Source organism: Oncorhynchus masou, chromosome 15, assembly GCF_036934945.1.
Source record: "Oncorhynchus masou masou isolate Uvic2021 chromosome 15, UVic_Omas_1.1, whole genome shotgun sequence".
NCBI classification, from domain to species: Eukaryota; Metazoa; Chordata; class Actinopteri; order Salmoniformes; family Salmonidae; genus Oncorhynchus; species Oncorhynchus masou.
The window spans coordinates 25,411,241-25,476,429 of record NC_088226.1 but is presented as its reverse complement, the minus strand read 5'-3'; the positions used below and the strand labels follow the sequence as shown (position 1 = coordinate 25,476,429).

The following is a 65,189-nucleotide window of genomic DNA, read 5'->3' as shown; positions in this document are numbered from 1 at the left end:
AGGTTCAAAAACAGATGGAGGCATGACCAAGTTGAGGTAACTGGCCGATACCCTCGAAGGAGAGGAGGAAAAAGATTGACTCCCACCAACAAAGGCCACCACATCAACTTCGTCAGGCTTGGAGAACTGGGAGCAGGCAGAGCCAAGAAAGATGGCATCCTAGAACAAGTCAGGACGTGGGAAATGCGTGCTGACCTGGACAGACTGCTAAGCTTCCCCCTGACATTGTCACTACTCTCCGTCCACACCATGATATTGGCAGAGAAGGTGAAAAAGCTGCGAGTACAGGTGCGAAGGTATACCAGCGCAAGATGGCAAAGTATGCAATCCTGGCAAATGAGGTGCAAGGAAAGGGATGGAGTGTCTGCGTTTACCCAGTTGAAGTCGGCTGCAAATTGTAAATTAGCAATCAACAAATCAAATGTATTTATAAAGCCCTTTTTACATCAGTAGTTGTCAAAGTGCTTATACAGAAAACCAGCCTAAAACCTAAGAGCAAGCAATGCAGTAGTAGAAGCACAGTGCCTAGGAAAACCTCCCTAGAAAGGATGAAACCTAGAGAGAAACCTGGTTCTGAAGGGTGGCCAGTCCTCTTCTGGCTGTGCTGGTTGGAGATAAGAGTACATGAACGTTAAGCCAATATTTTTCTTCAAGATGTTCATAAATGACCACCAGTGTCAGTGGTTATAGAGAGTGCAACGGGTCTACTGGAGACTGGGAGGAGGGGGGGTGGCACTGTGGCCCAGTCTGAAGTTACCTCCGGACAGGGCAAACCAGGCAGGATATATTACCCCACCCACTTTGCCAAAGCACAGCCACCACACCAAAGGCATATCAACAGACCACTAACTTACTACTGAGACATGGCCAAGTATGCCCCACGAAGATCTCCCCCTACCGCACGAGCCACAAAACCGGACAAGAAGTTCCCGCCAGTGACTCGACCCATTCAAGTCAAGTATTGTGAAAAAAGCCTGGCACGATCTGATGCACCCCTTCTAGAGACGGCATGGGAGAGCACGAGTGAGCCTGTGACTCAGCCTTCGTAATAGGATCAGAGGCAGAGAATCCCAATGGAGAGAGGGGAGCGGGCCTTGCAGAGGGAGCAAGGGTGGTTCGTCAATGCAGTGCCTTGCTGTTCACCTTCATACCCCTGGGCCAGACTACACTCAACCATAGGACCTACTGAAGAGATGAGTCTTCAGTAAAGACTTAAAAGGTTGAGACAGTCTACATCTCTGACATGGATCAGCAGACCATTCCATAAAAATTGAGCTCCAAAGTAGAAAGCCCTGCCTCCAGCTGTTTGCTTAGAAATTCTAAGAACAATAAAGAGGACTGCGTCATGAGCGTAGGTGTAGGTATGTACGGCAGAAACAAATCGGAGATATACTGTAGGTAGGAGCCATGTAATGCTTTGTTGGTTAGCAGTAAACCCTTGAAATCAGCCCTACCCTTAACAGGAAGCCAGTTTAGAGAGGCCAGCACTGGAGTAATATGTTCAAATTTGTAGGTTTCAGTCAAGATTCTAGCAGCCCTATTTAGCACTAGTTGAAGTGTTATTTAGTGTCTTATCTGGGTAACCTGAAGAGTAGAGCATTGCAGTAGTCTAATTTTTGAAGTGACAAAAGCTTTTCTATATCATTTTTTGACAAACAGTTTCTGATTTTTTGCAATGTTACAAAGATGGGGGAAAAAATGCTCTTTAAATATTTTTGATGTGTTCGTCAAAAGAGAGTTCAGGGTCCAGAGTAATGCCGAGGTCCTACAGTTTTGTTTGAGACCAGTGTATTACCATCGAGATGAATTGTCAGATCTGACAACGGATCTTTGTTTTTTTTTGGGACCAAGAGCTAGCATCTCTTGTTTTGTCTTAGTTTAAAAGAAAAACCTTTGCCGTCTTCCACTTCCTCGTCTGAAACAGGCTTCCAGGATAGGCAATTTTGGGGCTTCACCATGTTCCATAGAAATGTACAGCTGTGTGTCATCTAGATAGCAGTAAAAGTTGACATTGTGTTTCCAAATGACATAACCAAGAGGGTAGCATATAGTGTATATTGAAAACAATAGTGGTCCTAAAACGAAACTGTGAGGAACACAAACTTACCAATGATTTGTCAGAGGGTAAACCATCCACAGAGATGAACTGATATCTTTCCGACAGATCTAAACCATGCAAGAAAACTAGACCAGTTTAGGGTTTGCCATCTCCAAAAGAATGTGGCAATCGATGGCGTCAAGTGGCACTAAGGTCTAGAAGCAGGAGGACAGATGCAGAGCCTTGGTCTGACGTCATTAAAAGGTAATTTACCACCTTCACGAGTGCGGTCTCAGTGCTATGATGGCGTACATAACCAGACTGGAGCATTCCGTATACATTATTTGTCTTCAGGAAGGTAGTAAGTTGCTGAGCAACAGCTCTTTCAATTTTTACACATCCGGAGGATTGGGAAACGTTTAATATTGGCCAAGCACAGGAAGTAGCTCTTTCAGTAGTTTAGTTGGAATAGTGTCCAGTAGACAGCTGAAAGGTTTAGAGGCCAGGACTATTTTTGTGAATGTATCGAGAGGATTAAAAAAAACTTGAGTGTCTTCATTGGTCTGAGTTCTGTGCAAACTTAGGACAACTAAAGTATGTGTGAAATTTCTAAAACGTATGTTTTAAATGCTAGGGTGTCATACTAATTTCGTCTTTTCATCTAGTAGAATTGCTGCACACTATTGAGGAAGAGAATTGTCTTGAAACCCATGTGTGTTTGACAACAGCTGATAATCAGCTGTGGGGACACGCTGTACCAAAAAGATGAGCCTAGTATGCTAATTTTTGTTGCTTGCTGCATTAGTTTAGTAAAAACTTAATGTTCTAAATGGTGTACATAGTACGACTAGTTTGCAGTTTGAGTAGTAGGCAAAGATTTTGGACACAGCCATTGACTTGACACACTGACTTAGGTCTTATTTATACTGAGCAAAAATATAAATGCAACATGTAAAGTGTTGGTCACATGTTTCATGAGCTGAAATAAAAGATCACAGAAATGTTTGCTATGCACAAAAAGCTTCTCTCAAATGTTGTGAGCATTGTCCCCTGTTAATGAGCATTTCTAATTTGCCAAGATAATCCATCCACCTGACAAGTGTGGCATATCAATAAGCTGATTAAACAGCATGATCATTACACAGGTGCACCTTGTGCTGGGTACAATAAAAGGCCACTCTAAAATGTGCAGTTTTGTCACACAACGCCACAGATGTCAAGTTTTGAGGGAACTGGCCGACATCCTCGAAGGATTGGAGCAAAAAAAGAACTTCCACTAACAAAGGCCAACACATCAACTTCGTCAGACCTGGAGAAGCGGGAGCACCCAAAACGTGCAATTGTCATGCTGACTGCAGGAATGCCCACCAGAGCTGTTGCCAGAGAATTTAATGTAAATGTTTATCATAAGTCGCCTCCAACCTCGTTTAAGAGAATTTGGCAGTACGTCCAACCGTCCTCACAACCACAGACCATGAGTAACCACGCCAGCCAGGACCTCCACATCCAGGTTCTTCACCTGTGGGATAGTCTGTGACCAGACACTCAGACAGCTGATGAAACTAGGTTTGCACAACCCAAGATTTTCTGCATAAACTGTCAGAAACCACCTCAGGGAAGCTAATCTGTGTGCTTGTCATCCTCACCAGGGTCTTGACCTGACTGCAGTTTGGCATCGTAACCGACTTCGGTGGTTAAATGTTCACCTTTGATGGCCATTGGCACGCTGGATAAGTATGCTCTTCATGGATAAATCCTGGTTTCAACTGTACCGGGCAGATAGTATGGCATCGTGTGGGCGAGTGGTTTGCTGAAGCCAGCGTTGTGGACTGAGTGCCGCTTGGTGGCGGTGGGGTTATGGTATGGGCAGGCATAAGCTACGGACAATGAACACAATTGCATTTTATCAATGGCAATTTGAATGCACAGAGATACCGTGACTGGATCCTGAGGCCCATTGTCGTGCCATTCATCCACTGCCATCACCTCATGTTTCAGCATGATAATGCACATCCCCATGTCGCAAGGATCTGTACACAATTCTTGGAAGCTGAAAATGTCCCAGTTCTTCCATGGCCTGTATACTCAGACATGTCACCCGTTGAGCATGTTTGGGATGCTCTGAATCGACGTGTACGGCAGCATGTTCCAGTTCCCGCCAATATCCGTTCCTGTAGGTTCATGCTCTACAACATCCGCAGAGTACGACCCTGCCTCACACAGGAAGCGGCGCAGGTCCTAATCCAGGCACTTGTCATCTCCCGTCTGGATTACTGCAACTCGCTGTTGGCTGGGCTCCCTGCCTGTGCCATTAAACCCCTACAACTCATCCAGAACGCCGCAGCCCGTCTGGTGTTCAACCTTCCCAAGTTCTCTCACGTCACCCCGCTCCTCCGCTCTCTCCACTGGCTTCCAGTTGAAGCTCGCATCCGCTACAAGACCATGGTGCTTGCCTACGGAGCTGTGAGGGGAACGGCACCGCAGTACCTCCAGGCTCTGATCAGGCCCTACGCCCAAACAAGGGCACTGCGTTCATCCACCTCTGGCCTGCTCGCCTCCCTACCACTGAGGAAGTACAGTTCCCGCTCAGCCCAGTCAAAACTGTTCGCTGCTCTGGCCCCCCAATGGTGGAACAAACTCCCTCACGACGCCAGGACAGCGGAGTCAATCACCACCTTCCGGAGACACCTGAAACCCCACCTCTTTAAGGAATACCTAGGATAGGATAAAGTAATCCTTCTCACCCCCCCCCTTAAATGATTTAGATGCACTATTGTAAAGTGGCTGTTCCACTGGATGTCATAAGGTGAATTCACCAATTTGTAAGTCGCTCTGGATAAGAGCGTCTGCCAAATGACTTAAATGTAATGTAAATGTAAATATCCAGCAGTGGGGCAACATTCCACAGGCCACAATCAACAAGCTGGTCAATTCTATGCGAAGGAGATGTGTTGCGCTGCATGAGGCAAATGGTGATCACACCAGATACTAACAGTTTAAGATATGTGACCAACAGATGCATATCTGTATTCCCAGTCATGCGAAATCCATAGATTAGGGCCTAATGAATTTATTTAAATTGACTGATTTCTTTATATTAACAGTAACTCAGTATTATCTTTATAATTGTTACATTTATATATTTGTTCAGTGTAGAATGACAGGTTGAGCTGGTTGGACCAAACAGCACTATTGACAAACAAAATAATGAAAATGTATACAAAATTATTAACATTAAACAATGTTGGCAGGAAAATAAAGAAATACCTACAACATTATACAAATGGAGTTTCCTGAAATATACGAAAAGTAGTCTATACTAGCATCGGTGCGTCATTCCAGCGGTGATCATCTAGGGATGCAAATAAACAAATTTGTTTATATAAGAGTAGGTTGTGGAACTACCGAAATTAACGTACCTTTATAGTTAATCTCCATACAGATCTAGGTTGCTCTGAAGCAACCATTAGTGCTTATGAATCAAATGTATTTATATAGCCCTTCATACATCAGATGATATCTCAAAGTGCTGTACAGAAACCCAGCCTAAAACCCCAAACAGCAAGCAATGCAGGTGTAGAAGCACAGTGGCTAGGAAAAACTCCCTAGAAAGGCCAAAACACAGGAAGAAACCTAGAGAGGAACCAGGCTGTGGGGTGGCCAGTCCTCTTCTGGCTGTGCCGGGTGGAGATAACAGAACATGGCCAAGATGTTCATAAATGACTAGCATGGTCAAATAATAATAAGGCAGAACAGTTGAAACTGGAGCAGCAGCACAGCCAGGTGGACAGCAGGGAGTCATCATGTCAGGTAGTCCTGGGGCATGGTCCTAGGGCTCAGGTCCTCCAAAAGAGAAAGAGCACACTTAAATTCACACAGGACACCGAATAGGACAGGAGAAGTACTCCAGATATAACAAACTGACCCTAGCCCCCCGACACAAACTACTGCAGCATAAATACTGGAAGCTGAGACAGGAGGGGTCAGGAGACACTGTGGCCCCATCTGAGGACACCCCCGGACAGGGCCAAACAGGAAGGATATAACCCCACCCTTTTGAATGCTATATAATATAAAGCCTACAGTTGCTGTAGTCGTAAGTAGACATGTCAGTCCAGCACCAAGTAACTTCCTGTGCAGGACAGATCAAGACTCAAATGTTCACCTAAACAAGTTTATTTAACTCATTCACATGGCAGAGTACCATTGGACTGAATGCCGTGATAAATTAAAAAAAAATACATTTACATTTTAGTAATTTAGACCCTCCTATCCAGAGCGACTTAGTTAGTGCATTCAGCTTAAGATAGCTAGGCGGGACAGCCACATATCAGTCATGGTAAGTACATCTTTCCATAAAGTAGCTATCAGCAAAGTCAGAGCTAGTAAGGGTGGAAGAAAGTGAAGTGTGAGTGTTCATGAAGGGCATTCTTTTTGTCGGCGTGAAAAGGGGGGCTCCTGTAGGATTATTTTAGATAATCTTTGAAGAGGTAGGGTTTCAAATGTTTGAGAAAGATGGGCTTGGACTGGGCTGAGTGGGAGCTGTCCACCCATAGGGGTGGGAGGACCAAGAGACCAGAGGTGGCAGAATGGAGTGCTCAGGGTTGGGGTGTTGGGTTTGAGTATAGCCTGAACTAAACAAAGAAACTAGTAAGTCTATTGTGAGCCTTTGAGCATATTTACATGCAACAATTAAATATTAGACTTAACATGGTGAAATTGCAGATGAAATAACATTTTATATATCTTTGCTTGCTACTTACAGCACTAGAGGGGGGGATCAACTCCCTAGCTCTGCTACTGCTAGCATTAGGGCTCAGAACTGACATGGGCACACTTTTTTTAAATACATTTGATTTGATCTGTTGGCGAACTCCGCCGTGGTTCTTTGTACAATGCCTGTCCTGACAGTGGCTGCTCAGGAACCTCCCCAGCTCCTGGTTCATCCTCTCCACATGCTCGTTAGACTGAGGCATATACCTGGAAGTGAGGCTGACAGTGACCCCAAGCTTCTCCATGAAGGATCTCCATACCCTTGATGTAAATTTGGGGACACGGTCGGAGACTGTCCTCCGGAAGGCCATAATGCCAAAGACCTGCTGGAACAGTGCCTCAGCGACCTGGAGAGCAGTAGAGAGACCAGAGAGAGGGATAAAACAGGATTTGGAGAATCTATCCACAACCACCAAATTCCTCCCTCTCAAGGATTTATAGGTGTATTGAGGACAGGAACCTTTCCCGAATCGTAGAGATGGAACAGGGCATCGGCTTTGGTGTTCTTTCAACCTGGGCGATAGGTCAGCGTGAAGTCAAATCTAGCAAAGACAAAGGGCAAAACTTGCGTGCCGCGGGTTCAGCTACCTCGCTGTCCTGTCCATATATTCTCCAGGTTCCGATGATCGGTGAGGATGAAGGGTCCTTTGGCACCCTCCAGCCAGTGTCTCCACTCCTAATGTCAACTTCAACGCCAGGAGCTCTCGATCGCCGACGTAATAATTGCTCTGCAGGAGACATTACTTTAAGAAACTAATACGCACAAGGATACAATTTGTGGATTACCTTGTCGTTGAGACAGGACAGCTCCTCGCCCACCTCGGAAGCATCCACCTCCACCACAAAGGATAGTGTAGGATCTGGGTGTTTTGAGCATTGGGGCGAAGGTGAAACATCCCTTCAGTAGGCAGAAGGCCTTGTCAGCTGCTGGACTCCAGCCCAACCGACAGGGACCACCCTTGATGAGAGAGGAGAGGCAAATCCCAAAAATGTTGTACGCCCTTAATGTTAGTTGGGACTGGCCATGATCTGACCGTATCTACCTTAATGTCCATCATCACTCCTTGCAGGCTGATCTGGTAGCCTAGAAAGGACAGCTTCCTGATGAAATTGTCACTTCTCTGCCTTGACAATGTGGTTGTTAATTTCTTTATCAAATGAGGAGCAAACTTATCACACAAGTCAGAGTTATACTTACTGAATCTTTATTAGTGAGAGCTTTGCAATAGCGATGGCTGGTCGAAGAATCACCCTCAGATGATTCGTCGAGCGACAACAAAAGGCTACTGAGATCTTTTATAGCAAAGATCACCCACTAGTCAACATAACAAACCAGATGTTTGGAACGGGTCACAAGGTGAGACTTTAAATGAGAAAGGATTATCCCGTAGCATTCGCTATAAATGATCGTTCAGTTTGGTCTTAAGACAAGGTTCCGATCTCGTTCCTGGTACTTCATAGCACAACAATACCAACTCATCCACTGGCATAAATCTATTGTCAACTCCAGATACTCCCATCTCAAGTAAAAAAAACTTTTTGACCACACCTGGACATGCTCACTGAGGGAAGTGAGCATCTAGGTCATACACTATCCCAGGATAAGTGCAACATCAGTGATGGCATACAATGGTTCCAGACACTATCACACATCTGTTGTCTCAAACCTCATCTCCCCCAACGCCAAAGGAGGGAGTGACTGGCACACAGACATTATGAAGACAAGTAATTGGTTACTTGTTTGGTTACCCCATTAATCACTTCATCCCTTCACATTTAAAGAATAGGTAAAGACATTCACATATGAAGACAATGTTCCCTCCTGTCCTCTTCCCTTTCTGATATTCTGCATAGCACCAGGGACATGTGAAAGACAAGCCTGACCTCCCCTCTCTGAGACCCAGCTGAGGGAAGAAGTGCAACTGCCAACACCAGAGTCCGAAGGGATACATTCTAATAAAAATTATATTATATAGTGCAGATAAGACATCTTACATTTACGTCATTTAGCAGACGCTCTTATCCAGAGCGACTTACAAATTGGTGAATTCACCTTCTGACATCAGTGGAACAGCCACTTTACAATAGTGCATCTAAATCATTTAAGGGGGGTGAGAAGGATTGCTTTATCCTATCCTAGGTATTCCTTGAATACCTTAATTATCTATGTTACCCAAATAACTTAGAGTACAGTGTAAAAAAGTATGTTAACTTTGGAATTACCCTGATTTCTGCATAAATTTGTCAGCAAATTTGAACTAATCTTCATCTAAGTCACAACAATAGACGGTGTACTTGAACTAAACAAATTATTGAATTTGTCTTGTCTATATTAAATACATAATTTAAACATTCACAGTGTAGGTTGGAAAAAGTATGTGAACTTCTCAAAGCTAATTGGAGTCAGCAAACCTGGAGTCCAATCAATGATACGAAATTGGGGCTGTTGGTTAGAGCTTCCTTGCCCTGTAAAAAAAAGAAAGAAAAAAAAGAAACTCCATGCAAGTTTGCTATTCAGAAGAAGCATTGCATGATGTGAACCTTGCCGCGAACGAAAGAGATCAGAGGACCTAAGATTAAGAATTGTTGACTTGCATAAAGCTGGAAAGGGTTACAAAAGTATCAGTCCACGGTAAGACAAATTGTCTATAAATGGAGAAAGTTCAGCACTGTTGCTACTCTCACTAGGACTGGCCGTCCTGCAAAGATGACTGCAAGAGCACAGAGCAGAATGCTCAATGAGGCGAAGAAGCCTCGTGTCAGCTAAAGACTTACAGAAATCTCTGGAACATGCCAACATCTCTGACGAGTCTACGATACGTAAAACACTAAACAAGAATGGTGTTCATGGGAGGACACAATGGAAGAAGCCACTGCTGTCCAATAAAACCCATTGCTGAAAGTCTGAAGTGCACCTGGATGTTCCACAGGGCTACTGGCAAAATATTCTGTGGACAGATGGAATTACAGTGGAGTTATTTGGAAGGAACAGTGTGGAGGGAAAAAAAGGCAGAACACCAACTTCAAAACCTCATCCCAACTGTAAAGTATGGTGGAGGAAGCATCACGGTTTGGGGCTGTTTTGCCGCCTCAGGGCCTGGGCAGCTTGCTATCAGTCAGAAAAATGAATTCCCATGTTTATCAAGATATTTTGCAGCAGAATGTAAGGCTGTCTGCCAAATGAAGCTCAGCGGAAGTTGGGTGATGCAACAGGACAACAACCCAAAACTAAAGCAACAACAGAATGGCTTCAACAGAAGAAAATACACCTTTGGAGTGACCCAGTCAGAGTCCTGACCTCAACCCGATTGAGATGCTGTAACATGACCTCGAGAGCAGTTCACACCAGACATCAAGAATATTTCTGAACTGAAACAGTTTTGTAAAGAGGAATGGTCCAAAATTTCTCCTGACCGTTGTGCAGGTCTGATCTGCAACTACAGAAAATGTTTGGTTGAGGTTATTGCTGCCAAAGGAGGGTCAACCCGTTATTAAATCCAAGGGTTCACATACTTTTCCCACCCTACACTGTGAATGTTTACACAGTGTGTTCAATAAATACATGAACACATAATTGTTTGTTATTAGTTAAGCAGACTGTCTATTGTTGTGACCTAGATGAATATCATAAAATGATCAATTTATGCAGAAATCCAGGTATTTCCAAAGGGTTCACATACCTTTTCTTGCCACTATATAGTTGGTTGGCCAGAATGCGTGCCAGGACTACTCGGACATGAGCAATGCTTCAAGGAAGCAGAGTAGACCAGGATGTCGTCAATATACACAACCACATGGCATCAGAGCATGTCCCGGAACACCTCGTTGGCGAATGCCTGGAATACTGACGGAGCATTTGCTAAACCGAAAGGTATCGTAGTACTCGTAGTGACCAGACATTATGCTGAAAGCGGTCTTCCAGTCATCTCCCTCCCAGATGCGGATGAGATTGTAAGTACACTGCAGGTCCAATTTGGTAAAGAATCCGGCCCCGCAGAGCTGTTCGATAGCTGCCGGCACCAACGTGAGAGGGTATCGGTACTTGGTGGTCATCTCATTCAGTCCTCTGTAATCAATACACAAGGTGTAATTCTCCATCCTTCGCCACGAAGAAGAAGCCTGCAGACGCAGGCGAGGTGGACGTGCGGATGAAACCTTGTTGGAGCGCCTCATGGATGTACTCCCCCATGGCATTGGTTTTGGCCACCAACAGAGGGTAGATGCATCTGCACGGGGTGTAGAGCCTGCAAGCAGGTTGATGGCTTAGTCCCAAGGGCAACGAGGAGGGAGACTTGGTTTTGGAAAATAGCTCCCGCAGGTCCAGGTATACCTCCGGTATGTTGGGCTGAGGGGCAACCACAGGACTCTCAACTGACGTGGAACCACAGGGGACGGGAAAGCAGGTCCTCCGGCATTCGGGAGCTCAGTCTGATTTTCATCCTCGACCATGAGATGGTGGGAGTTGGAGCCATGGGAAGCCGAGGATGATCACGTGAGCTGGTGCACTAATGATGAAGGGAATGTTCTCCTGATGGATGGACTGCACGGTGTGGGTGAGTGGTGTGGTGATGTGTGTGTGATGGTCCAGAATCCTAGTGGACGATTATCAAGGGCTTGAACCAGAAACGGAGATGAGAGCAGGTATGAGGTGATGTTAAGAGAGGAGGCAAGGGTCTGGTCAATAAAGTTCCCCGCGACACCAAAATTCACTAGCGCTGTAGAAACAGTACCCGAAGGACAGTCTGCTAGTGTGATCGACACTAAAAAGGGTTCGGCAGAAAGTGATGAAGATGGGATACTCACACCTGCCCCAGGAGGTGTAAGGTCACATGACCGTTCCTCTGCTCTTGTGGATCCCGAGTTAGCACGTATCAGACACTGCTGAAGCTGGTGCCCCCCTTGACCACAATAGAGACCCAGCTGTTTCCATCTGCTTCACTCCGCCGCGGGGAGGCGTGTGACCCCCTACCTCCATGGGTTCAGGCTCTGACACAGAGTGTTCACTGAGGGAGGGAGAGAAGCGATGAGGGTACCGACGCTTCCGAAGTAGGTTATCCAGACGGATGGCCATCGCAATGTGTGCGACCATAGAGAGGTTGTCGCCTCGACATGCCAGTTCCGTCTGGACCTCCTCGCCCAGTCTTCTGAATAGCGTACGGAGTGCCGGCTCATTCCATCCGCAGGATGCTGCTACTGTCTGGAAGGTGAGCGCGTACTCAGCAGTGGTCTGGTCATCCTGCTGTAGTTGGAGTAGGTGCTCACCCCCCTCTCTGCCCTCCAGTGGATGATCAAAGATACCTCTGAATAGAGCCATGGACCCCTCATACGAAACCAGCTCCTACTCTCCCAGACTCCCGTTGCCAACTCCAACACACACCCAGTCAGCAGAGTAATAACCATAGCAACTCTGTACCTCTCGGTGGTGGGGACTCCCATCTGGTGTGCAAAATAGAGGGAGCACTGGAGTAATAAGCCATGGCATTTAGATGGGGTTCTGTCATATTTATCCGGGAGGGACAAAACAGGGATTGCTGAACCTGGGCGGACTGCTGAATGGACTGGTGTGCTGGGTCGACTGGTGGCAGAGTATCCTCCGCTAGTTGAAGGCAACACCTCTTGGGTATGTTTGAGATGTTGAACACTAAAGAACCTCTTCCATAGCCGTCCCCAGTTGCTCCAGCTGGTCGTGGTGTTGACGAAGTAGGTATCCCTGTTCGTTGACCGTCTGGGAGATGTCCTGATTTCCTGCTGTTTAATAATACAATGAACAGGGACCGATACCAACCAAGAGTAGCATCTGGACATGAAACATAATCAATACTGCCTGGGGAATGAACCTAATGGAGTGACAAATATACAAGAGTTAATCAGTGAAGTGATGAAGTCCAGGTGAGTCTCATAATGATGCGCAGGTGTGCTTAACGATTGTGCCAGGTGTGCTTAACGATTGTGCCAGGTGTGCATAATGATGGTTGTCAGAGCCAGTGATTAGTAAACCGGTGACGTCGAGCGCTAGAGAGGGGGAGCGGGAGTAGACATGACATAGCCGATACAGCCTGAAAAAATACACCATATTACTGGCCTGCTAATGTGCCTGGACCTTGTACGCTTAATTGCAGAGAAAAAACCCGTAACTGATGTAAGTGGTTGCCCAATCAGGCAGGCTAGATGCAGTTATTTCAAAATGAATATACATTCAAAAACGCCAGGCTTTTGAGCAGTTATTCAAACGACATCGGTTATTCACTGCAGTTTACAGCCTATACTAGAGTTTTGTACTCAATTGAAAACAATAACATTCATTACATTGTGTTGTTGTAGCCTAGGGCTTGGTAGGGAGCGCACTCAGCATACACTGTGCACTCCTGAGGCTGCCCTAACTATGATTTCGTTATCTGATAAACTTGTTTTCTTTCGTTGTGTAAATTGACTGGATATATTCGCTGCAGTATTAAGCCTAACATTGACCTTATTAATTATGGGCTAATATGTATATGCTTCTAACTTAGGCTGTAGGCTACATCTCGAGCCTGACTGTATTTGTTCCGTTGTGCAATTACGCACCTGGAGCCTCATTTATAATCATGCTTAGGCACAAGTCTGTGCATAAAGTAATTGTGAGATTTATCGCTATGAACGTTGGCTTGAGTGTGCATAAATTGACGCACAGCCATGACCATGCGTATGTACACTGCCAAGTGGTGGAATACGGGAACTGCTTGTGAAGTGTAGAATGGGGGAAATACACAGAATAAAAAACATCAAAAACACCTGCTCTTTGCATGACAGACTGACTAGGTTAATCTAGGTGAACACTATGATCCTTTATTGATGTCAGTTAAATCCACTTCAATCAGTGTAGATAAAGGGTAGGAGACATGTTTTTTTAAGCCTTGAGATAATTGAGTCATGGATTGTGTATGTGTGCCATTCAGAGGGTGAATGGGCAAGACAAAAGATTTAAGTGCCTTGGAACATGGTATGGTAGTAGGTGCCGGGCGCACCGGTTTGTGTCAGGAACTGCAACACTGCTGGAATTGTCATGCTCAACAGTTTCATCTATCGCCACCCAAAGGACATTCAGCCAATTTGACACAACTGTGGGAAGCATTAGAGTGAACATAGGCCAGCATTCCCATGGAACACTTTCCACACCTTGTAGAATCCATGCCCCGAGGAATATTGGGAATACTCCGTATATGTTGAAATTATATGAAATTGTTTGAGTAATAATTTTTGCATTTCATTATCTCCATTGTGAATTCATGCAATTGACCACCGGTGCATTTCTTACGATAACAATCCATATAAAGTATAGGTAATTTGTTACATTTGAGGTAGGCCTAAGTGTGAAGGTGAAACCATTGTTGAAATACTATTTTTGTGAGGATTTAAGACGTAGTTTAAAAAGGCAAATGCATGCCATTACAGTGCACGTCTTAGTGCTATCCACTCTCAGGTTTTTGTCAATGGACACTTTTCAGCAGGAGCTTGCTGATCTGCATCTCACAGCACTTGATAAGACAATATTTTGGATGCAGTCATCAGCAAAATGAACAGTAACACAATTTCCATACACCATCACGCAACAGGATGAACTTGAGGGGTTTTTCCTTTGCATGATGCCATCAATTGGTTCCCAAATACGAACGGAGCAATAGACAGCACCAACCACATTGCCATAAAATAACCATCCCAAAACGATTTCAACTATTTGAACAGAAAAGGCTTCACTCCTTATGTGCAGGCGATACTGTATTTTGTGATCCGTAATATACGCTGCTGAATGTGGTTTCAAGGTGACCTGGTGGAATGCACAACTTCACTCTGCAGAACAGCAACGTTGGCCTATACAGGCCAGAGCTGTTGAGGATGAATGGCTTATTGGTCAGTGTTGCCTACTCACCTGTAGTATATTTTCCATTGCTAAAGCAATTTGAATTGTCCTAATGGTCCTCTCTTTGTAGCTATGTTTATTTTTAATTTCTACTGGGCAAGCCAAAACAGAGCGAGCCAAAAAACATGTTTTGGTTGTACTCAATCACTGACACTGGCACCTATTTCAGTTCCGGAAAAGTATTTTTTTTCGTAGCTTTTTTTGGTTGATCCGTTGTATTTTATGGTACAGTGTTATATATTCCCCACAGGTTAAAGGGATAATATATACCATATATGGTTATTTAGAGGTGTTTCAAAATGCAAACAGCTAAGGTTGTGCACAAGCTCTGAGGCTGAGCATAATTGGTTGGATATTTATCAGTGGTTGTCTCCCAACGGGCACACAACGTCCTTTTGACGTCTTATTAAGCAATAAGGCCAGAGGAGGTGCGCAGAGTGCCTGGACACAGCCCTTAGCTGTGGTATATTGGCCATATATCACAAACCCCTGAGGAGCCTTATTGCTATTATAAACTGGTTACCAACAGGCCGGAGCCAACAGGCTGGAGACTGCATGTATTGAAGCTGGGAATTTTAACAAAGCTAAACCTGAGAACAAGACTTCCTAAATTCTATCAGCATATCGAATGCGCGACATGAGCTGGTAGCATTCTGGATCATTGCTACTCTAACTTCCGCGATGCATACAAAGCCCTCCCCCGCCCTGCCTTTGGCAAATATGACCATGACTTAATTTTGTTGCTCCCAGGCTAGAGACAGAAACTAAAACAGGAAACACTCGTGCTCAGGTCTATCCAATGCTGATCTGACCAATCGGATTCCACGCTTCAATCACGTGGACTGGGATATGTTCCGGATAGCCTCAGACAATAACATTGATGTATACGCTGACTCGGTTAGCGAGTTCATTAGCAAGTGCATCAGAGATGTCATACCTGTGACTATTAAAACCTTTCCTAACCAGAAACCGTGGATTGATGGCAGCATTCGCACAAAACTGAAAGTGCGAACCACCACTTTTAATCATGGCAAGGCGACTGGAAACATTACAGATTACAAACCGTGCAGCTATTCCCTCCACAGGGTAATCAAACAAGCAAAACGTAAAAAGTAAAAGCCGGTTTTCGCTTTGTCATTATGGCGTATTGTGTGTAGATTGCTGAGGATTATTTTTTATGTAATCCATTTTAAAATAAGGCTGTGAAGTAACAAAATGTGACCCGATTCAGGAAAAATCTAGGCATATGTTGCAAGTCATGACTTCACAGGAGAGCCATTTGAACGTTAACTCTTTTTTTTAAATCGAAATGCGTTTTCTTTTTGGCAGAAATGCCTTCTCGAACATGTGAACTTTCATGTGCCTTAATATCAAATTTGTATGTCATCTGTAAATACGAATAAAATTGTTAAATTATGTGCCTAGTTGGTTTAGCCAGAGAAAAGGACAGCAACCTTAGCCATGATTGGCTAAGACAATGAGTGGGCTGGACATGCCTAAAAGAGTTTGGATTGGTCTGCCATATAGCATGCGTCTGTCTATTGGAGCTGGTCAGTATGTCGAATGCAGCTTTTTTTATGTATCGTGTAGTCAAACTGCATAAACCTAATGTCAAGTTAAAGTGTACTGTTAGCTAGCTAACATTATGTGTATGTTCTCCACTTTCTGGAGAACCGAGTTTTTAAATCAGTGGAATTCGAGTATGATAGCTAAGGAGATGGAGAAAACACCTGTCTGGATTACATCTTCAAACTAAGGGCAACCATGAATGGCATCAGACAGGAGACGTGTTCAATGATGTATATGGGTAAGAGTCTAGTTAGCTACATTTTCAGATATTACAAGTTTCTGATTTTGACAAAGTGGTTTCATTTCAAGTGTACTGTTAGCTGGCTGGGTTGAAAGCTAACATAATGTGTTTTATCTTAATCTTCGTATCTCAGACACATTTATTTGACTAGTTATAGCCATTGAATCTGGTTGGCTAGCTACCTGCAGGATAGTAACACCATGAGTTGGGATTATGGTCCGTTGTTTAGCTAGCTAGCTACATGTCTTAACAAGAGAGTCCACTATGCAAGTGTAACTGATATGAAATTGCTGCCAGTTAGCGGGGTGTACACTAATAGCATTTCAATCGGTGACGTCACTCGCTCTGAGACCTTGAAGTAGTTGTTCCCCTTGCAAAGGGTTGTGGCTTTTGTGGCGCAATGGGTAACGATGCTTCGTGGGTGTCAGTTGTTGATGTGTGCAGAGGGTCCCTGGCTCAAGCCCAGGTAGGGGTGAGGAGAGGGACAGAAGCTACACAAGTATCCATTTCAATAGAATGTCACTGCAATTGTTGAGAAGTACTAGCTGGTAAATTTGCTCTGGCTATCTACTCCGATTTCAGACCACGGGTAAGATAATGTAGCTAGCTACATATTCAGATATTACGCATTTCTAATTTCAAGTTAGTGTACTGTGAGCGAGCTAGCTGGCAATGCGTTGGAATTCATTGTTTACCTAGCTAGCTATTTAGCTACATTTCTTAACAAGACTCATCTTAGTGTGCAGAGCGCAGAATAACTGTTGAATTTTTAAAAGCTCAACAACTGTTGAATATGTCCCGGTGTCAGCAAATGTCAGCTACAAAGCGTAATTAAGTTGTTGCCAGCAGCACAGTTAATCACCAACGCTCTGGATAACATGAACACAGCCTGAACCAGCTCTGCTAGGGTGAGTAAAATGGTCAGAGTGGGGTGTTCCCTCATTTGTCTGGAAGTAGCTAGCCAATGTTAGCCAGTTAGCTTGGGTGCTTGACTGTCGTTGTGAGGTCAGAGCTTTCGGATCAACCCTTCCTATTGGCCAGAGCATCCAGTGTGCGGACAATCAGACAGCACAGATGCAGTCAGCAACGCTCTGGATAACATAACAGCCTAACCAGCTCTGCTAGGGCGAGTAATGTTCAGTGAGCTGTTCTCTCTCAGATGTCTGGACGTAGCTGGCAAGTTAGTACAGAACGCTCGGATCAACCATTAAAGAGATGGGTGGGGCTAAGGCGTAAGAGGGTGTGAACAATGTTGAATGGGTGTGGACTGAGAGCAAAATTGCAAGTTTGTTATCGAATAGAGGGTTCTTATAACTCTATTGTGTCTGTGTGAACTGAAAGTGGGCCTCTGTGAGAACACTGACAGGAGATTTACAATGTCTTTGGGGATACCGCATTCCAGAGCATGAGTTAATGTTCTGTTCTATATGGTACCAGGGAGAGATGACTCCAGGGCCAGACTCTGGTCTTTACACAATGAGATACTGTCTGCTGTGAATTATAAGTATCTTTCATACAAATCTTAACCTTGTGACCCATTCCATGCATCTGTTGGTTGTCATGAACATCCAGAAGGATGGACCTTGCTATAAAGTGCTGTGGCGCAAATCCGCTCGCCGAGTTCTCAGTGATCACCTCCAGGGGTGATTACCGACCAGCTCCATTGCTGCAGTAATTAAATAATAAAGTTTGATTGTTTTGAAGAAATCTAAAAGTCTCTCCTTTTTGATTGCAATAATTCCACCAGAAGACAAAGGGCTCTCCAAAAGTTGTACCAAAACGTTGAAAGATGGTTTTCTCAGAAGTTTACAAGTTGATCAACTTTCAAAGCATAATTACTTTCCCATTGTTCTCTCAAACGCAGTGTATGATATACCATTTTGTAGCTCTGAGTCTATTTTGTATCCAATGTAAGAAACAGAAATTCAAATTTTGCTACATAAGACCAAATCCAGGTTGGGAGTCACAAATGTGGCTTTCTGTAAATAAAAAAATACAAGAAAGTGGTTCCATCTGGTTTGCTGAATATAAGACATTTGAAATGATTTATGCTTTTACTTTTGATATATTTTAAACCAAATACTTTGACTTTTTCTCAAGTAGAATTTTACTGGGTGATTTTTACTTGAGTCATTTTCTATTAAGGTATCTTTACTTTTACTCAAGTATGACAGTTGGGTACTTTTTCCACCACTGACACTGTGGCATCCAAACCCGGACCAGTCTAGGCCTTCAGGACAATTTGGTGAACACGTTGCGGAGCGCCATTGTTTTTCACCAATGCGTCATATTGAATGTGGTGGGGCATTTCTGTACCTGGTTTGAGAGCCATTTGTGCAAACGGTTTTACGGTTTTCAGTCAGTGCTCGATGCGGGCCGAGTGGCATCCACATTGATAGTGTATTTACTCATTGCTCTACAAATTTATGAAGGGAGTTTGACGTCTGTGTCCAGCAATGGCCTGCTCGGTGCCAAACTGAAACGGTAACGCCCTGCTAAGCCACCCTCGAGCCCCTAGAGTCGATGACTTTAAAGTACCTATCCATGAAGGGGGCATTCCTGTTGACTATTACCTACACTAAGAGGGTGAGTGAACGCCATGCTTTTTCAGTGAGCACCTTATGTTTTTAAGAATTGGTCCAGACAAGAGAAGTGTCACCCTCGTCTTAACCCCTCATTCTTGCCGAAGGTCCTTTTTGACAGACATGTGAACCGGCCCTTACATTTGTCTGTATATGCTCCTCCCATGGCTGCAGGTGAGCTGTGTGTTTTTTCCCCAAGTGTGCTCTGCCCGGGTCAGGTCCTTGGACACTTACATTACACAGGCAATACGACAGTCTGATCGGCTATTTGTTTGCTATGGTGCGAGACTTCTGGGCCAGAGCCTATTGATAAAAAAGACTCACATTGGATTGTGGCCACTATTACTACAGCATATCGGCTGGCCAGCCGGCCTCTGCCGTCTGATGTAGTGACACATTCTACTAAAGGAGTAGCCTCAGCCAGTTGGGCATCGTCTATCACCATTTTCTAGGTACTATCGAGTTATTGTTGCCCGAACTAATGAGGTCAGATTTGCTGTACTGGGTGTCGCCTCCACCTCCCTGAGTGAGAACGGAGGGACATAGCAACTATGACTGCCCTGAGCTTAGCCCTACTGCATTATGCTTTCATTGGGAAAGGATTTAGACCCCACTTTTCCCAAATTGTGTTACGTTACAACCTTATACTAAAATTGATTAAATGAACTACGTTCCTCAGCAATCTACACACAATATCCTATAATGACGAAGCGAAAACAGGTTTTTAGAACAGATATCTTCTTTAGAGGTATTCAGACCCTTTGCTATGAGACTCAAAATTGAAGTCAGGTGCATCCTGTTTCCATTGATCATCCTTGATGTTTCTACAACTTCATTGGAGTCCACTTCTGGTAAATTAAATTGATTGACCATGAGTTGAAAAGGCACACACCTGTCTATATAAGGTCCCACAGTTGAAAGTGCATGTCAGAGCAAAAACCAAGCCATAAGGTCAAAGGAATTATCCGTAGAGCTCCAAGACAGCATTGTGTCGAGGCACAGATCTGGGGAAGTGTACCAAAACATGTCTGCAGCATTGAAGTTCCTCAAGAACACAGTGGCCTCCATCATTCTTAAATGGAAGAAGTTTGGAACCACCAAGAGTCTTCCTAGAGCTGAAAAAAACAGGAATCAGAGGAGAAGGGTCTTGGTCAGGGAGGTGACCAGGTGATGAACCAGACTTGTGGAGGTCTACCATTTTTTGTCTGAGGTCTTGGCTGATTTATTTTGATTTTCCCATGATGTCAAGCAAAGAGGCACTGAGTTTGAAGGAAAGCCTTGAAATACATCCACAGGAACACCTCCAATTGACTGAAATTATGCCAATTAGCCTATTAGAAGCTTCTAAAGCCATGACATTTTCTGGATTTTTCCAATTCTAAATTCCTTTCGTAAGTATTATTTTAGAATAATTCTACTCAACATTGCTAAATAAGGCCCCTAATGTGAGCGACTGGGTCACCATATTACCAATTCTAAAAGACTCACCCTATAGAGGGGATTTTTTTTAAATCATACCGAGAAGAAAAAGGTTTCTTTCCTCAAAGTTTTCTACGACAGGAACATTGTGCTCGAGGGTTGTATCTTCAAAGTTGCAAAGCCTGTCCTGGAAACTGCTGTGGAACAGGTTGCTTCTCTGGGTAAGTGTGTTATGTTTTGTAATGAAATGTGTTCATATTTTATTTACACATCTAGCAATTACCCATGCAGGTAAAGGAAACAAAATATTACATGAAAGTAATAGTTAAATACCTGCACACTGTTGTAATAATGTCACGCCTACTCCCACTCCCATCCTACTAACCACTGGTCCTGGCAAACCACACTAAGCACACCTGGCAACCATCATTGTGCACACCTGTCCCCATTGTTACGCACACCTGGACTTCATCAACACCCTGATTACTCTCTTCATTTAGCCTTCAGTAGCCTCAGTCTTCAGTCAGTATTGGTTTTGTTTACGTTCAGTACGCTACTTCTGTTTTGATCATCTTCATGTTTCTTATTATTAAACTCACCTTCTGCACCTGCTTCCTGACTCCCTGTGTATACGTTACAGAATACTGCCTCACAAGATATGGCAGCAGCAGAAGGATATCTCCCAGATGGTCAACGAACAGGAACAGCTACTCCGTCACCACGACCAGCTGCCTCAACTTGGTACGGTAATGGATAAGGTCCACCGCGTTCTCCACCACCTCTCCAACTAGTGGAGGATCCTCTACCACGAGTCGTCCCATCGAGCAGTCCGCCAAGGTCATGCCCAGAAAAATATGACGGGACTCCATCAAAATTCCGTGGCTTCCTACTCCAGTGCCCTCTCTATTTCGCCCATCAGACAGGAGTCCCCACCACTGAGAGAGGTCCAAGGTTGCCACGGTCATTTCCCGACTGACCGGACGGGATTTGAAGTGGGCTACGGCTATCTGGGAGAGGAGGAGCTGGGTTCCTATGAGAGGTTCATGGCTCTGTTCAGGGCGAACTTTGATCATCCAGGGCAAAGAGGGAGGTGAGTGACTACTTGGGACTGTGGCAGCCTCCAGAGATGGAATGAACCTGCGCTCCGCACTTTATTCTGAAGAGGACTGCCCGTCCAGGCAGAGTTCCTTGGACGCCTTCATAACGATGGCCATTCATCTGGGTAACCTTCTTTGAGAGCACCGGCACCCCCTCTCTCGCCTTCCTCCTTTGGCCTTCCTGAAACAGAGCCTGAACCCATGGAGGTAGGGGCCACACACCTCTCTGCGGCAGAGTGGCGGAGACAGCTGGGGCTCTGTTCCTGTTGTGGTCAGGAGGGGCACATGCTTCAGCAGATTCTGGTGCATTCCAACCCGGAGTCCACGAGGGCAGATGGGTGGCCCCGTGATCATCCGTCTCCCGGGGTATGCATGAGTATTCCATCATCACTTTCTGCCAAACCCTTTTTGATTTCCATTTCACTGGCTGGCTGTCCCTCGTGTTGTCTCTACAGCTCTAGTGGACTCTGGCGCCACAGGAATTTAATCGACCAGGCCCTCAACTCCTTCCACCGCCTCTCCTCAAGGGTGGTCCCCGTAAGTTTGTGTGGGGTGTCCTGCAGGCGACGCGGCCTTCCGTAAAATGAAAGGGCGTTTCACCTCCTCCCCGTTGCTGAAACACCCAGATTCTACACTGCCCTTTGTGGTAGAGGTGGACGTTTCAGAAGTGGGTGTGGGGCTGTCCTGTCCCAACGTCAAGGTAACCCACAGAAATTGTATCCATGTGCATACTACTGTCATGTAAAGTCATACACAGGGACACTCAGTCAATCTTGTATGAATCATTGTTCATCATCAAGCTGGAGAGGTTCCAACCAACTTAATGCACCATACGTACACATGTCGATCAGGAGCTCTAACGGGGCAGTCCTGTTAGTTCCCTTATATACTAACAAGTTATATTTGCATGATTTAGCTTATTCATAATTAAAGTTTGCTTCACTCATGTGACAACCAATACTGGGTCATGCATGTGACAGACCAGTACCTCACGAGGTTTCTTCTCTCTAAACGGTGTCGTAGATTTACAACATTATGTTAATCACATTACTTTTATATTAGAATGTATCCCTATATTAGTACATTTACACTGTCTGTTATATCTAATAGGCAACAGAATAGTGTTCATAGAACTCTGTGTCTGTGTGAATTGAGGAGCCGCTGAGATTAACACTGACAGTAGATTTACGATGGCTTGGTGATAAGACAACATTTCATGATTGGTGGATGTGTGCCTGTCTGCCGGTGCCAGGGAGACCTAATCTCATTTTCCTCTCCCATATGGCAGATGAATACTGAACTTAATCGTTTGAGGGAATTTTTTTATATATATTTTTTTACTTTTATTTTACTAGGCAAGTCAGTTAAGAAAAAATTCTTATTTTCAATGACGGCCTAGGAACAGTGGGTTAACTGCCTGTTCAGGGGCAGAACGACAGATTTTGTACCTTGTCAGCTCGGGGATTTGAACTTGCAACCTTTCGGTTACTAGTCCAATGCTCTAACCACTAGGCTACACTGCCGCCCCATGAATGACCTAGTGTCTGTTATTAGTATTTCTGTTTAAATGACCAAGAGACAAACCTGTTGCGATGTAATGTTGATGTCTGTTGCATGAGAGCACAATGTACCTTTGTATAAATTCTCTCATCTGTAATTTGTCATAAACATCCAGGAGGATGGACTTTGCTATAAAATGCAGCTAATCAAGAGAATTTATGTGTGCACCCAAAACTCTGACAATAGGAACTTAATTTGTGTACAGCATCCTAAAACCAAAATAAAAAGACACTACACAATAAATTAGTATTAACCAATAACAAGTGTTATTTAACAGATGGGTTGTGTGTTGCTGCTGGCGTGTATATAGTGAAAATTGTAGGGTAAAAACAAACAAACAAAATGACCAGGCCTTACTTAATTTGGGAGCTCCCTTAACAGCTGGATCTGGGTACCTTTAGCTGCTCTCCCAAGGCACTTGGCTTAAAAAGCCTTTCAAAGGGAGAGATACATAATCATTGATAAACGTGAAAAAAAACTTGGTAGCAGAGATTCCATCAGTCGTATATAGAATTATACTTCAGAAACATCAGATGATAGCGTCCCGTCAAGCTGAATAGGCACCTTCTAAAGTAAACAATCCCAGATACCCTCTTGTAATCATTGTCATTTTGACCTGTTGCATTGACATACAATTCTGAACAAACTGTCCGAGGGACATAAACTTCAAAATATAAAACCTGTTGTTGAGCAAATCTACTAGGACCTACAAAGTCGGTGCTGACTTATCAGCTCAATAATCGGTATTAAAAACATTTACTTGGATCTACTTAAATACTGGACACAGTTCCATATTGTTCCATATAATGGAAACAGACTATTTTTGATGACATTACCTTCTTAATTAAATCCCTGGTGTTATCCAAAGTATGGAATTGAGTAATACATTAAGTCTTATTGTATTATTCATACCTCTGTCACGAATTTCCCCACTGATTGAGTTCAGTGTGTACTGGAGTTTATCCATTGTTCCACAGGAAACTTATCTAACCCAAACAACAGATGACAAACACGAGAGCAGTGGACCAGGCTTTGAAGAGCCTCTAATTTAATATTAATCTTCTTCAAATTACTAAGATATTGCATTATTTGAATGCTATGTGAAAGCCAATTTTGAATGCTATGTAAAAACTCATTTTGGAACTTTGCTCAAGTACTGTTGCCCTCTTATATTTTTCACTGAAATTGTCCCCATCATCCTATCTGAATGTTTATCTTGTTCATTTTAAGGATGATGATAAAACGTATGTTTTTTTTCATTGTTTTAGATCTATTGTGTTATATTCTCCCACATTCAATTCACATGTACACTAACTTCAGAGTGTTTTCTTTCAAATGGTACCAAGAATATGCATATCCTTGGTTCTGTGCCTGAGCTACAGGCTGTTATATTTGGGTATGTATTCAGGCGGACATTGCACAAAGTAGGGGGGAGCTGTAAGAGGTTTTAAACAGTTGAGTAGATGAATAAATAGAACCATTGATTTTCTTTATTCAACAGGGTATGGGGGTTATTTAATGTATTAACAGGGTGGAAGAAATCTCATAAGTGTTTTATTGTTTAGGGGTAAGTCAAGTCCCATACAATGCTTTAACCTTATCTTTTTCAAATGATCCATAAAGGGGACAACTCTGACCATTCCTCAGAATACTTTTTACACCATTTACATACATCTACGTGTGGGTGTGCAAGTTGTATATTATTTTTTTAATTGTTACTTCATCAGATCATCATAATAACCCATTATAGTCAATATTATCTTTATCTTACTTTATCTCTAGTAACCCATTATACATTTGTGTTCAGCCCTTTCCCATCTCAGCTGTTATCCTCAATGGCTTCTCCTGTCAGTGCTCACTACCTGTAGATCGATGGGCGGCGGTGGACAGAAACCCTAGATAACGTTATATCTCTAAAAACTAAGCTCATAGAACTGGCTGGGGTATCAATTCTTTCACCCACTCAGTAATCCTCTTTCACACTGGAGCTAGTCTCCTGACAGCTCTCATTCACTCAGTAATTTATAGCTAAATTTCAATCTTATAACATTTTCAATAAACCATATTTCAATGTTTTTCAAATTTCAATCTTAATAGTACTAATTGCAATCCATTTATTGTCCAAATTGCAATCAGATTATTATCCATATTTCAATCTTGTTATCCAAATTTCAATCACCTTAATATGTCATCTGACAATCACAACTTTCACATCCACATTCACTTAGTACTATTCCCAAACACACTTGGTAATCTAACATATTACCTATATGCATCTTCAATGATTCTCTTGTTACTTGCTATGCACCATATGTATCTCCTATACATATTTAATAACACCACATATTCAAAAACACTTATTTGTAGTGGCTGCAGACCACGTAGACATTTCTTATGAATGCCTACAGACAGTGGTCAGCGGGGCTTTCCATGGTACCGTTACGCCCTCGCTCTAGTCTTCTCATAAAATGAGTGAATAGCCTTCTCTCTATAAGATTATGGGTACATGTTTAGGCGTTACTCACCTTGATTTAACTTATCATTTATTTTAGATTTTTATACAGATTCAAACTAAATTGACTTACTGAAATCAGTTGCCGTCCCTCAATTGTTCGGATGATGTCTCCTTCTGGGCAGCTCACAGTAAGGGTCTGGTCTGGGTGGGTCTTGTCGTCTTTTGGTCAGACAGGAATTTCCCTCACACTTCATAAATGCGCCACCAGTTTCTCGCAGACCCCCACTGACCCCCCCATCAGGCCGAATCAATCATACTGTTCGTTGACACCAAATTGTTGTGGAAATTCTTCCAAAGGGACACTCAGTCAATCTTGTATGAATCATTGTTCATTGTCAGTGCACTGGAGAGGTTCCAACCAACTCAATGCACCATATGTACACATGTCGATCAGGAGCTCTAACGGGGCAATCCTGTTAGTCCCCTTATATACAGTGCCTTGCGAAAGTATTCGGCCCCTTGAACTTTGCGACCTTTTGCCACATTTCAGGCTTCAAGCATAAAGATATAAAACTGTATTTTGTTTGTGAAGAAACAACAACAAGTGGGACACTATCATGAAGTGGAACGACATTTATTGGATATTTCAAACTTTTTTAACATACCGGGAGCTCTTGGCTGTGAAGTTGGCATTAGAGGAGTGGAGACTGGCTGGAGGGCGCCAACGACATTTCTCATCCTCACTAACCATCGGAACCTGGAGTACATACAGACAGCGAGGCGGCTGAACCCGCTCCAAGCAAGGTGGGCCCTATTCGTCACTAGATTTGAGTTCACCTTGTAATATCACCCAGGTTCAAAGAACATCAAAGCCATGTCACATCTCGGGAAAGGTTCCTGTCCTGAGTGCACCCATCATTCCACCCTCCTGAGTTGTTGCCACCATGCTTTGGGACAAAGATGTGGACATAAGCCAGGCTCTGGAGAGAACCCACACCTGCTACCTGTCCTCCAGAGCACACCTACGTTCCCATGGGGATAAGGGATCGGCTGTTGACCTGGGCGCACACATCTCTCATTGCTGGACACCCAGGTATCACCCGCACTAGTCAATCTGGTACTGGTGGCCCGACTTGGCACAGGACATCACTCGCTATGTCAACTCCTGCTCCGAATGGGCCCAAACTAAATCTCCCTGGCACGCTCCAGCAGGGAAACTCCTTCCCCTCCCCATGCCTCAGCGTCCTTGGTCTGTCCATTCATTTCGTCACTGATCTCCCCTCTTCTGATACTTTCACTACTATTATGGTTGTTGTGGACAGATTCTCTAAATCCTGCCATTTTATCCTTCTCTCTGGTCATCCTATCGCTCTCCGGGTCACTGAGGCACTGTTCCAGGTCTTCCGGAGGAAGGTCATAGTGTCCCTCAATTCACGTCACGGGTATGAAAAGTCTTCATAGAGAAGCTCGGGGTCACGGTCAGCCTCACTTCCGTGTACCAGGATCAGTCCAACGGGCAGGTGGATAGGATGAACCAGGAGCCTGGGAGGTTCCTTAGGTCCTGGCAGTGACTCGTACAGAGGGAGTAGGTCCAGTTCCTTCCTTGGGCGGAGTACGACCAGAATTCACTGCGTCACTCCTCCACCGGGCTGACCCCCTTCCAGCCTGCCCTGGCTCTGTGGACCCCGAGCCAGACCAACACTCCTGCGGTGGACGAGTGGTTCTGGCATGCAGAGGAGGTTTGGAACTATGCCCATGTACCTGCTCCACATTATGTAAACCTGGACTTCATCATCACCCTGATTACTCTCCCTGTTTTCCCTCTCCTATTGGTAGTTACAGTCAGGACTCGTGAGAGGTGAAGGTCGAGAGCCATGCTTCATCCGAAACACGACCCTGCCAAGCCGCACTGCTTCTTGACACACTGCTCGCTTAACCCGGAAGCCAGCCGCACCAATGTGTCGGAGGAAACACCGTACAACTAGCGACCGTGTCAGCGTGCATGCGCCCAGGTCTGTAGTGGCGCCACTAGCACTGTGATGCAGTGCCTTAGACCGCTGTGCCACTCGGGAGGCCCCAGTCTTCAGGCAGTATTAGTTTTGTTTACGTTCAGTACGCTACTCCTGTTTTGATTATCTTCATGTTTCTCATTATTAAACACCTCCTGCACCTGCTTCCTGACTCCCTGCGTATACGTTACAAATATCCTCTTTGATATCTCTTGTAGTGGAGATGAATGACGATGACAACTTTGATGAGCAAGCCTTCCCTCTTGGTGAGTTTCATTTATAACCCTTAAAGCAGGGGTTCCCAAATGTTTTTACTCATGGCCCCCCTTCCAGCATTGGGGCACAAATAAGATTAGCTTAGAATTCAGTAGCACTATTTTATTGTATGAAGAATACAAAAGTATATTTTCTCCAAATTAATTCCAAAGGATTGCGCACATGCGGCTATAAGAAACAGTTATTTATGTAACTTTAGTTGTGATACAAACATTGAGCTATATATTGATATATTCTAAGGCTGCATGTTGTACCTCTAATGATATGAAAGGAATGAGCTCTGCATTGTTTCTTGTGCAGGCTGCACACACTTCATCAGTCTCTCATTCACAATTTGACAAGCACTTGATAATATTCTCAACAGGCCTTGAATTCCCTGGGCGGTTTCCCCCTTGTGTGGCCATAATGCCCCCTAAAAAACCCATGGCTTTTGCAGCCAAAGTGGCTGTGTGCCCATGGGCTGAAATATAATAATTAGAATTCCCTTCTCCCAGCAGCCTTGCTCCGAAGCACCTCTGATTCACATGGCTCTCTCATATCTCAATTCTTATTAGCCAATGCACTTCATGTGATCAAGACCTTCTCACAGGCATCTCAACTCTGAAGTAGGCTACAAGTGAATACAGACACATTGGGGATGCAACAGCGTGCGTCCTTCATCGAATTCCGAGGAGTGTTTTGAAGATGTTAGAACGATCCACATGAGTAGGCCTAACAAACAGCAAAAGCACTAGCCTATGTCAATCTACTATCGCCCATAGTACAAAGGTTGACCTATTCTGTGCAAGAACATACTCTGGGACAGTTGCGGGATGTGATAGAGCCCAAATTAATACCACTCGTATCAAACCTAAAAGCAAATGTGACTATAATAAAGCATTACATGCATAAAAGGTGCATATTTTTTCTTTCTTCCCCAAACTTGAAACTCATGTGCCGCCTATGTATGCCAGTTAAGCTCTACATCGATTGTAAAGCTGCTTAATTTAAGTTAATTGGACACTTATCATGCACCTGTCTCGGGGCAGTGGAAAAAATACATGTCATCTATGCACTTAATTAGCGAATAGAGGATGCTTTTCAGGTCGCCCCAAAAAGTTACATATTGCAGCTTTAATGTAAAATAGAACTTCTAGAAACGTTACATTGCAAGAACATTCTGAGAAAAATCGCTGGACTGACACTCGTCATATGTTCCAGAAATGTTTACATTTCTTGTTGGATTTTTTTGAAGATGCTTTTGATCAATGTTCACTCAAATTGTTCTGCATTAATGTAAATTGAAATTCTCAGTCAGCATGTGTTACCATGTAGTATATTGTATTAGGCTTCTGTACATGTTTTCACCCTGTCCTGTTTATAATTGTAATGTGCTTGTATACCTGAGGCCACAAATAAATATAATTTGAGAGAAATAAGGTTATTAGAAACAATCCCTGAATGTCTATACTATATCTGCACCATCAACAGATTTGTTAAAAAACAATAACCATCACATAATACAGTATTCACTAATGAAGAACTCAGATGACGGAGCAAATGAGTTTTCCAACAGGTCTATGAGCTAAGCCAGTAATGGTGGTATAGCTCAGGGGCACACAACGACATCAAATTGATCATCTGTATTTTTGTTTAATTCACAAATTATCATGAACAAACTCCAAAGCTAATCATTTCAACAAATGAAATGTACTCAATGTTCAGGTCGCTATGAAATGTTATTACACGTCAATATCATAATTGTTAATGTGATCTACCCTGAACACTTCGCAAGATGTTAACCTTGAAGTTGAAGCAGTTTGTAAGATTTTCCGTTATTTCATCTAATGAAACACTACACATCACACTGTGGCTTTAAAACAAAACAACTTTTCCATTTGCAAGTTAGTGTGCATTAATCAATTTATCCATTCCCATAGTTTTGCCACATCCTAACTTCTCACTCATCTTTGGATTTCTGCTCCTTGCGGGCCCGAGAGGCCATGACTTTGAAGAAGAGGGCAGGCCACAGGGTGCGAATGTAGATGGCCAGAGTGGGCAGGGGCCCAGCCAAAAGGATCTCTTTACTCCTGTGATGGACAGCCTTCAGGACCACTTGGGCCACATCTTTCGGTTCCCGCCCTAAAGCTGTTGTCTCATCCAGGACTTCACCGGAGTAGAAAGGAGAGAAATAAATAGATGATTAATGTAATTACAGAGGGGGGGGGGGAAGGCAGAGAAAGAGTGTCCAGTTAATTCCTCTCCATTACCTCCATATTTGGAGCCATCACACGTGACAGCGTTAAGAGACAGGTTGGTTCTGATGTAGCCAGGGCTGACCACTGTCACCTGGATATTGTAGCGCTCCATCTCAGCCCTCAGACAGTCAAAGTAGGCCTGGGTGGCGTGTTTGGAGGCAGCATCTGCTCAAAACACATTGTTTTTATTCCTTTACTAGTACAGATATCACTGACAGAGCTATTTGCAGGTGGAAATAATACCTGTCACCTTCCTTTGGAAATGTTTGTAGATTATTGTTATGTTACACATTTTCCAAAAGATCAAAATGTCAAAATGTGATTTCATGGATAATGATTTAACCTCAGTTATAGGGTTGGCATCACTATCTCTACATTACTCACAAGCTGATCTGTAGGGGATAGCAATCTTCCCCTGGACACTGCTGATGACCACTACGTGTCCACTGTGCCGGCGAACCATGGAGGGCAGGAGGGCTACAGTTGGAGAGAGAGGGATGGAGAAAACAAAAAAAGTTGAGTGGAGAGAAATCAAGAGACTACATGAGCTCAAGACATTAATGGCATTTGTCATTTGACCACAGAGAAAGTACATTTGGAAATTGGGTGATCATAACCTTTACCTTGAGTTAGAGCTATGGGCCCAAAGTAGTTGGTGTCCATGACGTCCTTCTGTACGGAGATGTGCGTCTCCAGGATGTTGCCGCGGTGACTGATGCCGGCGTTGTTGATGAGGACGTCCACGTGGCCGTAGCAACTCAGGATCTCCTTTGCGGCCATGGCAACCACCTCCGCTGTGTCGGACAGGTCAAAGATCACCATACAGGGGGTGTACGTCTGCCGGTGATGACATCACAGACATGTCATAAGAATTCAAGGGGTGCATCTCAATAGTCAAATGTTCCTCTCTCCCCTGTCTCCTTTCCTTCATCTAACATGATGTAAAAAGCTGAACTGGTGAAGGCAAATTTCTTGTATCCAACTAATCGCTCTCCCTTATCTTATGTTTTCATGTCAGCCCAGTGGAGGAAAAGGAGATGAGGAGTGAGTAAGTGTGTGTCTCCATACCTGCTGCTGGCTGTCTGCTGCGGTGGCTATGAGCTCCTGAACTACGTCCTGTAGCCTGGCTCTGTCCCGGCCACACAGAACCAGCCTTGCTTTGGCAGCATGGAACACCCGAGCACACTCTGCAACACAACACACACACACACAATTTTAAAAGGTATAGTTCACTTTGAACTAGTACCTAGAACCTTTGAGTATGTTTTTTTATTTTATTTTTGTGATTCTGTCTATGTAGCCTACATTGTGTATGCTGCGAAATTCCCTCATTGAGGACATTAATTTTTCTAATCCAAAATAACACTCACCTCTCCCCAGGCCAGAGCTGGCTCCAGTGATGACCACTACAGTGTCCTGGATGGTAGCCCCCTGTTGGAGCCTCTGGAGCAGCCGGTAGAGCAGCACCAGCCCCAGCCCACCCAGGACCAGCGGCACCACTCCGCCCATTACACGCTCCATGGCTGGGATGATAGGGTCGGGTGGTCCGGTCCAAATCAGTTTACCCTGCCTGGACAACACACAACCACTTCTCTTCAGGATTTCCAAGCTGCTTCCCAAATGGCACCCTAATTTCTATATAGTGCACTACTTTTGATAGGAATCTGGTCAGAAGTAGTGAACTGTGTAGAAAATAGCATCATTTCAGAGGCAAGTTTGAGGCTGCCAACCTGTGAGGATCAGCAGAAATCATTGCCCACCAAATTAAAATACCGTAAAACTTTTCTTTAATAGCGCAAGCGTTTATTTGCTTAAATCACTAAACACAACAAGCGCTAATTAGAGACCGACTTCTATTTGAGCCAGGCGTCTATTTCCTTAATTGATGAATTTTTTTGCATTGTTTAATTCCAGCATTTTAATCCATTTTTAAATGTCCTGCACTAATGTGTTATGTACACACTGTGTCATGTTTCTTTTGTCTTAGTATGCTTCAGTAAAAAATACAACAAAAACAGAATAAGGCCAATAATAGTACATTATGAAACGCTGTGATATAAGGCAGTGACCTTAGATTTCCCTTCAAAATAAAAGTCCCACAATGAAGGTGGTAAAGAATTATACAAATGGTCGAAATTCGTAACATTTTATGAGGAAATGTAAGCGGACTTAGAATTTTGTTTAACAATATGAAAAAAGGAATGAAGTTAATCGCCTTTATAGCGCAAATAATAATATTGCATTGACATTTAACAGCATTAAAAGTAATGATTACTAGATAGTTATGGTAACAGTAAATATTATTTTTTACAATACCTCTATTAATAGTAATAACAATATTAATAATAATATGATAATCAAATTTAGAAAACAATTAGCCCATTGGTATTGCATGATGTTCAGCATATTTTTCATATTGTGTGTGTGTGTGGGGGGGGGTCCTATTGTACTCAGGAGCACTTCTATTTACTAAGAGTTTTGATCTATATTTTTCATTGTGTATTTGCCATTTGCAAACCAATGCTGGCACTAAGACCACACTCAACAAGCTGTATAGGGCCATAAGCAAACAAGAAAATGCTCATCCAGGGGTGGTTCTCCTAGTGGCCGGTAATTTTAATTCAGGAAAATTGAAATCTGTTTTGCCTCATTTCTACCAGCATGTCACCTGTACAACTAGAGGGATAAAAACCTCTAGATCACCTTTACTAGACACACAGACTCCATACAAAGCTCTCCATTTGGCAAATCAGACCATAACTCTATCATACTGATTCCTGCTTACAAGCAAAAACTCAAAACAAGAAATATCAGTAACGCACTGACTGGGTGCAAGCGCAGTTCACTCCTGCACTCCCTGTCAACCCATGAGTTTGCGACACGACGGTGGTAGCTCTGATCACCAACAACGATGAGACAGCCTATAGGGGGAGGTCAGAGACTTGGCAATGTGGTGCCAGGACAACAACCTCAACGTGGGCAAGACAAAGGAGATTATTGAGGACTACAGGAAATGGAGGGCTGAACACACCCCCATTCACATTGACTATACCAGGCGGTGTCAGAGGAAGGCCCTGAAAATTGTCAGACTCCAGCCACCCAAGTTATAGACTTTTCTCTCTGCTACTGCACGGCAAGCGGTGCCGGAGCACCAAATCTGTGACCAAAAGGCACCTGAACAGCTTCTACCCCCAAGCCATAAGACTGCTGAACAGTTAATCAAATGGCTACCCGGACAATTTACACTGACCCCCCTTTATTATTCATGTATCTTAATTGTTTTGGACTGACTTCCTTGCACTGGCTCTTCACACCCACTAGATTCTACCCTCACATACGCTACACTGTCACTCCAACACACACGCATGCATGCATATTGACACCACACACATTTTACATACGCTGCTGCTACCCTCTTTATTATCCTGATTGCCTTGTCACTTTTACCCCTACCCACATGTACATACCTCAAATACCTCATGCCCCTGCACATTGACTCGGTACCGGTACTCGTTATGGTTTTTGTGTTACTATTTCCTTTTTATTTAGAAAATATTTGTCCTACTTTTTAACTGTGCACTGTTAGGAATGAGCTTGTAAATAAGCATTTCACTGTAAAGTCTACACTTTTTACATTTGGCACAATACAATTTGATTGATTTCCAAATACACAGAGTTTACACCCCAAGTAGCATCATTGCTCATCTGCAGCCCTTAAAGAGGGGCCAATCAGCTTAAGTCCAATAGTTTTTTCATATTGGGGACGCCATTTTCTGTAAATTGTGTCACAGTAAAAAGGGGGTCTATTCTATTCAGATGGGCTAATGGGACAATTTGGAGCAGTGGCAGTCGGTGCAGTTTAAGATGAGTTTGAGTTTATTTTTACAGAGTGCGCACATTAATCAACATTTTAGTAAAAGTGCCGGTTTTAGCCAGCCGGCAAATTTTCAACCGCAGTCCCTGGGTAGGTTATTAAAAACAATAAACAATTAATGAGCAGTGAGGACAGGCAAGACGTTGCAAGCACACCGAGCAACGTAGCACAAAAAGCAACAAGACAAAATCCATAAAAGCAACAAAAGTGTTTCCACACCTAACAAGCTACAGACAACATGGAAAGTAGCAATACACAACTAGCGATTATGTTCAAAAGTCTGATTGTCCTTTAGCAATGTCTTCATGTTGTTTGTGAATGTGTGATAGGTGGTGCAGTTGTGTGTCTGATGGCAGGGTATTCCAAACATGAGAAGCTCTCACAGAGAAAGCAGATTGACTAAAGGTGCTTTTCCTTTAAGGGAACTATACAGTCACCTCATGGCAGACCTTGTGGATCTGCTCCCATGTTTGGGTTCTCTGTTTAACAAAAGTACTGAGTGGAGGGGGAGCCGGGCCATTTAGTATCTTGAATACAAGACATGCGTCGGTGTATTGCACAAGATTTTTCCAACTCAGGAGCTCCTGCTTTCTGAGGATGTAACAGTGATGATGGCTATTGGACTTCCTATCAAGACTTTAAGAGCCTGTTTGCAGACAGACTGAATGTGTTTTAATGTTGTACAGCAAGCTTGGGCCCAACTAGTCAAAGCAGTATGTTAAGAGTGGGGGAGTATCATAGATTTGAAGTACAGTTTTGCTACTTCTGTAGTCAAACAATTTCATATAAATCGGAAATTAGCTAGGTTGAATTTGGTTATTTGAGGGAGAATACTTTTTTAACAAGCATGGCCTTATTTCTATTACAGCACATTGGATGACTTCCATTCCCTCAGCTCAATGTAACATCGATAGGTTTAGGCTACTACATGATTGTAAAATTTTCCCTATACCCATCATGAGGTTTCTACAACCTAGCCTATGAATGAAAGTTAATAACGTAGGTTCACAGGTCGAGAGAAATTTAAGTAATCAAGGTGACAGACAGTGACACATTCGATTCCGCCTTGCACACTCTTGCCTGCATCTAGCTGATCTAGGGTGTAATCATTAGTCCCAACAGTTGCATACAAAAGTTTATTGGACAAATTCAGGTATGTTTATCCCCGTTTAAGAAACATTTCAACAGAATCGTCAGAATGAATACCCCCGATCACATGCTAACACAGTTCACTTTCATAGCAGCCACATGCGAACAGCATGATCACATCTACGCGCTCTCATAACACCTTTTCCCTTTGTCTGTGGACTTCAGTGCACAACACATCAGCTGTCTGTGACCAGCCAAAATAATAATAATTTCCAAGCCAAACCTTCATAAGCACTACACACAGCCGACATCGTTGTCCCCATATTAGCAAACGTCATAGTCAACATAGCTACTAGAACTAACGCGTTAGTAAACCCGCTACAATCATGCAGTACAGTGTACAGTTAGCAAGCAGTTGCAGTTATGCCGGTGGGCCCCCTGTGGCAATAAATTAATAAAACCAAAAGATTACCTTGACATTGAAGAGTTCCAGTGTTGGATAGCCATAGCCAGCTAGCTAACATAGCATCCCTCTCTGTTTGAGTTAGCTAAACTAGGTAGCTGCACAAGTGAAAGTGCAAAAAATACAATAAATAGCTAGTTCTCTCTTTTGCTTCTTCATTTTTAAGAAATGAATTTGTTCAAAACTGTTCATCTATTGTCTTTCGCTCTCTTTGAGTCAACTACTCACCACATTGTATGCACTGTAGTGCTAGCTAGCTGTAGTTTATGCGTTCAGTACTAGATTAATTATCTCATCCTTTGATTTGGTGGACAACATGCCAGTTATGCTGCAAGAGCTCTGATAGTTTGGAGGACCTCCAGAAGTTGTTTTAATTCATGTGCATGTCCATGGAAAGGGGTAAGAACCATTAGCCTCCTAGGTTTTGCATTTAAGTCAATGTACCCAGAGGAGGACAGAAACGAGCTGTCCTCCGGCTACACCATGGTGCTACACTAGAGTGCTGTTGAGGCTACTGTAGAACTTAATTGCAAACGGTGCATTTTAATCAACTATTTGGTTAAATATATTTAAGAGGATAACTTTGTTTCACTATTTTTATGAAATTCACTGCTGAGGATGGTCCTCCCCTTCCTCCTATGAGGAACCTCCACTGATTCGGAGTACAATGCATTTCTCATCCCAGGGTTGAGGTTCGTTTTCCGCCGACTCCGCTATGTCTTTGGGCGTTTTCACATATTACATGTTTTACCCTGGTTCGGTTTCCTGGAGTATTTGTTTGAATTCTACACAAAACGTTTTGCGTTTTGCTTTCACAACACCTAAAAAAGTTTCTGGGTGTGATTAGTAAAAACATACACACTATATCATGTTAGGAAGCAAGCTTGTTTACACGGGCAAAAAAAGTTCCACGTGACTCACAATACCTGGTATAATATTTATATTTTTTTCTTCATTTTACCAGGTAAATTGACTGAGAATACATTCTCATTTACAGCAACGACCCGTGGAATAGTTATCGGGGATGAATAAGCCAATTGTAAATTGGGGACCTTGCACCCCCTACTCACGCAGGTCCAAGATTCGTTCCAGCATGCGTCATAGCATGCGTCACACATGCTTTAGAGCGCGGATCGACACAAATGCAGCTATAAGTAAGCGGATCTGCTGGCTAAATAAAAAGAAGCACACAATAGTAACAGCTGCTGTTATGTTCCGACCGTATACAATGACACACAGTTTGGTCCTCTAGCTAGTTTACTTTGCTTACAAGGCAGAACCCTCACATTAAATTACAGAAGAATCAGTCACTAGCTACACCAGTTGCTAAATAATTTTAAATATTCCACAACCAAGTCTTCTTACTAAAATATGAGCCTGCAGCTACTGACAGATGGCTAATAAACTCAACATGACTAACCAAAGTGCCGCAAATATCTTATGTAGCTATGCCGAAAACTTTACACACCTGACACCTGTCCGTTTGAATCGTCAACATAAAGGTTTGATGATAATATTTGATAGTAATCTTTGTTCAAATCTGAACACCGACAATAGAAAGTAACCCGGAAGCAGCTAGAAAAGTTTAATTCCAGCCAATCAGTTGTATGTGACGTTGGAAGGATTTCTGCCAATCACGTGTAGGCTGTCAATCAGTGCGCATTATTGCTAACCCGGGGTATTCCGTTTTTAACCAGTGGAAACAGGTTATATTTCTTTAGTTTACAATAGTTTCAACTCAACACATATTTATATCTGTCACTGCCACGCGTCACCAAAGATTATGGATATACTGACAAAATTACATGTCTCTCCGCCTTAACAATGGTAGTCGTTGTCCACGATGCAGAACAGCTAAAAAACACAGCGGGCTGTCAAGCAACCTTCTATCCTTTCTTTGGATTGGTGGATACATCTCATTCTTGTAATCCTGTTTTGAATATTCGTCAACTGCCTGTATGCTATAGCCTCATGTCATGAATATGCGTAGAAAAAAAACACACTTTATATCGGAGTTGCCGGGAAGTCACGTGTCCTACTTATCAGTACACTCGTAACAATTTAAGCATTACGAAACGTATATTTCATCAAATCAACGTCACGTAGGAAATAAGCCATTCATTTTTTTGTTGACCAAATTCGACACTCATTGCCCTCCATATAAATACTCCTTGCTTGGTGTGCAAAACGACAATACGCCACCTGCTGGAGAGAGAGAGATTTTCCACCGACTTGGGACTTTTCTCTGGTATCACACCATTCTCAACTGATGACTCTCAAATGCATATCAAGATGATCCAAAGTTAGAGCTGGAGGTAATAAGCTAGCACAATTACTAGAAAAAAACACTGTACATGTTCTAATTATTTTAACTGCAGTCCCAAGAAAGACTTTCCAGGTTGTTAATTGTTAATTTTGTATAATATATTGCAAAGCAGCAATGTGAAAGAAAACACAGGCAAACAGGGTAAATTGCCCTGTATTGATGATTGCCAAACAGGTATTTGGCTAATCAAGCTCCCATCAAGCTGCAAAGCCTTACAATTTCAAATAATATTCAAAATAAAACTAAATACAGGTAAACCATAATGGTTAGACACACTAAATATAATGTTGCTCTCTTTAGTGCGATTTGTAATTTATTTGAAATATAAAACTATGAATGATAATTTTCTTGTAACCTGGCAAAGTTGTGTGTACACAAGGTTGTCATGTTCTATTTTACATAGCAAACAACCTGATTTTTAAGATTAAAAAACACCACAAGAAGACTACTTGCAACATTTGGGACTCCATAAACACTGTGTACTCCAAACATTAGGAACACCTTCCTAATACCAATACATGATGACTCCAATGCTTCCCACAGTTGGCTGGATGTCCTTTAGGTGGTGGACCATTCTTGATACACATGGGAAACCCCACCAGCATTGCAGTTCTTGACACAAACAAGTGTGCCAGGGTCCTACTACCATACCCTATTCAAAGGCACTTAAATATTCTGTCTTGCCCATTCACCAATCAATGGCTCACAATCCAGGTCTCAATTGTCACAAGGCTTAAACACATCCTTTAACCTGTCGCCTCCCCTTCATCTACACTGATTGAAATGGATTTAACAAGTGACAACAATAAGGGATTATAGCTTTCACCTGGTTAGTCTGTCATGAAACGAGCAGGAGTTCTTAATTTTTTGTACACTCAGTGTATATGTCCCTTACATACACAACCCACTCCTACACTCAGAAAGTCCCCATTAAGTGTCTAACAATCCCACAAAGAGCTCCATCTGGACAGTATTTTTGCCCATAACTCCATGCGCGTAAAGGACAAGACAGACCAACACAATGTTGGGAAAGGAACAGAAAGGAAATCGGCCATGCGCAGCAAGTCCTATGTTCGTGTTGATCTGTTTTGTCCTTAACAACTTTGACTGGTGAGGGATGGCCAAACATGTTTAAAGGTCTTGACTTTGTTCCAAAAACTGAGTAAACCTAGAAAGACAAGTCTGAAAACAAAGGTAATGCTATTGCCTTTGTGATTCAAGACATGGTGTAAAATTTGTTTAATGAAAAACAAAATACAGAAATGAGAGTTTGAAATATCCTAATGTTTAATGAAAGGGTGACATACTGATCAGCAAGAAAGGGGTACAGTAAAACTACAAGGAATAGACATGTTGGTAATACTTAAGCCTGTCCATTTCAACTGCAACACAATTCAGTCTAAATCTTTTTACTTAGCTACCCTTGTGCCCTAACTTAGTGTATTGAGAGGGGTAAAGGGATTGGGAAGAGGCGCAAGGGTACCATATGGATAAGTGCACTGGTGATGTCACTTACAAGTAAAGAAAATAAGGGAAAAATAATTCCTTCTAGTTTGAACTATATCCCTCTGATCCATCAAACAGCCCAAAAGTAAGCACACGCGCAAGTGAGGTGGGGTGGAGGGGGTTAGGGGCAAACCCTCTACTCAGCACATGGCTTCCACTTGGCTTACTATTGGGTGGATTCTTTCTTTTCCCACTATATTTTTTTTAATTTTATATTTTATTTTATTTGTTTAACCCTCTTCAGAGTATGCTCATACCACATAGAGTTCGTAGATCTTCTTGGCGCAGTAGGCCAGGGCGGCCAGCGCTATCGTGTTGTGGAGTCTCTTTCTGTGGATGTCGTCCCTGCGCACCAGAACCACTGGCGTGGAGGAGGTGAGTGTGTGCAGGGGCAGCCGCGAGAGTTTTTGGCTATCGTACTCCACCTGGTACTTGCAGCAGGGATCAAACTGCCAGGAGATTCCGTAGAGGGCGGAGCAGGCCACGCTGAGGGCACCAGCGGGCAGTGCCACGTAGCGCGAGTACTCAGGCGGTAGCGAAAGCGGCGTCAGGAGGCAGGCGGTGCCCGACAGGACAGCCGTCTTGTGCAGGCAGTTGCCCACGGCGATCCAGCGGGCCGTCTCGTCGCCAATGCGTGTGGGCTCGATCACAATGTACTTGTACTGGGCCTCCAGTGCCTGCTCCAGCTCATACTCAAACTGGTCCTGCGCATTCTCCCCGTTGTAGATCTCATGAACAATGTAGCAGTCCGTTGCCGCCATCACTCCCCTGTGTACAGAGAGAGATGAGATAATGAGAGAGGGGATTAGAAAGTAGATGGAAAAGAAAGAGAATCACAATATTACATTCCCAATTATTTTCTAAGCTTCATAGCAATTGTGCAGCTTTGGGGCCTAAGGCAAGTGGTTGCACCAGTTTTTAATGATGGTGTACAGATGAGTACAACTTGTGAAGTAATAAGGGGAACAACTACTTTTACAAAACTTTTTGTTTTTTTACATTATAGTCCATGACCTTGATATCAGATTTAGTGCACAACACCTGTTTTTTCAGCCCACTGTGGTAAAAACAAGACACTTTTGTGGAACTTTGACATGTGTTGCCTGTGCTGTTGAATCAATGGGAAAGTAGGGTATTTTCTCATGTTTAGAATTCTCAAAAGTTCACTGACTAGTCGTCAGTCACTCAAGTTGCCTGTTAGTAATAAGCTATGGTGATAACTTTATTTAACTCGGCAAGTCAGTTAAGAACAAACTCTTATTTACAATGATGGCCTACCCTGGCCAAATTGTGCGCCGCCCTATGGGACTCTCAATCACGGCCGGATGTGATACAGCCTGGATACGAACCAGGGACTGTGCCTGGGAACGTTAACGTAGCTATGGACAGTATAAACAATATGCAGGAGAAAACTAAATGTAGCTATATCAAGTGGAAATAACTCACGTGTAAAACTCGAATCTCTCACTTTGCAAACATTTTGCCACGCGCAAGAGCGCTAGCTAGCTCCCCAACAAGATTAACACGGCATGCTAAATAAGGCTGCGTTCGTAAATTCACCCTGGCTGAGTCAGACACTCCAGAGCGAATTTACGAACGCACCCGTCAAGTAGCTAACTGTTAGCTAGCTAACGTAAATAAAACTCCGGGTTAGCGAGCATGTTGATCATTCACAACTTTCAAAATTCCAGTAACATCTATATTAGCTACGTATAACATGGGAGCTGCTGCTGTGCTGTATTGGACGCAGCTTTGCATAACGGCAGTTCATAACGTTACATTGGTCAGCTCTACCGCTGTTTGGAAGCTAGCTGCTCTGAAAAGTAGCTAGTACATAAATTACAAGCGGCGAGTAAAACGTTAATATTGTGTTATACGACCGATATGTTTGATATGTGCTAGTATATCTACTTTGTAACGTTACGGCATGTTTTCACACTATTTTAGTTTGGATGGCTAACCTGTCCAGAACTTGACTTTGAAGCTTTGATGAACAGGCTATCGAGGTTAGCGACGATAGCAAACATGCTAATCAAAACATCACATGAGCAATTATGGAGGAAGGAATTCGGGAGTGACAGCTGCATTTAGCTTTTAAAGGCCATATGTTGGAATAGTGAACGTGTAGGTAACATAAAACAGACCCTGTACACAAAAAAATAGTCGTGATATGGCAATGATTGAGTCAAACTGACCTCTCCCTGTTGACTGGGACACCGCGCCTCCTTCCCAACGACGCCATCTTGGATAACCAATATACGACTGCTGTGGACGCAGTGCAAGCTAGGATGTGTAGTGTATGTTATTAAACTTGCAATACACTGCGAGGACGACTTAATGTACTTTGTCGTACTACATTTCCCATAATTAATTGAATGCATGTAGGACGTACCACTCATTATTTATACCATTTAAATGTAGAGGTCAGTTTAATTTACTACACTAGTACATTTTGACGTAAAATGTAATACAAAATGTATAACACAAATTCGGAAAATGCTGCCTACACATAATGTTTATGGTTTTTTAACAGTTGAGAAATGACCAATCACAAGCAAGGACAACACTATGGGACTCAAGAGTAGGATAAACCATTCTATATCCAGGTTGCGCAGCAGGTAAATTGTTCCACTAGCTATTATGGGCTACACTCACACTTCAATGCAACGGACTGTCACACTGAAGTGGGGGTGATATTTACCTTCCTCAGGTTGCTATACTTACCCATATTGTGTCCTGTCCTATCCAAGCTTCTCTAGTGAGTTGATATCTGGCTTATCGCACACGGTGTAGAACACTAGACTGGGAAGTGTGTTGTAACCCTGTGCCAAGCCAGTGCAAACCACGGTAACATGTGCAATCCATTAGTATGCTCCCTGCCTCCCTTGTCAATAGATTAATTGCATAAAGTGCACCTTTAAAATGTTATCACCTTGGTATTCTGCAGCTCAGAAGTGAAGTATACTAGGAAACTACTTTAAAATGTACAAGGCACTTCTAAATGATTGTAAATCAATTGTTCAATGGTTAGTCAAATAAGGTATTATTTAATTTAAAACAAGAGAGATATGGAAAATAATCAGACTGTCTGCAGACTTGATACCCATCTCTGTCAGACAGTAGGCCTACAGAGCCATCCCCTGGAGACTGTGTCATCAGTTTTACTGCCTTTCTGACCAGTATGCATTCAGTCACCTAGTAAATAGTACATCTCACCTAGGTCAAAGCCAGAGAGAATCCCTACTGTAGTTTAAGATACTCAGCAAATGAAAAATACAACCTGTTACTTGATATTGGAATTTTGTTTTCTGTTTTCTTAAGCCATGCTTGTAAACTGTATAGAGAAAATGCCACACAAGATTTCAACTGTAGTAGGCCCTGAATTAGTGCTTTTACAGACAGTAGAAGATTGCCATAGAACCTTCATTGGCCGTGGGGGTAATGTCTCATGTCAGATAGCACAGCAGCTTTCTGTACAGTAACATTTAAGGTGAAGTGTAGGCCTACTGAAGAGTGGTTGTCCTGATGAACATGGGAACAGATAGTCTTGGGCAGCATAGCAGGAATAGAGGGAAGTGCCTCACTAGCCTACGACAGGCTGACTGCATGTAGGGGATTATAGCCCGCAAGTTGATGGTCTAAATTAAACCAGGTGTGGTCCACCCTCCTGGAGAGCTATTGTATGTTCACACTATTGCGCCAATGCTGCTCTAACACACCTGATTCAGCTAATCAAGGTCCTGATGAACAGCTGTTTGTCTTGATGGTTTTGACGAGAGGACAAACATCCTGAATGATCAGGATTGCATTCCACTCCAGAAAGCTGCTCCTTTCCTCCTGCCGTTGTTCACTCCTCTTCAAATGACCAGCCAAGACAGGATAAGTGAAAGCAATACGGCCAAAGTGTGATGAGACATTGCTTCTTACAGTACAAAAACAGGAATCCTGCATACAGTCTTGCCACTGTATATACAATAAGACAGCAAGACTCTACAACATTCCTTTTTTCTTTACACACACACACTGATGTCCATTCCCATGGAGGACAGGCCATGAGTAATGACAATGGCACTCGGACAGTTCCTCTACCACTGCTCTCCAACAGGGAGTCTTTATGTCTGTAGAGATAGCTATAGTATGGTTTCCCTCTCCCTTACACCACCCCCACAAAAAAAAAACATAGCACAAAGTCCTCCAAACCGAAAGCATGAGGCCATGCTTTCTACCTCAGTCTCTCTCCCTCTCCACTCCTCTCGGTCATGGGATCACATTGGGTGGATGTGCTCCAGGTATTGAGGTTGGGGATTCTCTTTGACGTATTTCTGGATGTACCAGCAGGTAAGGTGAGCCTTCAGATCCTCTTCCACCACAAAATCCATGGCCGCCTGCAATCAACAGAACATTGCCATTTAATTTAGGAGTTGTTTTGTAGCTTGAGTTTACAAAGTAACTGTGTGTCACTCTGGTTTTATTTTAATACATGCAGTAATCAGGGACTGCAGATAAAAGGTGAGACACTTGCTCTATTATATTTTATATAAAGATTTAAAAATATTAACATTCCGGTCTACACAGATCTTCAAACAAACCATGTTTTAATTTCCTTCTTCCTCTTATCTCTACCATAACTGTTCCCTTGATATTACCCACCAGCACTCTGAGCTGAACTCATCTGGCAAAGCACTGCCTAGACTGAATAAACAGGCCAATGCTTGGATTTTCAGAATTACAAGCAACATTCATATTGCCATACAGCTGTTATAAAGAGAACTAGATGGGAGAGTCCAAAATGTCCAATGAAAGCAGTTTATCAGCTGACAGCTTAGGAAACTGTATTTACTGTCTCTTACTGGGTTAAAGAGGTACAAAGACTTCTCTCCATACACAGAGTGAGCTGCACAGGTCCAGATTGCAAGAAGGTCCTCCTGCAGAATTGTGTTATAGCAAATGATGGGTAGCATTATGAGTTGTTTCTGGACAAGGCCATGGGCTCAAATGCCTAACCAGTAATATTGAGACCTATGGACTCCCATTGCTTATCTGAAAGGCACAGATAAATGTTAAAAAGATCTAGGGACATAATAGGAGTGAGGGTGTATTTTGCATTGGGCTATGGTTCCATTCCATATTGTCAGACAGTCGAACCTTGGCCAGGTGCTTGGCAATGCCTCTCCCTCTGTAGGCGTCTGGAACCTCCGTATGCTGCAGGTCCACAGTCTTCTTCCCGACATACTCGTACAAGAGGACCGCACGGTCATGAGAGCCTGGAACCAAAGAGAAAAGGGTTACCTTTTTAAAAAAAAAGTTTAAATGTAACCTTTATTTTACTAGGCAAGTCAGTTAAGAACAAATTCTTATTCACAATGACAGCCTACCAGGGAACAGTGGGTTCATAACAACTGCCTTGTTCAGGGGCAGAACGACAGCTTGGGGATTCGATCCAGCAACCTTTCGGTTACTGGCCCAATGCTCTAGGCTACCTGCCGCCCCGAATTTAAAAGGGTGCAATTATATGGTAAATAAGTAGGGCTTACACCTTGCGCGACCATTAAAAGGTATGTACACATCAGTCTGATTCTCCATCAGACCTCAAATAAAGATCTATCAAAGATAGGGATGCGGGCAGGTAAATGAGGAATTGGGTTTTTAGAGAAAGTTAAGCAGATTCTCTCAAATCAGAAGTTTTTTTTTGAGCGAATGTGCATTCACAAACTAGCAAATTAACTGAGAAGAACAACACCATGTTAGAAGCGTGAAAGCAAGAGCATTCAATTCAACCGCTCAATGCCAGGAAGCTAAGAATTTTCCCAGTTGGCTAATGCTACAAAATCCTTGGCTATGCTACTTGAGTTCAAGCTAGTAGCTTTTTGTCCGTTTGTTTACAACGACCATTAGGAAAAAGTACGTTCCTTATCTAAATCACAGTACGATTGCAATCAGGTAAGACTCTTTTGCGCTATGAAAAAAGTTGGTTAGCTAACTAGTTTAACCACACTCTTTGGTAAACAATTGATAAAAGGGAAAACACGTACGATTTCGCGTAGCTAACGTTACATTACCATTTAGTCGTATGGTAAACTGTCGCTTCTTTTTATCGTGTTCTACTGTTATAGGAGTGTTGATTTCGGGGACATTCATCTGTGTAGCCTGGGCCATGGTCTTTCGTCTTCCTTTCGCCAAAACGTATTTGATTGAGGTGAAATGGATCTCAAAGCGATTAAATCATAGCCACCTCAAACTCAGAAGAATCAATATCCAGCAAAAGACTCCATCATCCTCCAAGGAAGTCTACTGTAGATCACATGGTCTGAGCGGACCAATGATTGCTGCGATTCTTCATTTGAGAATGGCCGTGTTCCAGGCCGCCAACATTGTAGTTGAGATGTGCATAATCCGTTTATCTTGTCATCAATAATCAGTTAATGTATCACATATTCATGGGATTCATTCGATCAAGGTTAAACACTTGGCTTAATTCAACATTTGCAGATATCTGACAAACACACACATGAGAAGCGCTTACCAAGAAAAACTTTAACCTATCAATTACGCAACAACTACCTTCTACACACAAGTGTAAATGAATGAATAAGAATATGTACATAAAAAAATATATGAATGAGTGATGGTATAGAACGGCATAGGCAAGATGCAGTGGATGGTATAGAGTATAGTATATACGTATGAGATGAGTAATGTAGGGTATGTAAACATATAAAAGTGGCATTGTTTAAAGTGGCTAGTGATACATTACATCAAGATGGCAAGATGCAGTAGATGGTATCGAATACAGTAAAAACATATGAGATGAGTAATGTAGGGTATGTAAACATTATATAACGTGGCATTGTTTAAAGTGGCTAGTGATACATTTATTACATAAATTTTTCCATTATTAAAGTGTCTGGAGTTGAGTCAGCATGTTGGTGTAGCCGATGTGAAATGGCTAGCTATTTAGCGGTGGTGCGTGCTAGTTGGGTTTCAATCGGTGACGTCACTTGCTCTGAGACCTTGAAGTAGTGGTTCCCCTTGCTCTGCAAGGGCCGTGGCTTTTGTGGAGCGATGGGTAACGATGCTTTGAGGGTGACTGTTGACGTGTGCAGAGCGTCACTGGTTCGTGCCCAGGTTGGGGCGAGGGGACGGAGGTATAAGTCTATACTGTTACATTGTCAGCAACCACTCAATGTAAGTGATGGCTGTTTAACAGAGACCACCCGATGTGGATAGAAGCTGTTTTTCAGTCTCTCGGTCCCTGCTTTGATGCACCTGTACTGACCTCGCCTTCTGGATGATAGCAGGGTGAACAGGCAGTGGCTCGGGTGGTTGTTGATTATCTTTTTGGCCTTCCTGTGACATTGGGTGGTGTAGGTGTCCTAGAGGGCAGGTAGTTTTCCCCCGGTGATGCGTTGTGCAGACCTCACTACCCTTACGGTTGTGGGCGGAGCAGTTGCTGTACCAGGCGGTGATACAGCCAGACAGGATATATAATAATAATAATATATCCCATTTAGCAGACGCTTTTGTCCAAAGCGACTTACAAGTCGGCTGGGGCCACTACTTTTACATATGGGTGGCCCCAGCGGGAATCGAACCCACGACGCTTGGCGTTGCAAGCGCCATGCTCTACCGACTGAGCCACACAGGACCCTGTGTGGCTCAGTCGGTGATCAGTCCGCTGATCCTCAACACTGGGGCCCCACAAGGGTGCGTTCTGAGCCCTCTCCTGTACTCCCTGTTCACCCACGACTGCGTGGCCACGCACGCCTCCAACTCAATCATCAAGTTTGCGGACGACACAACAGTGGTAGGCTTGATTACCAACAACGACGAGACGGCCTACAGGGAGGAGGTGAGGGCCCTCGGAGTGTGGTGTCAGGAAAATAACCTCACACTCAACGTCAACAAAACTAAGGAGATGATTGTGGACTTCAGGAAACAGCAGAGGGAACACCCTCCTATCCACATCGATGGAACAGTAGTGGAGAGAGTAGCAAGTTTTAAGTTCCTCGGCATACACATCACAGACAAACTGAATTGGTCCACTCACACAGACAGCATCGTGAAGAAGGCGCTGCTGCGCCTCTTCAACCTCAGGAGGCTGAAGAAATTCGGCTTGTCACCAAAAGCACTCACAAACTTCTTCAGATGCAAAATCGAGAGCATCCTGGCGGGCTGTATCACCGCCTGGTACGGCAACTGCTCCGCCCTCAACCGTAAGGCTCTCCAGAGGGTAGTGAGGTCTGCACAACGCATCACCGGGGGCAAACTACCTGCCCTCCAGGACACCTACACCACCCGATGTTACAGGAAGGCCATAAAGATCATCAAGGACATCAACCACCCGAGCCACTGCCTGTTCACCCCGCTATCATCCAGAAGGTGAGGTCAGTACAGGTGCATCAAAGCTGGGACCGAGAGACTGAAAAACAGCTTCTATCTCAAGGCCATCAGACTGTTAAACAGCCACCACTAACATTGAGTGGCTGCTGCCAACACACTGACACTGACTCAACTCCAGCCACTTTAATAATGGGAATTGATGGGAAATTATGTAAATATATCACTAGCCACTTTCAACAATGCTACCTTATATAATGTTACTTACCCTACATTATTCATCTCATATGCATACATATATACTGTACTCTATATCATCGACTGCATCCTTATGTAATACATGTATCACTAGCCACTTTAACTATGCCACTTTGTTTACATACTCATCTCATATGTATATACTGTACTCGATACCATCTACTGTATCTTGCCTATGCTGCTCTGTACCATCACTCATTCATATATCCTTATGTACATACTCTTTATCCCCTTACACTGTGTATAAGACAGTAGTTTAGGAATTGTTAGTTAGATTACTTGTTGGTTATTACTGCATTGTCGGAACTAGAAGCACAAGCATTTCGCTACACTCGCATTAACATCTGCTAACCATGTGTATGTGACAAATAAAATTTGATTTGATTTGATTTTCGAGTGCACCATACAGCAATTATGCATTCAACCGCACCAATGATCCATGCAGTGTAAAAAAATGAAAAACATGTTTTAAGTTGAAATGTTACAACAACCTTTTAGTTATTTGGAGTTATTAAATACTTTTTAATTTGTGTCACAGCACATCATGCACATTTGGAAGCATAGCAGCAAAGGCTGGGCAAATATTATTGATATATTTTGTCTTAATATGTTAAATTGCTATATACAGCTGACTTAACTGTAGTACAGACAGAGTTTGGAACTCTATTCCACATCAAGTGGAATGCAAATTGTAAAATCAGATAAAAATACACCTTATGGAACAATGTGGACTGTGAAGAAAAGACACACACAGCTGCATGCACACGCTCACTCTACATACACGTAGGTATGGTGGTATTATACATGTATTGTAGCTATGTAGTGGTGTAATAATGTTAGGTACGGTTTTATTACATTTTAGTTTTTGTCTTAATTTGTTTGGACCCCAGGAAGAGTAGCAGCGAATGGGGATCTTTAAACTTAAGAGTCTATTAACTCACCCGTGCTTCAATCTAGGTAACAAAATACAAAAAGCTCCATCAAAATCTGTCAGTTTAAGCTATATATATCAGTAGTTTTGCATGGGCCGATTCTCAATCCACCGCATCCGCCTATGTCGGCCTTCCACATCTGCAGTGGAAGGTGACGGAACTACAGCAGTGTTTGTCAGACCATGAGACATCCCGAAAATCGGTCATCTCACAAACACGTTTGTAGTGTCCTAATGGGCCCCACTGTGGAAAAGGCAGACTCTCACTAACTCAATGGTCATCTCTGTTTTGCTCGTCTTAAGGTAACCCATACAAATGAATGGCTCACCTTCCTCCCTGCACTTTGTAGCCATAGAACATGTTCAAATTTCGCCGAGATGTGGCATCATATGTAAACTAAAACAAAGAGATGCTTTCTGGCAGGAGTCCTTAGACACTGTGGATCCTCAGGGCTAAACTATGATTTTTCACTGTCCTCGTCTCTATAATGTTGCCTTGATTTTTTGGGTCTCTGTCTCCGGGTTCACAGATACCCAAATATCACCTATGTATATTTTGACACGGCCTATTGATTAACGAGACACATTATCTTATTATTAGTATTATTAGGTGCAACAATTGTTAATTTACCTTGAAATATGTTGTCATTATTTTCTTACATTGTTGTGTCTCAATGGGCCACTAGGCTATAAATACGAGCTAAGTGCAATAGTCAGGTCACTGTGAAGAAGACGTCTGCTTGACGTCGTAACGTCAGTCGCCTGTTCGACACCTGTACAGCAGTAGAGGCTGCTGAGGGGAGGAAGGCTCATAATAATGGCTGAAATGGAGTGTAATGGCGTGAATGGAACGATATCAAACACAAGCCCTTCTTATGATTTTTGTCATTGTTATTGAGCACCCCTCCTTTCCTTTGTTTGCTGAAGCGTAAAGGCCCACCTGAACTCTTGCATACATACATATGTAGATCTGATCATATTAAGTATGTAGACATTGAGTGGATTTGAATGTCAAAACAGTTACAGTATTTATTGTTTAGCACAATAAGGCACATTCTGCAGTCTAAAATTATTTATGACTTGCATACTCACCCATTGAGCATGTTTGGCATGTTCTGGATCGATGTGTTCAACAGAGTGTTCCAGTTCCTGACAATATCCAGCAACTTTGCACAGCCATTGAAGAGGAGTGGGACAACATTCCACAGGCCACAATCAACAGCCTGATCAACTCTATGTGAAGGAGATGTGTCGCGCTGCATGAGGCAGATGGTAGTCGCACCAGATACTGACTGGTTTTCTGATCCATCCCCCTACTTTCTTTTAAAGGTATCTGTGACCAACAGATGCATATCTGTATTCCCAGTCATGTGAAATCCATAGATTCAGGCCTAATGAATTTATTTCAATTGACTGATTTCCATATATGAACTTTAACTCAATCAAATCTTTGAAATTGTTGCATGTTGCGTTTATATTTTTATTCAATATACATGCAAACCCAATTTTAAATTCATAACATACTCATTCAAACTGCAATAACATTTGTTGGCTATAAACTGAAGCTTAGTGCTAACACCGAGGCAGAAACTAAACCATGGCAAATCAAAAAACAATATACAGTACATGTGATGCAAATATGTCAAAATTTCACAAATTGGTGTATCAAATCCAGTTTTCCTGCATAGACTATAGAGTAGACAATCACTGAACGAAATTAAGATCTATATCGCTCTTTTAAAACAAAATGACTTCATAGGACTTCATTGTTATCCAAACTAACGGGTTGAAGTTTTATGTTGTTGCAGATGATCAGATATTCAGGTAGGGCCTAGTGACCATTTACCATTCACGCTGTCATACAGGGTGAGGGGGTCACCACCGATGGTCTCCGGTGGCCCAATAAGACCTGGTGAGGCAATAGTAGACTTCCCTGTCAGCACATGCGCCTCAATGAAGTACAGGTACTCTTCATCAGCCAAGCCCCTCCACAGCTTCTCTGTCCCATGCACGCTGGACTTTATTCACATTTTGTTACGTCACAGCCTTATTGTAAAATGGATGTAAAAAAAATCCTCAATACCCCATAACGACAAAGCAAAAATACGTATTTAGACATTTTAGAAAATGTATATAAAAAAAACAACCTGAAATATCACATTTACATATGTATTCAGAACCTTTACTCAGTACTTTGTTGAAGCACCTTTCCCAGTGATTAAAGCATCGAGTCTTCTTGGGTGTCACGCTACGCGCTTGGCACATCTGTATTTGGGGAGTTTTGCCCATTGTTCTCTACAGATTGAACTACCAACAGGACATTCAAAACGGTAAAATATTATGCTTCACGGAGACGTGGCTGAACGACTACACTATCAACATACAGCTGGCTGGTTATTAAACAGTAACCCTCTTCTCTCCTTACTTATTTCACAGACACTAGTCAATGCTATTTCAGTGTCACTCCTATCTTGCTCATTTCCTGGCCCCCCTTCTCCTCTCTGCTCTCAAACCTTCAAGGTCTCAGCAGTGCGTGGAGGGCTCCTCTGTCTGCCTTTTCCCCTATCTATCTGTAGCTCTTTTTCTCATAACAATCAGTAACAACTATGTGTTGTTTCCAAATATTAAGCGTCTCCCTGTTTGGCTTTATCTAAATCATGGATTTTTGAAAAAACATGTCTATGGTAGCAATCTCTAAAGTCCTTACATAACCTTAATCAACCTATCAATAATCCTGTTCAATAATACTATTTAAATAAAAATCTTCTAATGGTCAAATAAAGCCAAAACGAATGCTAACAATATCATATCCTTTCTGTACTAATGAGCACTCTCCTTCAGGGGTCCACTGTATTTTATCTAACAATAACATGGGTTAACCTTAAACTCAGTCTCATCAATAATTTAATATATGTTGCATAGTGTGGGATAGCTTATCGAAAGTAATTTACCATCCCTAAGAACTGAAACTTATTTATTTTCATTAAAATGTTTAATGCTTATAAAATCACTATTTTTCTATGTATTTTCCTGCCCTAATTGGCTTAAAATATTTCCTGTCCAAACCTCAATGTACCATATCTTCCCCTATTTATTATTGATGATAAATAAGATTTTTGTTCCTGTTGTATCTACCAAATCAATAGTAGCCAATTCGAAACCTTCACAGCCAATGTTTAAAAAATAATCTTGAACCTCTTCCTCACTAGAGTTTATTCCTCCGCTCCCAATAATTTGTCCTGCCTCAATTCCACTTTCTCTTCTGTGGTTCAAACTATAATTATGTCCAAGAGCTATAAACTACATTATAATTAATTTATCTTAAAACCAGTATCACAAATGACCACACATTCATTATCCAAATGGCCCTTCCTGAGGCTGATCAGACCACAGGGGAAAGCCATGATAGAGGTCAAAGGTTATACCACCCTTTTACAGTCATGTTCCATACTATATTAGACATATTAAAGAACCCTCTGGCCTGCTCGCCTCCCTACCACTGAGGAAGTACAGTTCCCGAAGTACAGTTCCCGCTCAGCCCAGTCAAAACTGTTCGCTGCTCTGGCCCCCCAATGGTGGAACAAACTCCCTCACGACGCCAGGACAGCGGAGTAAATCACCACCTTCCGGAGACACCTGAAACCCCACCTCTTCAAGGAATACCTAGGATAGGATAAAGTAATCCTTCTCACCCCCCCCCCCCCTTAAATGATTTAAGTCAGAAGGTGAATTCACCAATTTGTAAGTCGCTCTGGATAAGAGCGTCTGCTAAATGACTTAAATGTAAATGTAAATGTAATGTAACCCTTTATCTAATGAATTCACATGTTTAATTAGAACTCAGAAAATAAAACTCCTAATATTCCATATGTGAGTGTACCCCTTTAATGCTTATTGTCTCTGGGAAACATGGAAATCCCCTTAACCCCAAACGTTTACTACAAACAAAACCTAATAATTATGATAATACTATTGTACTACCACAAATCGTTCATTTTAAATTTCCTCAATGTTTCATGTAACTCATTCAGTCTTTCTGTCACGGTTTTCTGTAAGTGAAAGAGAGTCGGACCAAAATGCGGCGTGTCTATTACGATCCATGTTTAATAAAACTGAAGAAACACGAATCAATATGAAAAAACAATAAACGAAAACCGAAACAGCCTAATACTGGTGCAAACTAATACACGACAGACATAAGGACAGGAAAAGGAACAATCACTCACAAAACCCAACACCAAACAGGCTACCTAAATATGGTTCCCAATCAGAGACAATGACTAACACCTGCCTCTGATTGAGAACCATATCAGGCCAAACACAGAAACAGACAAACTAGACACACAACATAGAATGCCCACTCAGATCACACCCTGACCAAACAAAACATATAAACATACAAAGCAAACTATGGTCAGGGTGTGACACTTTCTCCAAATAGTCTCCCCAAAATGCTTGATAGGATTACCCTGCCCTTACACACACACAACTGTGATAAACGTACACTGTCCCTTTAACATACAATAAACTCAGCCTGCAATCCACTTTGCGGACCTTTCATTGCTCCCCATAATGTAAACAGATTCTAATGTTAGTATACCTTAACTTCCTGTTTAAATTCACTGGTGTTATCTGAGCAATCAAACCAAAATCAATAACTGGGAACTATTATAAAACTTTTACGATACTATTCAGACCTCCCTCTCTTACAGTGCCTTGCGAAAGTATTCGGCCCCCTTGAACTTTGCGACCTTTTGCCACATTTCAGGCTTCAAACATAAAGATATAAAACTGTATTTTTTTTGTAAAGAATCAACAACAAGTGGGACACTCATGAAGTGGAACGACATTTATTGGATATTTCAAACTTTTTTAACAAATCAAAAACTGAAAAATTGGGCGTGCAAAATTATTCAGCCCCCTTAAGTTAATACTTTGTAGCGCCACCTTTTGCTGCGATTACAGCTGTAAGTCGCTTGGGGTATGTCTCTATCAGTTTTGCACATCGAGAGACTGAAATTTTTTCCCATTCCTCCTTACAAAACAGCTCGAGCTCAGTGAGGTTGGATGGAGAGCATTTGTGAACAGCAGTTTTCAGTTCTTTCCACAGATTCTCGATTGGATTCAGGTCTGGACTTTGACTTGGCCATTCTAACACCAGGATATGTTTATTTTTGAACCATTCCATTGTAGATTTTGCTTTATGTTTTGGATCATTGTCTTGTTGGAAGACAAATCTCCGTCCCAGTCTCAGGTCTTTTGCAGACTCCATCAGGTTTTCTTCCAGAATGGTCCTGTATTTGGCTCCATCCATCTTCCCATCAATTTTAACCATCTTCCCTGTCCCCGCTGAAGAAAAGCAGGCCCAAACCATGATGCTGCTACCACCATGTTTGACAGTGGGTATGGTGTGTTCAGGGTGATGAGCTGTGTTGCTTTTACGCCAAACATAACGTTTTGCATTGTTGCCAAAAAGTTCAATTTTGGTTTCATCTGACCAGAGCACCTTCTTCCACATGTTTGGTGTGTCTCCCAGGTGGCTTGTGGCAAACTTTAAACTACACTTTTTATGGATATCTTTAAGAAATGGCTTTCTTCTTGCCACTCTTCCATAAAGGCCAGATTTGTGCAATATACAATTGATTGTTGTCCTATGGACAGAGTCTCCCACCTCAGCTGTAGATCTCTGCAGTTCATCCAGAGTGATCATGGGTCTCTTGGCTGCATCTCGGATCAGTCTTCTCCTTGTATGAGCTGAAAGTTTAGAGGGACGGCAAGGTCTTGGTAGATTTGCAGTGGTCTGATACTCCTTCCATTTCAATATTATCGCTTGCACAGTGCTCCTTGGGATGTTTAAAGCTTGGGAAATCTTTTTGTATCCAAATCTGGCTTTAAACTTCTTCACAACAGTATCTCGGACCTGCCTGGTGTGTTCCCTGTTCTTCATGATGCTCTCTGCGCTTTTAACGGACCTCTGAGACTATCACAGTGCAGGTGCATTTATACGGAGACTTGATTACACACAGGTGGATTGTATTTATCATCATTAGTCATTTAGGTTAACATTGGATCATTCAGAGATCCTCACTGAACTTCTGGAGAGAGTTTGCTGCACTGAAAGTAAAGGGGCTGAATAATTTTGCACGCCCAATTTTTCAGTTTTTGATTTGTTAGAAAAGTTTGAAATATCCAATAAATGTCGTTCCACTTCATGATTGTGTCCCACTTGTTGTTGATTCTTCACAAAAAATACAGTTTTATATCTTTATGTTTGAAGCCTGAAATGTGGCAAAAGGTCGCAAAGTTCAAGGGGGCCGAATACTTTCGCAAGGCACTGTATAGCCAAATATAGCCCAGTGAACGCCACCAATCAGTGATGGCCACCGAACAATTTTGTTGCTAGTTTTAGCATCTTTTCAGACTACCCTGGCGATATTCAGCTACTTTTAAAAATGTATTTGGAACTTTTAGCAACTTTTGAAAAGTGACTTAAAGCTATAATGCACACATTTTCCCTCTGAATGACACAAACAATTTTCTCTGTCACCCTCAGTCACAACCTCATTGCCTGGCTGCAAAAGTGCATTGTGAGTGATGTCAGCAACAGGGGCTCAACCCATGCCCAGGCCGCAGCAACTTTCAACGAATTGCAAATCATTGTTGGCTAACTGCAGCAGCAGTAGTTCGGGTTTGATAAACCAAACCCAATTTATCCCACATTTTGGATCTTGAATAGAACTTACAACTTACAATCAAAATATCTCAATCAAAATTGTACTGCCAGAAGTACAGAAAAGAGTGTACCTGAACAACGGTCAAATCAATTTGAGTAACATTATTGTGTATTCAACGTATTGACGCAGTTTTACGTTATCACGAAACAATTCAACCTACCTCTAGGCAAAGATATATTATCCCCTATTTGGATTGAGTTTTGCTTTAATTCTATCGTAAAAGTAAAATCAAACTTTCCCTACTCCAAAATTTAAACGTACCATGTACTTCACTAAATTAAAAAGAAATTTCGATGGGCACCAACTCAACCGTAATAGTCTCTTTGTTGTTATTTGGAATTCATTAGATTTAGGTAACTGTCTCTTCTATGATTCAGCATTGTTAAATACGACCCCGTTCCCAATACGTTATTCAAGCAGATAATTTAGGCAACAGACACCGTCTTGCATCGAAATTCGCTTCACTATTATTTTGAATTAATTAGTCTTTCAATTTAACCTAAACAATCGATTAAAAAAGTTAAATTTATATCTTATACAAACACTAGCGACCATATCTTTCTAGGCACAACATACAAATGGCTTAATTACAATGAAAGCCTCAGATTTTAGTCAGAGTATTTACCGTGAATCGAACTCAGGTCTCAAGCTTGGAAGGCAGCTATTTAACCACTGAACCACAATCACAATTGAAATGATGGAACCTCCCCGCCAACAACCCTATTATTATAATTGTCTGTAGTCGCAAATTCCGGCACCGAGACAATTCCCCAAAAATAACCCAATTCAAAGGTCCAAACATTTACCCAGTGAGGATTCTCCTTAATCTCTCTCTCTATCTACAGTCCACTGTAAAACCACCGCTGCCCCCTGTCCTGGGGTTCCCCTCTTCCTTTTACAGCCATACAATCCTTTTTCTGTCTCATCTTCTTCTATGTGTGTGTTCTTTTCTACCTCTATCCAATTACTATAACTATGTTCTACAGTATATTTTCTACAATCTAGGTGTATGTATTTATATGATCTATGTATGTTTTGTTTACCATTACCTAGTCACTATGGTTGTTCTCCTGCCTGACTATGTGTGTGTCTCTTTAATGCTTACAATCTATGTGTATGGATTTCTATTTGTGTTTTCTCCTTTCTGGAAACTTTATCTATAGTGTTGACTGTCGATCGGATATTAGGTCTTACCTATACAACCATAAGCCATTACCTAGGGGTCGTAAATCCTAGTTAACCTCTCATTTCGGGTTGTGTCAGAGGATTTTTAAAGTACACCAATATCTCGTATCTCCCTTCACTACTTTAGGCTTCCCTCTCCTCCTTTTTGGACACTATCCAAGTGTTGAGTAGGTTAATTTATACTGTTAGTTATTATTTGTACAAGACCTCCGTCCTACGTAACAACACTCATTTAGTATCCCAGCTTAATCTCAGGCGAACATGCCTCTGATATTAAGTTTAGTTTTATTTATGATAGCGCACCTTACCTCAGGTTATCGCGGACCTGTTACAACTGTTTATATTGGTCATAAAAAACCCCGTAAATCTATTTGGAATAATGAAGCTCCTTTCATTGATAAAGATATCTCAAATCAAAGATATCTTAAATCATTCCCCCCAAATAAAATTTGAGAATAAAGATGATTTACCGTCGTCTTGTAGACTGGGGAAAGCAATGTTCGTAAGATTCCGTCACCGTCTCTGTCGACCTTAAATATATATATATACCGGCATGTTCTTTGAACCCCAATTCAGGGGCCAGGTCTTTAATTTACGGGTCAACGACCCGCCCGTGCACGGTTTTCGGCGTACTACCTTCGGACAACAGGGACAGATTTTGGAAATCCGCTCGAAGGACCAAATTGTAAAAGGAATTTAACAATTCCTATATGTGTTCATTAACCAATTCAATTAAAATCACTCTGTCTGTTTCTAAGAATTTGTAAGATCCATATTTGCATAAAATAGAGACCAGTCTACCAAAATTAGCCAATAGCATTTATTCTCGAGAGCGCTGTTCATAGAACCCTGTACAACAGTTTATATATCAAATATGATGTCATAGGTTACAAAATGTTTCAACCTTCTCTCAACCACTCACTAGCGCACATACCTGACACACTATACCTGGATTAACTCCTGAAGACTCACCATAGTTTATTACCACTTAGCAGACAGTTTCAGATAAGGAAAGCCTGGATGGGCTCTTGCTGTTTTATTTGATCGCCACAGCTGAGTCGGTTCAAACATAGGTTAATGGCACTCTTTGCTTACTTTAGACACACACACATACATTCCTCCTTCCACCATGGTTATCATTTCCAATTATCCCTTGTCCATGCTACATAACCTCTTTCTTAGGAACTAGCATCATTAATCAGATATTGTAAAACAGGATAGAGTTTAATTAGTTCTAGTTCTATTTAAATGTAAATATTGTTTAGTCATCATTCATAAAATTCCAACACCAAGTCACAGTATTGCGTTGGCAGGCGCTGATACATTTGTTGTGAAGAAGCAGACTGCAACTGTCTCTTCTTTAGCTCAAGGAGATGCTTCAGAGTGCTTTCCTCCACGTTCTCAACCTGTAACATAAGATTCAGACATATTTGACTAGTTATCATGCATTAAATATCACAGATTTCGCCTTTAATGTTAAATCTGTGTGTTTTTTGTTAACACTCACCCTGACAATTTCAAGTCTGGAAAAATCATCTGAGCTGTTGTTCTCTACTGGCTTCCTTGGGAAATTGTTGGACGATTTCAGGCCCATGACACTTTCCTCTTTTTCTTCAAAATCCAATTGGACTTTGGAGCAAAGAGCTTCCAACTTTAACACAGAAGCTCTGACACCTCTAGAAGCCCCCTGGATGGTCACACCAGCACAACCGTCTTTAAAGAACTCCTCAATGGAAACATTCCACTTGGTTTGAAGGGAAAGGAGCATGTCAAATTCCCTCTGACAAAAGTGCTGTATGAATCCACTGAGAATGTGGAAGTTCATGAAAAGCATTAGTGAGCCAACATTTGGCCTCCCTCAATGTGTCACTGTGGGCACTGCTGAGCTCGATATACGGTGATGGATATCTGTGTTCATTGGTAGCTCTGGCCTTATAATGATCAGGTGTGTGCCCATATCCTTGTAGATTCACAGTCATGAAAGGATACGTTAGATCAAAAGTTGGAAGATATATGTTGTATGTGTTCTGTTGATACACACATTATATTAACACACCCCTTAGTCTACTTATTTTGATTGGGATTTCACCTTTAGAGGAGTCACTGTTGGAGGAGCTTGAATTTTGTGTTGTGCCTTGAAGAGATTTAAGCTGATCTTGAAAAGCCTGTGGAAAATTGCAGAAATATGTGAGCATTGGTTACTAGCGGTATGTTGATTACTCAGAAAAAACAAGTATCGTAACAGATATGGAGAATTTTCCCGAATACGATTATGACAAGTATTTTTTGTAATTATCGGTGATCGAAAATAAATAAATAATCAGCTGCCAGCAAGCAGCTCTCTTTCACTCAAACAAACAGTGTTGTGTGCTCTAAACAACTATTGGCTAGTTATTCTGTCTGTAAAGAAACTGCCGGGGTATTTGTTGAGTCTAATGCAACAAATGGATCAGAAAAAAAAACGTTCTCCCTCTGCTCTCTTTTCTCCTTACAGATACATGCTGGCTGTTTCACTCACAAGTCTCCCCTTCTCTAAACATCATGTAAGAATCCGTAGCTAGTCATTGTTGTTCAATCTGGTTATTTCCTGTCGACTTTGCTGAGGTCATATGGTTGTTTCTGTCTGTCTACTTCGCGTTGTTTAGTAGGTTTACTTTGTCTGTCTGTAAAAATGTACCATTGCTGATGAGGTCTGTTGTTATGTTGTGATCGAAGCCCATGGTTGCTTGCTATTATTATTTATTCTCGCCCAGGCATGTATACCAAGTGACAGATCATCAGAAAATAAAAGGACTGGGGCACTGGTGAGCAGCAACATGTGAAGACACTTTTTCTGTGTTACTGTCCAGGGGGAAACAATTTACTATTAATACTTGACCAACACCTCCCCTACCATGTTAATTTTGTAACATTTAATTTGGAATCAAACCCAATTTCTTCCGAAATGTTTGGCCTTTTCATTGTAAAATGTCGAAACAACCACAGCCACGAGTCACAAAAGAGCAAGCCTCTACTAAAGCCCCGGGCTCACCAGACACTGACTCTGATCCCCTCGACCTAGCCAAGGTAATGGCGGCTATCATTAAGTCTGAACAGACTGTGCTGGCTAAGGTGGAGTCACTATCCACTGACCGCAGAAATAGCCATTCTTGCCACCAAGTTCCACACAAAGATCGACTCCGTTAAAGATGATTTGGCAAAACATGACACTTGTCTGAATAGCCTGGAAGGCGGCGCAAATACTTACTCTGACAAAGTGGTGACACTGGAAGAGCAAGTCACCCGGTTTTCATCAGATGTCGTCAAACTAACTTCCAAGGTCAAAAACCTTGAGAACAGACAGCGCCGGGAGAACAGTCACATTTTCGGTGTGAGAGAGGGACTCAAGACCATAGGCGGATTGCAGCCTACCCTGTCCATAGCTAAATTGCTACAGGACATTTTAGATCTCGATTACACCCACACCCTTGACCGTGCACACAGAAGCCTACAGTCCGCAACAAAGAATGGGGAGCTGCCCAGACCCATCGTAGTTAAATTCCACTACCTACAGGAGAAGGAGGATGTTTTCCTTAAGGCATCCGAGCGGCTCCGATCACCTACGACAGCATTATTTACCCAGCTGCACTGAAGATCACTAATCCGGTGAGCAGAAGACATTCTTAGACCCAAGCAAGGCCAAAGAATACATTGTCACACACCTACAGTGGGGCAAAAAAGTATTTAGTCAGCCACCAATTGTGCAATTTCTCCCACTTAAAAAGATGAGAGAGGCCTTTCATCATAGGTACACTTCAACTATGACAGACAAAATGAGAAAAAAAAATCCAGAAAATCACATTGTAGGATTTTTAATGAATTTATTTGCAAATTATGGTGCAAAATAAGTATTTGGTCATCTAAAAACAAGCAAGATTTCTGGCTCTCACAGACCTGTAACTTCTTCTATAAGAGGCTCCTCTGTTCTCCACTCGTTACCTGTATTAATGGCACCTGTTTGAACTTGTTATCAGTATGTCAAAGGACACCAGAAACAAAATTGTAGACCTGCACCAGGCTGGGAAGACTGAATCTGCAATAGGTAAGCAGCTTGGTTTGAGGAAATCAACTGTGGGAGCAATTATTAGGAAATGGAAGACATACAAGACCACTGATAATCTCCCTCGATCTGGGGCTCCATGCAAGATCTCACCCCGTGGGGTCAAAATGTTCACAAGAACGTTGAGCAAAAATCCCAGAACCACACGGGGGGACCTAGTGAATGACCTGCAGAGAGCTGGGACCAAAGTAGCAATGCCTACCATCAGTAACACACTACGCCGCCAGGGACTCAAATCCTGCAGTGCCAGACGTGTCCCATTGCTTAAGTCAGTACATGTCCTGGCCCGTCTGAAGTTTGCTAGAGAGCATTTTGGAGGATCCAGAAGAAGATTGAGAGAATGTCATATGGTCAGATGAAACCAAAATATAACTTTTTGAGTAAAACTCAACTCGTCGTGTTTGGAGGACAAAGAATGCTGAGTTGCATCCAAAGAACACCACACCTACTGTGAAGCTGTTTTTCTTCAAAGGGACCAGGACGACTGATCCGTGTAAAGGTAAGAATGAATGGGGCCATGTATCGTGAGATTTTTAGTGAAAACCTCCTTCCATCAGCAAGGGCATTGAAGATGAAACGTGGCTGGGTCTTTCAGCATGACAATGATCCCAAACACACTGCCCGGGCAACGAAGGAGTGGCTTCGTAAGAAGCATTTCAAGGTCCTGGAGTGGCCTAGCCAGTCTCCAGATCTCAACCCCATAGAAAATCTTTGGAGGGAGTTGAAAGTCCGTGTTGCTCAGCAACAGCCCCTAAACATCACTGCTCTAGAGGAGATCTGCATGGAGGAATGGGCCAAAATACTAGCAACCGTGTGTGAAAACCTTGTGAAGACTTACAGAAAACGTTTGACCTCTGTCATTGCCAACAAAGGGTATATAAAATACTTATTTTCCACCATAATTTGCAAACAAATTCATAAAAAATCCTACAATGTGATTTTCTGGAGAAAAAAAATCTAATTTTGTCTGTCATAGTTGAAGTGTAAAATTAAAAATTTTAAGTGGGAGAACTTGCACAATTGGTGGCTGACTAAATACTTTTTTGCCCCACTGTACATCCATAGGAGGACAGGTGACATACAACCAACTGGCCATTGTAGGCCTATACTCTGCCCCTGGGCTAGCCATGATAATGTGACAAAGGACCAACCAGTGAACTCATATCTTGATTAGAAACGTGCCTCCACCCTGCTGCCAAAAAAAGGACAATTATTCTTCAATAAACTTGACTATGTCGCTCTGGATAGAGTACTACTGAGGTTTGGTTTAACATGGTAGTATTTTGCTCTAGTCTAGGTAGATGTGGCCTTCCAACAGGGGGAAGGCCAGCATAGGAGTCCAAGGTTTTCTTCTTTATATTTTATTACTCTGACCTTTCAGCACACACTTGTACCAACATTCATTTCTAATTACTATGACCATGCCTAATTCACATACTCTAGGCTCCACTTGCTTTATTAGCTACAGATCAACTGCACCCCTGAAGTGTCTCACTCTACTGTGTGGGAGTTGTTAAAGGCATATCTAAGGGGCCAAATTATTTCATACACAGCGTATGACAACAAACAGTGCACTAAATACTTATCGGAGCTATCTCAACTCCTTCTAGATGTGGACAACAGATATGCCTCTTCTCCAACTCCTGAACTCTACAAAGAGAGACTGCTACACCACTCGGAATTTGACAATCTCTCCACTAAACAAAAGGAGCAGCTTCTGTTTAAGTCGATGCAGACATTTTATGAACATGGAGAGAAGCTGGCAAGTTCTTAACCATCGCTGCAGCTGTACATAGTCCATCTGTAAATAGCCCACCCAATCTACCTACCTCATCCCCATATTGTTTTATTTACTTTTCTATGCTTCTGCACACCAGTATCACAACTTACACATCATCATCTGCTCATCTATCACTCCAGTGTTAATCTGCTAAATTGTAATTACTTCACTACTATGGCCTATTTCTTGCCTGAAAATGCTTCTGACCGGGTTGAGTGGGAATATCTACAGTATTTACAGTACTCGAGAGATTTGGGTTTGGCCCATCATTCGTTTCCTGGATTAAGATTTTGTACTCGTCCCCAGTGGCTTCTGTTCGCATCAAGGTTACGCAGGTCGCACTAATTCTGTTAATATGACTATACTGCCTACGTTTTTGTACTTATTCCAAATTATTCCCATTTTTCTGCCAAAATTGATGTTCAAACAACTGGACAGCTACATTTACAACTTCATGGTCCACTTTGGGCCATCATGAAGCTACAGTCAAGCCTTCCAACTTTTCCTGTCTCGCTTCTATGCTCCCCACTGCCCATGAACCTGCCAGCATCATACCACCCTCCACCCCACTGCGGGTTTGCTTCTGAAGCTAAGCAGGGTTGGTCTTGGTTGGTCTCTGGATGAGGGACCAGATGCTGCTGGAAGCAGTGTTGGAGGGCCAGTAGGAGGGACCCTTTCCTCCCAATCTGACCCTCATACCATCATGGCCATCTAATCCTCCCCAGTTTCCAATTGGCTCATTAATCCCCCTCCTCTCCCCTATTCCCGATGTTGTTGCTGTAAATGAGAATGTGTTCTCAGTCAACATACCTGGTAAAATAAGGGTTAATAAATAAATAATAAAGCCTTGGCACCCATGGTTTGAATCACATTGTCAAGAACTCCCTTAAAATCTGGTCCCAAATCCCTTTAGCCTTAAGCAAGCAAGCGGCTTCGCTCCATTAACATCTAACCATCTCTTCCCAACGTCACAGATTGACAAGGCATTCCAGTTCTGGCATAGAAACGGTCTGGTGTTTTTTTGTGACCTATTTGTTGACAACACATTCGTATCATTCAATACACTGAGGGTTGACCATAATATTCCCAATACCCACATTTTTTGATATCTACAAACACGCAGCTTTGCTAAAAAAAATTCCCTTCATTTCCACTCGAGCCCACAAAGTGTCCAGTCACTCTAATGTACTTGTGCTCTTGCTCAGTTGTGCACTGGGGCCTCCCATTCCTCTTTTTATTCTGGTTAGAGCCAGGTTGCGCTGTTCTGTGAAGAGAGTAGTACACAGCGTTGTACGAGATCTTCAGTTTCTTGGCAATTTCTCGCATGGAATAGCCTTCATTTCTCAGAACAAGAATAGACTGACGAGTTTCAGAAGAAAGTTCTTTGTGTAAGAGGTGCGTAACTGGCTGCAGGGAAGTCAGGCGCAGGAGAGCAGAAATGGGTAACAACCGGAGCAGTTTATTGCAGCAAAACAAACTGCACCCAGAACAACAAAATGCCGGTTTGAAATAACCTGTCGCAAACCAGTCTGAAGTGCACATACACTACAACAAACAATTCCACACACAGACATGGGGGGAACAGAGGGTTATATGCACGTAAAGTAATGAGGGAATGTAAACCAGGTGTGCGGGAAAACAAGACAAAACAAATGGAAAATGAAAGGTGGATCGGCGATGGCTAGAAGACCGGTGATGTCGACCCTGGCCCGAACAAGGAGAGGAACCGACTTCGGCGGAAATCGCGACACTTTGTTTCTAACCATTTTGAGCCTGTAATTGAACCCACAAATGCTGATGCTCCAGATACTCAACTAATGTAAAGGACAGCTTTATTGCTTCTTTAAGCAGGGGAACAGTTTTCAGCTGTGCTAACATAATTGCAAAAGGGTTTTCTAATGATCAATTAGCCTTTTAAAATTATAAACTTGGATTAGCTAACACAACGTGTCATTGGAACACAGGAATGATGGTTGCTGATAATGGGCCTCTGTACTTCTATGCAGAAATTCCATTCAAAATCAGCTGTTTCCAGCTACAATCGTCATTTACAACATCAACAATGTCTACACTGTATTTCTGATCATTTTGATGTTATTTTAATGGACAGAAAAGGTGATTTCTTTCAAAAACAAGGACATTTTTAACCTCCCTGCGCACAGGAACCCGCTAACGGGCTGAAATTCCACAACATACGGTGATCGCTACATACATTTACATTTACATTTAAGTCATTTGGCAGACGCTCTTATCCAGAGCGACTTACAAATTGGAATAAATAGTCATATTAAACATGCATGAAAATACAAGTGTCTCACATGTATCGAAAGCCTAGAATCTTGCTAATCCAACTGCGTTGTCAGATTAAAAAATGGATTTACTGCGAAAGAATACGATGCGATTATCTGAGCATAGAGCCCCATAAATTTTTTTTTTTTAACCAGCACAGGCGTA

The 65,189-nt window shown here is 42.5% G+C and overlaps 3 protein-coding genes and 1 long non-coding RNA gene across 8 annotated transcripts; 1 reads left to right on the top strand and 3 right to left on the bottom strand.

Annotated features, from left to right (window-relative positions):
* Nucleotides 1-19,843: 19,843 nt before the first annotated feature.
* LOC135555063 (uncharacterized) lies at nt 19,844-22,565 on the top strand. Its single transcript, XR_010457810.1, has 3 exons — nt 19,844-20,740; nt 21,160-21,982; nt 22,072-22,565. It is a non-coding gene; the product is annotated as an uncharacterized LOC135555063 (long non-coding RNA).
* Nucleotides 22,566-29,532: 6,967 nt separating this feature from the next.
* Nucleotides 29,533-37,516, bottom strand: dhrs7b (dehydrogenase/reductase (SDR family) member 7B). 2 transcript variants are annotated; one of them, XM_064988902.1, is made up of 7 exons: nt 37,385-37,516; nt 31,524-31,723; nt 31,222-31,340; nt 30,777-30,990; nt 30,538-30,630; nt 30,166-30,318; nt 29,533-30,061 (listed from the first exon to the last, which is right to left on the bottom strand). In XM_064988902.1, the coding sequence occupies exons 1-7, from the start codon at nt 37,492-37,494 to the stop codon at nt 29,856-29,858; spliced, it is 1,095 nt and encodes a 364-aa protein (XP_064844974.1). In that variant the 5' UTR covers nt 37,495-37,516; the 3' UTR covers nt 29,533-29,855. The 2 variants fall into 2 exon arrangements, with proteins under 2 accessions (XP_064844974.1, XP_064844975.1); XM_064988903.1 differs by lacking the exon at nt 37,385-37,516 and adding an exon at nt 37,048-37,179.
* A 1,652-nt stretch (nt 37,517-39,168) lies between these two features.
* tmem11 (transmembrane protein 11) lies at nt 39,169-41,714 on the bottom strand. Its single transcript, XM_064988901.1, has 2 exons — nt 41,607-41,714; nt 39,169-40,179 (listed from the first exon to the last, which is right to left on the bottom strand). Exons 1-2 carry the CDS (start codon nt 41,651-41,653, stop codon nt 39,663-39,665), a joined length of 564 nt encoding a protein of 187 aa, XP_064844973.1. The 5' UTR covers nt 41,654-41,714; the 3' UTR covers nt 39,169-39,662.
* Nucleotides 41,715-42,437: 723 nt separating this feature from the next.
* On the bottom strand, nt 42,438-45,702 carry natd1 (protein NATD1). Of its 4 annotated transcripts, none has more exons than XM_064988896.1 (4): nt 45,444-45,702; nt 44,557-44,675; nt 44,262-44,336; nt 42,438-43,796 (listed from the first exon to the last, which is right to left on the bottom strand). In XM_064988896.1, the coding sequence occupies exons 1-4, from the start codon at nt 45,565-45,567 to the stop codon at nt 43,677-43,679; spliced, it is 438 nt and encodes a 145-aa protein (XP_064844968.1). In that variant the 5' UTR covers nt 45,568-45,702; the 3' UTR covers nt 42,438-43,676. The 4 variants fall into 4 exon arrangements, with proteins under 4 accessions (XP_064844968.1, XP_064844969.1, XP_064844970.1 ...); XM_064988897.1 differs by having other exon boundaries at nt 45,471-45,702; XM_064988898.1 differs by lacking the exon at nt 44,262-44,336.
* Between the last annotated feature and the right edge of the window lie 19,487 nt (nt 45,703-65,189).

Bases quoted from the DNA above. Each gene is read 5' to 3' on its own strand.
- dhrs7b (XM_064988902.1), bottom strand. From the start codon at position 37,494: ATGTATCCACCAATCCAAAGAAAGGATAGAAGGTTGCTTGACAGCCCG. The intron at 31,724-37,384 runs GTAATTTTGTCA...TGTGTTGTCCAG, and splicing joins TTGTTAAGGCGGAGAGACAT to GCAGGGTAAACTGATTTGGA. The intron at 30,631-30,776 runs GTAAAGGTTATG...CTCCAACTGTAG, and splicing joins GCCCATAGCTCTAACTCAAG to CCCTCCTGCCCTCCATGGTT.
- tmem11 (XM_064988901.1), bottom strand. From the start codon at position 41,653: ATGGCGTCGTTGGGAAGGAGGCGCGGTGTCCCAGTCAACAGGGAGAG. The intron at 40,180-41,606 runs GTCAGTTTGACT...CTCTGTACACAG, and splicing joins GTCCCAGTCAACAGGGAGAG to GGGAGTGATGGCGGCAACGG.
- natd1 (XM_064988896.1), bottom strand. From the start codon at position 45,567: ATGGCCCAGGCTACACAGATGAATGTCCCCGAAATCAACACTCCTATA. The intron at 44,676-45,443 runs GTACGTGTTTTC...CTTTGGTTCCAG, and splicing joins AACGTTAGCTACGCGAAATC to GCTCTCATGACCGTGCGGTC. The intron at 44,337-44,556 runs GTTCGACTGTCT...ACAATTCTGCAG, and splicing joins TTGCCAAGCACCTGGCCAAG to GAGGACCTTCTTGCAATCTG.